The sequence below is a fragment of the Lynx canadensis genome, chromosome C2, assembly GCF_007474595.2.
Source record: "Lynx canadensis isolate LIC74 chromosome C2, mLynCan4.pri.v2, whole genome shotgun sequence".
In the NCBI taxonomy this organism is placed as follows: Eukaryota; Metazoa; Chordata; class Mammalia; order Carnivora; family Felidae; genus Lynx; species Lynx canadensis.
In genome coordinates this window covers 59,979,442-60,051,530 of record NC_044311.2, presented here as the reverse complement: position 1 = coordinate 60,051,530, position 72,089 = coordinate 59,979,442, and the positions used below count along the sequence as shown (strand labels likewise).

The window sequence follows — 72,089 nt, the reverse complement described above, 5'->3', positions numbered from 1 at the left end:
CCTGAGGAAACATATCTACAAAAACGTTGCTATGGCCAATGTAGAAGAAATTACTGCCTATGTTCTTTTCTAGGCATTTCTGGTTTCAGGTCTCATGTTTATGTCTTTAATCCACTTTGAGTTTATTTTTGTGTATGGTGAAAGAAAATGGTCTAGTTGTTTGCATGTGGCTGTCCAGGTTTCCCAGCACCATTTATTGAAAAGACTCTTCCCAATGTGTATTCATTCCTCCTTTGTTGAGGATTTACTGACCATATAATTGCGGGCTTATTTCTTGGCTTTCCGTTCTATTCCATTGATCTATAGGTCTATTTTTATGCCAGTACCATTCTGTTTTAATTAATACCACTTTGTAATGTAACTTGAAATCTGGTATTGTGATACCTCCAGTTTTTTGTGTTTTTTTTCAAGATTGCTTTGGCTCTTCAAGGTTGTTTGTGGTTCTGCACAAATTTTAGGATTGTTTGCATTGGTTCTGCACAAAGTGCTGTGGTGTTTTAGTAGGGATTGCAATAAATCTGTTGATTGATTTTGATAGTATAGACATTTCAACAATATTTATTCTTCCAACACATGAGCATGGAGTGTCTTTCAGGTTTTTGTGTTGTCTTGAATTTCTTTCAACAGTGTTTTATAGTTCCAGAGTACAGGTGTTTTCCCTCTTTGGTTAACTTTATTCATAGATATTTTATTGTTTTTGGTGCAGTTGTAAACGGGATTGTTTTCTTATTCACTTTTTCCCGCTGTATTATTAGTGTATAGGAATGCAACATATTATGTACATTGATTTTGTACCCTGCTACTTCACTGAATTCATTTATCAGTTCTAGTAGTTTTCTGGTAGAGTCTTTAGGGTTTTCTGTATATAGTACTATGTCATCTGCAAATAGAGTTTTACTTCTTTCTTACCAATGTGAATGCCTTCTATTTCTTTATATTGTCTAATTGCTTTGGCTAAGACTTCTATTACTATGCTGAATAAGTATTGAGAGTAGACATCCTCGTTTTGTGTCTGATCTTAGGGAAAAAGCCCTTGGTTTTTCATCATTGAGTATAATGTTGGCTGTGGGTTTTTAATAGAAAGCCTTTATTACATTGAATTTTAGTCCCTCTAGACCTACTTTGCAGGGGGTTTTTATCATAAACGGATGTTGTACATTGTCAAATGCTTTTTCTGCATCTATTAATATGATGATATGGTTTTTATACTTTCTCTTATTGATGTGGCATACCATGTTGATTGTTTTGTGAATATTGAACAACCCTTTCATCCTGGGAATAAATCCCACTTGATCATAGTGTATGATTTTTAAGATATATTATTGAATTCAGTTTTCTAGTATTTTATTGAGAATTTTTGCACCCATGTTTATCAGTAATATTGACCTGTAGGTCTCTTTTTTAGTGGAGTCTTCATCTGGTTTTGGTATCAAGGTAATGCTGGCCTCATAGGATAAATTTGGAAGTTTTCCTTCTATTTCTATATTTTGGAATAGTTTGAGAAGAAGAGATATTAGCTCTTCTTTATATGTTTGGTAGAATTCACACATAGAGGCATCTGGTCCTAGACTTTGTTTGTTGGGAGTTTTTTGATTAATGATTCAATTTCATTGCTGGTTATTGGTCTCTTCAAATTTTCTGTTTCTCCCTGCTTCAGATTTGGTAGGTTGTATGTTTTTAGGAATTTATCCATTCCTTGTAGGTTGTCCAATTTGTTGGCATATAGGTTTTCATAACATTTTGTTACAGTAGTTTGTATTTCTGTCATGTTGTTATTTCTCCTCTTTCATTAGTGATTTTGTTTAACTGGGTCCTCTTTCTTTCTTTTTTTTATGAGCCTTACTAGAGGTTTATCAATTTTGTTGATTTTTTCAAAGAACCAGCTCCTGATTTTATTGATCTGTTCTATTGTTTTTTGTTTGTTTGTTTTGTTTTTGTTTTTGTTGTTACTGTTTTTTTAGCTTATGTATCACATATTTATTTCTACTCTAATCTTTCATATTTCCTTTTTTATGCCTGGTTTGGGTTTCATTTGCCTTTTTTTTTTAGCTCCTTTGGTTGCAAGATTAGGTTGTTTATTTGATATTTTTATTGCTTCTTGATGAAGACCTCTATTGCTGTAAACTTTCCTCTTAGAACTGCTTTTAATGAACCCCAAAGATTTTGGACTGTTGTGTTTTCCTTCTCATTTGTTTCCAGGTAATTTTTTATTTCTTCTTTGATTTCTTGGCTGACCCACTCATTGTTTAGTTTAATTTAACCTCCACCTACATGTTCTTTCCAGATATTTTCTTGTGCCAACTTGTAGTTTCATAGAGTTATGATTCAAAAAGATGCATGGTATGACTTTAATTTTTCTGAGATTTGTTTTGTGGCCTAGTATGTGGTCTATTCTGGAGAATGTTCCCTGTATGCACTTGAAAAGGAGGTATATTCTGCAGTTTTAGGATGGAAAGTTCTGACTATGTCTGTTAAATCCATCTGGTCCAGTGTGTCATTCAAAGCCATTGGTTCCTTATTGATTTTGTTTGGATGATCTGTATATTGGTATAAGTGGCGTGTTAAAATCCTTTCCTATTATTGTGTTTGTATTAATTAGTTCCCTTATGTTTGTTATTAACTGTTTTATGTATTTGGGTGCCCCCATGTTGGGAGTGTACATATTTACAATTACTATATCTTTTTGTTGAATTGTCCCCTTTATTATTCTATAGCGTCCTTCCTTGTCTCTTGTTGCAGCCTTTATTTTAAAGTCTATTTTGTCTGGTATAAGTATTTCTACTCTGGCTTTCTTTTTACATTCATTTGCACAATAAATGTTTCTCCACCCCTCACTTTCAGTCTCTAGGTGTCTTTTGATCTGAAATGTGTCCCTTATAGACAGCATATACATAGGACTTTTTTTTTTTAAGTTTATTTATTTATTTTGAGAGAGAGAGAGTGAGCAAGCAAGCATGAGTGGGGAAAGGGCAGAGAGAGAGAATCCCAAGCAGGCTCTATACTGTCAGCACAGAGTATGATGCAGGGCTCAAACTCATGAACCATGAGATCATAACCTGAGCTGAAATCAAGACTTGGACACTTAACCAACTGAGTCACTCAGGGGCCCCTAGAATGAGTCTTTTATTCACTGTGTCACACATGTCTGTTGATTGGAACATTTAGTTTGTTTACAATCAAAGTCATTATTTGTAGATATTCATTTACTGTTGACCATTACTTTAAATTCTCTATCATATATATTGCTTATCTCTATTTAGCTCTCTTGCTGTGATTTTGTCCTGATCTTTCATTTGGGACATGTTCCTCTGTCTCCTCATTTTGTCCAACTCTCTATGTGTTTTTATATGTGTTAGGAAAGTAAGCTACATCTCCTCTTGCAAGTAATTGCCTTGCAACTTCTCTACTATGAAGAAGAGATCCTGTAGTGCCCTGCTGTGCAGTGTCCCCTGTTCATCAGAACCTGGTGCTTCATGGGTGTCTCTAATGTGTGTTGTGTGCACCCTACTGTTGTGGTTGAGCCACGTTTGCCTTTATTCTAGTTATCTACAATGGCTGTCTTTGTCTGTTGTGGGCAGGGTTTGGTCCCTGTGTTGTGAGTGGGCTGGTCTGGGGCTGCCTTGGGCTTGAGGTGGATCAACCAGGCTTTTGCCACAGCTACAGTCATACTAAACTACGGGGTGCTCTCCCTGTGTTGGCCCCTGAGAGGTTTTTATTAGCTTGCAGAGCCTGCTGTCAGATCAGTTGTCTGCCCTCAGCCCACTTGTGGAGCAGCAGTGAAGCTGGTATGTGTGGCTGTCTCCCCTTTTCCCAGAGGTGGAGTCACTTAGGAGTATTGTGGGCCCCTTATCCGTGTTACTTACATAATACCTTTTTTGTGACTCTTCTTTGAATTCTTTTTTTTTGAGGGAGACAGAGCATGAGTTGGGGAGGGGCAGAGAGAGGAGACACAAAATCCAAAGCAAGCTCCAGGATCTGAGCTGTCAGCATAAAGCCCGTGGCAGGGCTCAAACTCACGAACCCAGGATATCATGATCTGGACCAAAGTCAGTCACTCAACCAACTAAGCCACCCAGGGCCTTTGTGACTCTTCTTTGGACTCCTGCTGCATGTGGGTTGGAGGAGGCAGTCTGTAGGAGATTGCAGAGGTAGGATGAGTTGTTAGCAAGCTAGAAAGAGTATTCATGTAAATTCCTGCAACTGTCCATGTATCTAGGCTGAAGGTCGGAAGTAGCACTGGCCAGTTCTTGTTTTTGAAGACGTCTCCTAAAGATCCTTGTCCCCTGGCACATGTTCTGAGATTAGGAAATAAATCTCCTTACTATATATACCATGCCAAGTTTCCCCATGTATACCTATTTTTCAAACTGCTGCTTCCATGCTATATCTCAGCAGGCTGTTTGTTATGTTGTCTCTTTAAGGGAAGGAACTCAGTTTCCTATTTTCCTCCAGGTTCTCCTAGAGCTGAGACCTGCTTTTTAAAGTTCCAGTTGTTAAGCTCAGTAAGAACTCATGAAGTTAAGCCCCTCTCATTTTCAAAGCCAAATGTTGTAAGGATTTGTCTTCCCAGTGTGGGCCCCTGTGCCCTGGGTGCCTAGGGTAACTGGTGTGGTGTCTGATTCTCTTCCTTTTCCACGCTTCTGTTGTCCCTCTATCCCAAGGAAAGTCTTGGGGTTGAGTTGGTTCCTGAATGCGTCTCTGCCCTTCCTACCTTTTTTGATGTTGTGTCTTCTCTAGGATTAGCTGTGGAGAGTCTGTTCTGTCACACTTTGTGTCATTTTCTGGCTTATATACACTGATATGGATGTTATCTCAGTATATCCATGGGACAAGGAAAGCCTAAGGTCCTCCTACTCCACTCTCTTCCCTGGAAGTGTCAGCATTTTAATTTGGGTGGTCTTTAACCTCTCTCATTTTTTCTGCTTGAAGGTTTATCTAAAATTTATGTTTTTCCAATTAATTTAAGAAATAAGAGCATAGAGGGGCGCCTGGGTGGCGCAGTCGGTTAAGCGTCCGACTTCAGCCAGGTCACGATCTCACGGTCCGTGAGTTCGAGCCCCGCGTCAGGCTCTGGGCTGATGGCTCGGAGCCTGGAGCCTGTTTCCGATTCTGTGTCTCCCTCTCTCTCTGCCCCTCCCCCGTTCATGCTCTGTCTCTTTCTGTCCCAAAAATAAATAAAAAACGTTGAAAAAAAAATTAAAAAAAAAAAAAAAGAAATAAGAGCATAGAAATAAAACACCAAAATAAATTTGAAAACTATTTTACCAGTAGTCCTATCAGTAATATTTCAGGTAAATTTTTATATATTTTTCATCAGTTCACAGTCTAATTCTGGATATACAATTCTCAGCAATAGGTCCTAGCTGGGAATGGGAGGTATGGAGAAAAAGAAATTATATTCATAGGTTTGTAATAAACCAAAGGAAGCAAGTAAATTAATAAATTAATTTTTATTAAATAAATTAATGAATTATAGGGATATTTTTCACAGTAATGATAATGAAAATTTAAGCTATTGCCATTATTAATTATGTGCAATAAAATAATATAGACAGATTATGGGATAAAATAGCAAATAACTCTGATAAATAGCAGTTGCAAATTTTCACATTAATATGTGATTGTAGAACATAATTATTTTGACTAAAATATTTTGTACATTAATTGGTACAACAGTTCACATATTTGAAAATAGCATTTTAAAATAAATAACATAAATAGCATAAATAAAAAACAGGAATAGAGAAAGACAACTGTATAATTTGTGGGAAGTAAAACATTGTATAAGCATAAACTATTCCTATTTTAGTAGTAAGGGTGTATGTGTGTGACGTGTGTGTACACATAAAACATGACCAACTTGAATATTTCTCATAAAAATTAAGGTAATTTTAGCTACTTTTTGTTTTCTCCATATTCCAGAGGGAAAAACTCCTGGAAAATGAATTGTAAAATAAACCCAGGAAAAAAAGATGGAAAAAATAAAAAGCAGAAATCCATGAAAGAGGACATAGAAGAAAATAAAACTGACAAATGTCTTTTTTAAAAAAAGTGTTTTGTTTTTTTTTTAATTTTTTTTTTCAACGTTTATTTATTTTTGGGACAGAGAGAGACATAGCATGAACGGGGGAGGGACAGAGAGAGAGGGAGACACAGAATCGGAAACAGGCTCCAGGCTCTGAGCCATCAGCCCAGAGCCCGACGCGGGGCTCGAACTCACGGACCGCGAGATCGTGACCTGGCTGAAGTCGGACGCTTAACCGACTGCGCCACCGAGGCGCCCCAAAAAAGTTTTTTTTTTAATGTTTATTTTTGAGAGGCAGAGAGACAGAGCATAAGTGGGGGAGGGGTAGAGACAGAGGGAGACAGAATCTGAAGCAGCTTCCAGGCTCTGAGCTGTCAGCATAGAGCCTGATATGGGGCTCAAAGCCACGAACACTGAGATTGTGACCTGAGCCAAAGTCAGACAGTTACTTACTGAGCCACCCAGGTGCCTCTAAAAGTGATCTTTTAAAAATTAACAATAAAATAAAATAATCTTTATTTACTGATAAATATTAAAGTTTAAAAATGATATAAATCATTGATATTAGAATTGAAAGAAGGGGTATCACTAGCATTCCTATACCTTAGCATGAAAATAAAGAAGTGTTATAAAATAGCTTATGACAGTTACTTGACCAAATCAGAGAGAGTACACCAATTCCTTGAAAGATATAAATTATCAAAATTAAGAAAAAACAGAAATCTTGTATAGACCTGTTTTTTAAGGAAAGTTAATTCTAGATTTACCAGTAGTACCTTTATCTTATTTTTGAAGTTCTTAATTTTTTACTTTATATCTCAGATATTGTTATATCTTCACTTTACACAAAAAGTGATATATCTTCTAAGCTATTCTGTATCTTAAATTCTTTTACTGTGGACTGTCATTCTTGCATTGTATGACCTTCCTATGGCAAAAACTGTACAATTAAAAAACAGAGTAAACCCTATTTATTTGAGTTAAATTTTTTTTCATTGAAAATAAATAAAAACCCTGTTTTACTTAATTAATGTAATGCCACATGTTGATAGAATTCTGGATTTAAGAGGTTGTAGATGCATAATTATAAACACTTCATTAACTTCAAGATTGCTCCATGTTTTCTTCTGTCTCTTATTTTTCTCATTCTTAAATTCATCTCAGCTTTTTTTAATGATGTGGATTTCCTCTTGGTATAAATTCAGATGAAAATATGAAGGGTAAGTAACATGATGTAGCATTAGATAAGTTTTTAAGCTCTTTTTCATGAGCTATGAGAACAATACTAAGTCACTTGTTGGTAGGAATGTTGTTTCACTGAGTCCTGGTGAATTGTGTTTCTCAAGACCATGAGTTTATTTGTTGTTCTAAGCCATTACAAGATTTCACTGGATTGTATTTTTATCCAGTCCACCTTCTTAAAGCCTCTAAAATTCAAAAAGTTACAGACTTTGTAGGCTTTTCTTGAACTTGTTTGTGAACTTGTAAATCTTTTGTTGTTCTGTTCTTTGGGGGAGATTCATCTTTTAGATAAATTTAATTGTCTCGTGAATCTTTTCAATGGGTAGAATTTCAAGATGGACTTCAAGTGTGATTCATTGATCATGACTGATTTATTATATATGTAATATGCCAATTCTTATTTAATTACAAATACATATAATTACATATACCCAGCCACATTTTAAAAAGGAAGGAAGTGAAAGAAGAGAAGGAAGGGAAGGATGGAAGGAAAGGGATGAGTAGAGTAAGGAAGAGAAGAGAAGAGAAAGGGAAGGAAAGGGGAGAAGGAAAGGAAGTGAGAAAAGGAAAGGAAAGGGGAAAAGGAAAGAAAAAAGAAAAGAATAAAGGTATTTTACCAGTACCAGGCATGTGAACTGGATTCAAATATATGTATATCATTAACTGGAAATTTGATCATGGGCAAGTTGCTTATTCTGTAATCAGTAATTTTCCTTTATGGAAAAATGTTGAATTAAGTATATTCTATAAGACTTGCCAATATCAACATATTGTGAATCCATGTAAAGAAAAGTAGATCACAATAAAGTATTTTGGTCAGTATGGCACCCAAAAAGAAATAGACTCTGAGTGAGAATGTAACTTACAGAAAATCAAGAGGATTCAACTGTTGATCAGGGTTTTACTATCAAATTTCTTTACTGATCCCATTTTAGGAGTGCCAACTAGAGACAAGGTAAAACAAGGTTATTATTTCAGTATATCTCAGTTCGTAATCTCCTGTAGTTTAACTATATCACCAGAAGAAAAATAACTCCTTTAAACCCTGGGTGTGCATGTTTTTGGTTTTTGGGTTTTTTTTTTTTCTTTTGGTTTGTTTTGTGTTCACAAAAGGGCTATAAAATTTTAGCTTGAGTGATTTTTATCCTTAGAGAATATTGCTGAATTGGATCACACTAAAGAAAAAAAATCTATTTCCACATGCTACAGATTTATGTCATCTAACAATTAGTAGATGAACTCTATGAAAGCCAGGGGAGGAATCAAGAATAACTAAAATAATCTGTATAAAGAACAAGAATTTGGCAGAAGAAAAGAGTAGTAAGCAGTATGGGCTGGTAGAGAAATAGATTGTGATGCAGGTGACAGAGGGTAAATTTGGAAAGTAAAATACCCGGTGTTGAATAACCTGAATGATTTCAAAACTATTAGGAAAATCTGGTCCTTCTGTTGAAAATTTTACTAAAGCTGCTAAAGTGAAATATTACATAAAATAATTTAAGTTTCACAATTATATTCACATAACATTAAAAAACAGAGATAATAGGCAAATGTATCCTTTGATCTACTTCCTTCCCCAAGGTCCACTCTCTTCCCCAAATGGAAACTCAGTTAAATATTATTCATAATTTTAGTCTGTTTTCTATAAATATATGTGCAAATATAAATATATAGTTTGGTTTTGACTAAATGTCTATTTTAAATAGCAAACTACAAAATGATTTAAATAAGTGTGGGACATTTGCAATGGATACACATTGTATGTAAAAACACAGAAACTTTGAAAATAATAAGATGGATGATAAAACAATATGAAAACACTAGCCAAAATGGTAAAAATTATATTAATGGAAAAATATACTTTAATGAAACAGTGTTATCAGAGATAAAGAGAAATACTTCACAATGAAAAAAAGATTATTCAAAAGAATATAAGAATCCTAAATTTACATGAAATTAGTAGACACCCTTTAAAATATACAAAACTTAAGCTTAAAGAATCAAAAGAAGAAAAAAATTCAAAATTGTACTTGGATATTTTCAAAATACTTTTTTCCCCCAATAAATTATAGAGCAAGCAGACAGTCAATAAATATGTGAAAATTTAAAAAAAATCAACTTAACATAACTTCTATTTTTACAGACTACTACCAAACCACTTTAATTGGGTGAATCTGGTCTGCATTCCAAAAACATACCATATTATAGGACACAAAGTAAGTCTCAAACACTTAAAAAATAGCCTTGAATTAAAATTTTTAATGTTTTTTTTAATGTTTGAAAACTAATCAATATGGCTTAAAATAGCCTTTGGAACAATGGAAGTCGGAATAAATATTAGAAGTGAGGTGGCTGGGTTGCTCAGTTGGTTAAGTATCCAACTCTCGATTTTGGCTCAGGTCATGATCTCACAGTTCGTGTGTTTGAGCCCTGCCTGCATCAGGTTCTGTACTGACAGTGTGGGCCCTGCTTGGGATTCTCTCTCTCCTTCTCTCTCAACCCCACTCTCAAAGTAAATAAATAAAAACTTAAAAAAAAAAAGAATAAATATTAGAAGATATTGGACTGAAAAATAATGAAAATGTGACATCTCAAAAATTAGAAAAGGTGAAAATCTGTGAGCTAACATTTATTCTCAAAATGCTACCTGACAGCATAGAAAACCCAAAGATACTGGAAACTAATTAAATTAGAAGAAAAAAAAAAAGTGAGCAATTGAATCAATGAAATCAACAACACATACACACTAGAAGAGTAAGCAGAGAATAATCAAGAAACGATGACTGAAAATAAAACTTTTTACAAATATCCAAAATGGAAAATGGACATCATTAAAAATTAAAAGGGTAGCAATAATATTTGAAAAAATATGTCAGTAAACTTGAGAACTAGGATTAATGGAAACTCACTGATTTCCAAAATGCACACTAGAGAAAAAAAAATTTAAATACTTATATACCTGTTCAAAAATTGAATCTCTAGCTAAATTTTTCCTAGTGTAGAAACTCTGGAGTTAAATTTACCAACACTTACTAATCGTACAAACTCTTCCAATATATTGAAAAAAACTGCTCAGGTCATTTTATGAGAAAGTAAATCATTATTATTCAGAGTTGACATAACTGGGGTTATGTGAAATTGAAAAGAATCTACCAAAATAAACAATGAGAATTAAAATATGAATTTTTAAATTTTCTAGATATGAGTTTGAATACAAAATTAAATGTATTTCTTAAGAGGAAAAGTTTTTAAGATATTACCTATACACATTAAATACATAGGAATCTATGTAAAAAAGTGCAAATCTTTACAATAAAAGTCACGACTGAGAGAAATCAGTTGCGCCCTAAATCAGTCAATTGATATAACTTAATCATCATGGATTTTCAGATGGATTGGAATATTTAATATTGTTAGCATTTTATTTTTTCCCAAGCAGATCTATAAACTAAAGAAGTCCTAAATAAAATTCCATCAGATCTGTGTCCAAATGGATGTGATTTGAAAACTTATATGGAGAATACTTATGTAAATTTTGTTTATGAGCAACAAAACCTGATGATTTATTATCTACCAAATAATGAGACTTGTTATATGAAATTGATGAGATTTATACAGACAATAAAATGAGAGTTAAGATACATACTTGTACATATATAGCAACCTGATTCATGAAAGACACCAATTCAATTTGGTAGGAAAATAACTGCCTTTTCAATAGATATTTCAAGGTCAATAATATATCTACATGCAATAGAAAGGAAGTTGATTACTATCTTGCATCATAAAAAATACACAAAATACATTGTAAACCTAAATGTGAAAGCTTAAATTATGAAACTTCTAAATGACAGAATATCTTCCGGAACTACAGGAGGGCAAAAATAACTTCATAAATCACAAGTTCCCTATAACAGAACAAATTGATAAATTTTACTTAAGTATATTAAGAAGATAGTCTCAAAAATCAACATTAAAATTGAATTATATTTTAATATAAATAAATTACAAATGTCTATAATAAAATAATGTTATTATAACAAAAAATAACTCACATCCACGATGCACAAAGAAGTTTAATAAACCTGTAAGACAAATACTGCAGTAGTAAAAATGATCAAAAATTTTAATCAACTTGAAATATAGATTAATAAACCATTATATATCTCTATATAGAGAGATATATGAATGATAAAACCATACTGTGATACTTCTGCATCCCTTTGACACCTGGGCAGGGCACCTGGGTGGCTCAGTCCATTAAATGACCAACTCTTGGTTTTTGCTGCAGTCATAATCTCACTGTTGGTGAGATCAAACCCTGGGTCAGGGTCCGCACTGCCAGTGCAGAACCTGCTTGGGATTCTGTCTCTCCTCTTTCTCTCTGCCCCTCCCCCAGCTTTCATACACTCTTTCTCTCTCAAAATTGAATACACATTTGAAAATAAATAAATAAACATTTAAAAATAAATATAATTTAAAGATAAAAATAAAATAAAAAGTAGTGACAATACAAATGTTTGAAAGGCTTTGGAGCAACTAGTAATCTCACAGTTTGCCTTGGGAATATAGATTCATACAACTTTGGAAAATTTTGGCAATGTCTAATAAAGTTAAATAGCTGCATATTTTATGGCCCAGCACCTTCACTCCTGTATATAACCAAGAATGATTGTGTATTTCCATGAAAAGATATGTACAATAATGCTTAGAGAAGCTTTATTCACAATAGAGTTATAACTTAACCTAGTTGTCCATGAGTAGTAAAATTTTAAAAAATCAGTGGTAGGATATTCTACAAAATACTACAAAATACTACAAAAATACTACACAGTCTTGAAAAAGAACAAACGTTCCTTGAAGCCACAACATGGGTGAATGTCATAAACATAATCCTGAATTAAAACATCAAGCACAAAAGTACATATATTATATAGTTTCATTCAAATAATGCAGGCAAAATTAATCTATGGTAATAAGAGTAGTGACTAGGTTCAGGGGAGTGTTAAGGAGGTTTCTGAGCTGAAATTTGCTCTATATCTTGATCTGATAATAATAGGAGTATGTGTAAGTAAAAATTCTCCAAAATAGAACTTTAAGATTATTTTATATTTAACACAAAGAAGAGCAGACTTCATTAAGTAAATATGAGTAAACCAGCTGTATTTTTCCAAATTAACACATGTGTTGATATCCTGAAGTAGAATGTTAATATTTCGATAAAATATTAAATATGTGCCTTTGCCTTAATATTGGCAGACAATTGTTAGAATGTAGGTTACACTTGTTTTACTATGGCAAATTGTGAGTACAATCTTCACTGTCAACAACCAAGGAAGTACTGTGTGTGTTTTCTTAGCTTTAGAAATAGCTTTAGGGGCGCCTGGGTGGCTTAGTCGATTGGGCATTGGATCTGGATTTTGGCTTAGTCGTGATCTCGTGGTTGTAGGACTGAGCCCTGTTTTGGGCTCCATACTGAAAATGAAACCTGTTTAGGATTCTCTTTATCTCTCCCGTTGCATCTCCCCTGCTCATGCTTTCTCTCTCTCAAAATAAATAAAAGAACATTAAAATAAAAAGAGTTTTGAAGCATCACAATGAATTGTGTATTAGTTACTAGTGATTGCCATTCATAAGGTATTACCAAAAAAATGGTGTAAATTCAGCAAACAATTGGTCATTTAGCAAAGGAAAGGGAATACAGGGAGACCCACAATTTGGGCATAAAATGTTTGGAAATTTTGACATTTCTAGAACTAAAATTGTAAGAGATAAGCTTGAAGAAGTTTTTGAGTGGTAGAAACTCACTAGAAATTTAATGCCCTATAGCAATAATTAGATTAGTTTGTTTTCTTTATTTAAGACTTAAATTTGCAGGAAATCCTATTACCAAGGAGAATGTAAGCCTTGTCTAAAATGTTCTGTGATTCCTCAATTCATCTTAAAACAATTGCTGAATAGCCTGTAGAGGCTGCCCAGCAAGCAATGAGGGAATACCCACCACCGTTCATTTCAGATATAACCAGAGAAGTTAATACATGAGTAGCAGCCTCCAAAAGACTAGAATCAAGAACATCAGGGAAAACAGAAACAGCAGTTCCTTTCAGAGAGTAGAATCAGTGTGTAAAATGACCATTGCACAATGATGGCAAGATTTAAGAATTGTCAGTGCCCTTAGCAGGGCACTCCTCTCATCTCCTAGTTTTACTCGTATATTCTGGTTATTTTTCTGTGACTGTCTCTCCCCGCTCCATTACTATAATTTGATTGTTTAGGGGTGGTGCATAGAAAACTTTCTAGGTCTTACATTGATTTCTTAAAAAGATCCATATTGGGGCGCCTGGGTGGCGCAGTCGGTTAAGCGTCCGACATCAGCCAGGTCACGATCTCGCGGTCCGTGAGTTCGAGCCCCGCGTCGGGCTCTGGGCTGATGGCTCGGAGCCTGGAGCCTGTTTCCGATTCTGTGTCTCCCTCTCTCTCTGCCCCTCCCCCGTTCATGCTCTGTCTCTCTCTGTCCCAAAAATAAATAAAAAACGTTGAAAAAAAAATTAAAAAAAATCCATATTGCCATCTCAAGGATATTGATATCCATGAATTTGAATTAGATGAAGGAATTGGATGAAATTGTGTGGTGTCTTCATTAACAAACATCCTAAGTAAAAGAGTGGCAGTAAAACATACATTTGGTAACCAAAATGTTAGATTTTTTAAAGAGCACTCTGTGCTCATTAAATGTAGTATTTTGTCTTTCTTCTAGGAATAGAGTTAGAATATGTTTCCTGTGCCCTTTTGGAGTGAGTTTGGGCCACAGTCCTAAGTTATAACCAATGGGACGTAGAAGAAAATGATATACAAATACTTTTGTGATGGGGCTATATGTACTTCTCTCACAACATTCTATATTTCCTTTCTTTATCCATTTGTATATCTTATAAAGAGGATACACGAAAATCTCCAGTGCCCTAGGTAATAGTATTTAGTCACTGAATGGTTGCATGGAGATACATGTCCTACAAATATACACACATAATCTCTGACCCTCATGGAATGTTTATTAGAGACACAGAAAAGCTTTGCAGTAATAAGCCATCGTGTTTAGGCTTTTTTTGTTTTTTAATTATAGCAACTAGTGTTATTTTTCTTGACTAATAACATCCATGGGAACAACCAATATAAGTTGTACTTTGGAACATCAGAGAATTAATTTAATTAATTATCTTAAGGTTTACTTGCTTTTGAAAAAAATTGAAACCTTTTTTTTTTATCACTTACAAAATCCTATTGTTATAAGGTGTAGGTATTTGAGATATTTAATTCCTCTCATTTTTAAAAAAATTTTAAAATGCTTATTTATTTTTGAGAGAGAGAGAGAGAGAGAGAGAGAGAAACAGCACACAGCTGGGGAGGGGCAGAGAAAGAGGGAGACAGAATCTGAAGCAGGCTCCAGGCTCTGAGCTGTCAGCCCACATGGGGCTTGAACTTGCAAACTTTGAAATCATGAGCTGAGCCAAAATCAGAAGCTCAACTGACTGAGCCACCCAGGTGCCCCTCCTCTCTTATTTTATTCCAATGTCCTTGTCTTTTTTTTTTTTTTTTTTTTTTTTTTTTTTTGCGGAACATTATACATTTTGTACAATTGTGGAATTTGAGGTAAAGGTTTGCAATACATTCCTTTTTATTTCCTGTCCTATATTTCTAAAGGAGATGATTTCCCATTCTCTCCTTACAACTAGAATGAAGGGGACAAGATTGATTTTTCCACCATAAGTAGAAATGGAAGCTTGTTAACTAAGTTAACTTTATTATACACCTGGGAAGAAAGTTACATTTTCTGCATATTAGATATATTATAAATTTTTTTTAAATTTTTTTTTCAACGTTTATTTATTTTTGGGACAGAGAGAGACAGAGCATGAACGGGGGAGGGGCAGAGAGAGAGGGAGACACAGAATCGAAAACAGGCTCCAGGCTCCGAGCCATCAGCCCAGAGCCTGACGCGGGGCTCGAACTCACGGACCGCGAGATCGTGACCTGGCTGAAGTCGGACGCTTAACCGACTGCGCCACCCAGGCGCCCCAGATATATTATAAATTTTAAACTTACATTATTTTTGACTACAGTTGCTTGCTTTTGAATAGGTTTTATCTGGTGCCTTTCTGTGAATTCTATTATTTTTCCTCTTTTTGTGATAGCTTTAAGTATGTATAATTTAAGTAGATATACATAAATATTTTAATTATTCATCATTTATATGCTTTATATAGAAAGATAGGACTTTCTACTTTGAATCTTGTAATTTAACATATTCACATGTTTTGTGAGTTTTATGTCATTATATTTATTGTATTTTATGTTTGAAACTTACCATGCATTCTAATTTTTCTTTTCTAAATTGTATTGGATTAATTGAATTTTCTTTGTTATGTAATATTTAAAGTTAAAACTTATATCTCCGATTTACTGATTTGAATGTTGGAAGAAAATAATAACACAAGTTTTTATATATTTTTTGGAATACAAAATTAATAACTGTTACACTGCAAATATTCAGAATTCATAAAATAAATTAATTATAAACTAATTTAAATAAAGCTAAATATTTAAATATTTCAAAAATTAGGAACATAAATACCAAATAAAGAATAATCTAAATATAAATGTTAAACACATGCAGTTATTCTAACATACTTATTAGCAGATGAAATCCATCCAAAATTATAGAAAAAAATACAAAATGAAAAAATAAAAAGTTCATAGAAAAATTAAAATGATATGATAGTATTACTTAGAAGGCAAGATTGCCAAACAAAATTAAGAAAAGTTAGATACAAGTCCAGATCTATGTATAGTTTGATTCCAATTACATTGATAAATGCTGTCTCACACACACAGACTGGAAAGAACCACACCAAAATAGTAGTAGGGATTATACTGTGCTGTAGAATTATGGGTAATGCCTCTTTTGTCTTTTTTATTTTTTTGCTTCAACATTTTCCATGTATTCTAATTATTTTCAACTAAAGCCTAGAACTGTAGGAAGAGGAAAAGCAATGACAAGACAAATATGGCATGATGCATCCACTAATAATAGAAAGGGACTTCCGAGGACTTTATCCCATGCCCCGATCTGGGAAGCACAAAACACCATCTCTGCACACCCTGGAAGAGTTTCAGATGCCAGTGGACTCTCTCCCCAACTAGCCTCACCTCTCAGCTTTCTGAAGGTGACCTGTGGAAAGATACTATTCCATGATCTGTTGGAAGTCTTCCTCAAAAAGCTTCTTAAACAACTTTTGCTAGGTTTGCTGCATTCCAGGACCTTCTTGGTATGCTCTGCATCTAGTTCAGCTCTGAAGCTTTAAAGTTCCTTCCTTTTATTTTTCTTATACTTATGTATCATTGTAATTCACACTGCCCACATAAATCCTCCAGATTCGGCAGGCAGTTTTCTATCTTCTCAAAACTAGCCTCTAATAAAAGTCTGACTTGCTGTCATGGATTCTAAGTCTGTTATGAATGCTGGAAGCTGCTGAAGTTACTCCTGTAATTCGATTAGGGCTTATCTTCTTTTTCTCCCAGTGTGAAAGCGTAGCCACCTCACTATCCACCAGCCCTCCAGCACGTGCACATTGCTTGGCTCTTCTGTGACATGTAGCTCATGTATCTTCATATCTGCTAAGTGGTTCTAGTCTAACAGAGTACTTTGGCAAATATGGAATACTTTGGGGTCAATTTTTCCAGTTGCTGAAAAGCTTTCTGAATTTTATTAGCTAGGGGAATTATATAAAGACTCTTATAACCTAACTCTAAATATTTTTGTCTGATTTCTTTAATCCTTGAATAGTATCTCTTTTCAGTGGTACATTTTAAATTGTTTTTCTAAAGCACTGAGACATTTTAATTCATGAGTTCTGCCTTTTGAGAAAATGAAACATTCCCAGTTCTTTGTCTTCTTTAGTTTCACCATGCTTACACTTCAGTGCAGTATTGCCTATATCACTTAGAACATTCTTATTTTCATACCCTTCCTATTCAAAGACCTTTGAATGAGTGAAAGTTATTCTAGCAATAAAGCTTTGCTTTGTAAATTATAATTGTCTTCTTTCTCTGGAGGAGTTTGTGATTTAGAATTCTTTCTAAACTATGGTATCTTTGTTCCATTCAAAATATTAATGTAGAATTTCAAAGTACGTCAAGGATAATGAGAACTTTTAAATTTTGAATTTCTGCACATCCTTCAAGGGAAAAAATTACAGATCAGTAAAGTTAGATAATAAAATCATCCATAGTTAATACCAACAGCATAACTAGGACAAAGAGAATGCCATACATTTTAATTTACCTAATGGTAAATAACTACCTAAGACCACAGATTGTGTTTAATGCCTGTACTTAAATAGAGCCAGTACCTGAATGGAGAGTCACAGGCAGTGACTCATCAGAGTCACTGATGAGTCATCACATCCCTTGTGATGAACATAAGGGACTGCTGTTGGGTCCTATTGGGAATGACTACAGATAACACCTAATAATATTCATTTTCTATAGTAGAAAAGTAGAACCAGGACAAGGGGCCTGGGTGGCTTAGTTGGTTAAGCGTCCGACTTCATTTCGAGTCATGATCTCATGGTTAGTGGGTTCAAGTCCCCCATCGGGTCTGTCTGTACTGACAGCACAGAGCCTGGTGTCCACTTGGGATTCTCTGTCTCCCTCTCTCTCTGCGCCTCCCCTGATAATGCTCTGTCTCTCTCTCTCTCTCTCTCTCAAAAATAAATTAACATTAAATTAAAAAAAAAAAGAATGAAAGAAAAAGTAGAACCAGGTAAGAAAGCACAGAAAACATTAACAGAGAACATTAATTGCACTTCAAAATGTGTGCTACCGAAGATGGTGGTGTCATGCAGGCATCAAGTCTGCAGACAATGGAAAATCTTTATAAAGGGACTCCTTGGAGGCCTGATGGTGAAGAGATATAAAGAAGTGCCTGAGGGGCGCCTGGGTGGCTCAGTCGGTTAAGCATCCGACTTCGGCTCAGGTCATGATCTCACAGTCTGTGAGTTCGAGCCCCGCATCGGGCTCTGTGCTGACAGCTCAGAGCCTGGAGCCTGTTTCAGATTCTGTGTCTCCCTCTCTCTCTGCCCCTCCCCTGTTCATGCTCTGTCTCTCTCTGTCTCAAAAATAAATAATAAAAAATGTTAAAAAAAATTTAAAAAAAAGAAGTGCCTGAAAATTAAAGTCTTGTTGGAATTAGAAAATAGCAAAAAATATAAAATGTTGGACCAGAAGAGATTCCGTTAATTTCCATTTGTTAGAGACATCACTGTAGCAACGGGATAGCTTGGTATTGAGCTAAGAAGTGAAGGAAGTCACCAAACCTCACCTTTATAGGCTCTTTGTACTGTTAGTCCCAGAAAATTCAACACACTAATCAAAACAGCAAAATGTGAACCCTGAACCCATTAAAGTTACCGTAAGAATAAAAGAAAACATGAGCATTCTATTTCTTAACCAAAAAGTTCTCTAAATTAAAAAACAAAAACTGTAACACCATTCTGATATGAATTAAATGTAATTCAACAAGCATTTTCGGAATCAAAATAGCACTAAAACTCAGAAATACAAAGAGTCTGGCTACAAATGGACACATGAAAGCATATAAAATAAGAGCTGACTGAAGAAATTAAATAAAAGACAATAGTCTCTGAGATGAAGACTAAATTGCAAGGTCTCCAACAAAGAATAGATACAGTCAAAAGCATAAAGGGGATTTAGACAATAAAAGTGAAAAAAAAAGGCAAGAACAATATTTAAAAAGGCAAAAGTGAAAAGAAATGTGTATGTGTGTATGTATAAAGATCTAAGATATATAGCAAATTAGATGAAGTTTTATAGAGATGTTCTAGTTAATAAATGAAAAAAGTGACGGGGTACAGATCTACTTAGGTATATAACATATACTCTATAGATCATATACTATAGATATAGATGTATTATATATCTATATATCTACATATATAAAAGCTTCAGAGTTTACTTTTCTAGTGACCTAGAATACAATGGTGAAGAAAACAATGGCTCTACTCTCACTGTGGTGGAACAGGGCAAATGAAATTTTGGGTTTTATAATCCAGTGAAAGTTCCAGGGCATGTTAGGTGTGAACTAAGATGAGACCCCTATCTTTCTGATCTTCAGCAATACCACATGAAGAGGAGGAACTCCTATTTGATGTAACAGAATTGTCTTGTTGATAAAATAATGGTATTTGATAAAGGCCATTTTCACAACAAAAAGCAAGATTTCCGCTTTAACAAGTTATTTGAGTTTTCCAATAGTTTACCAATGTTAAATCCCAGTAAAAAGAAATCCATACAAAAATCTGTATATAACTTTAATGAAATTCAAGAAGAGTTCACCTCAAATGCAAGCAGCAATAAACATAGTTTGTGTATTCTATACATATGTGCAAATGCATATGTACACATATACTTACATGTTTTGTTTATAATACCCTTAGTATTAAAATTAATTACAATATTTGTTATTAATGGAGGCAGTATACTTTATAAATATACATTAAAATGTTTTTTCCCTAAAATGTAATCACCATTATGCTATAATTTATACTTTGTATGATGATTCAGAAAGGATTATGAAGTGGGGTGTATACATCGTATTTTTTTTCAAAACTGAAGTTATTATATAGATGATAAAGCACACTGTTAGCAAGGGTAAAGAAAGAGACACCTTAAAAACTGCAGTTGGGTGTGAAAATTAGTTAAAATAATCTAGAGGGCAATTATGGCACTCATACTTGGGGAAAAATAGAAATATCAATTTCATTTTTAGGAATAATTACCTTTACGGAAAGGTATTACATAATTAAGTAAAATGAAAATTAACTTAAATTCATAAATTCTAATTTTATAACTTAAAATATATTTCTAGAGAGACATAAATGTTGATATTCAACATATAAAATTAATATAAATATTTTAGAAAATACTGAACAATTAGGGAAAAGAAAAAAATCACTAAAATTGATTATTTTATCTCATGTGTTTTGGGATAATAGCCACATAGTTAGAATGATTTTTAATGTTGTTTTGCTTCATGTTATTTTTCTCAAAAAACGTGTATTTCTCATAAAAATATGGAATATTGCCAAGATCCAAATAAACAACAATTCCAATATTTATAATGCTATATTGTTGATGTTAATGCTACATTTATTACCGTATAAAAATACAAAGTGCATATCAAAAAATACTTATTTTTCCTCACAATTATTGTTGTAGTAAGACATACCTTTGAAGTTTTCATCAATGGTAAGAGTAAATGAATGTATGTTTTAATAATTCAAAAGATCTTATTACCTTCTGCTGCAAGCTAGAACCATCATTGCAAGAATGACTAGGGATAGGGGTGCCCAGGTGGCTCAGTCAGTTAAGCATCTGACCTCAGGTCATAATCTCACAGTTCATGAGTTAAAGTTCAGTTGGGCTCTGTGCTGACAGCTCAGAGCTTGGAGCTGGAGCCTGCTTTGGCTTCTGTGTCTCCCTCTCTCTCTGCTCCTTCCCCGCTTGTGCTCTTTCTCTCTCAAAAATAAATAAATAAACATTAAAAAAAAAGAATGACTAGGGAGAGATAAGCCTTAAGATCAGTTGAATATTTCTTTATAGTTGCCTAACTTATTAATATCTTTAAGAAAAATTAACTCATTTCACTTAGCATAATACCTTCCAGTTCCTTCCACATTGTTGCAAATGGCAATATTTCCACATTGTTGCAAATGGCATATTGATGGCTGAGTAATATTCCAGTGTATAAGAGACAAATCGGGAAACTCTTAACCACAGAGAGCACATTAATGGTTACCACAGGGGAGGTGGGTGGTATGGGTGAAACAGGTGATGGGATTAGGGAACGCACCTGTCGCGATGAGCACTGGGTGTTGTATGGAAGTGTCGAATCACGATATTATACACCTGAAACTAATATTACATTGTATACTAACTGGAATTTAAATGAAAATTTTTTTAAACAAAAAAGGAAAGAAAAAGAAAAATTAACTCTCCTTGTCCTAAAATACATAGGAAATTTATGTTATAGAATCTGGAAAAGCAGATTCCTCACAGTTATTAAATGATTTATATCTAGTGACTTGTTTATCAAATGGTAAAGTAGAATATCAAAAGCAGCAAATGTTCATTACACAATTAAGGCACTCAGGAAGCACATTATGATCCATTACAAATTATTTGTCAATTTTAACATTTTGTCAAGAAATCCTTACATTTTACTACAGTGGACATGGGAAACAAATTAACAACAACGAAAAAGGGATGATGATATATGTTATTTAACATACGTGTTTACTCCACATTGTGCCTGTCTGAAAAAATGTTTAAACAGTCAAGTGATTTCATCTGTTTAGTCAAGCAAGAATACAATAGGCATTTTTCCCACAATACCATAATAACTGTATCACAGAGCTTCTATAAATTATAAATATAAAATAATTATAAAAAGCATGAGCCCTAGAGGTGAAAATTTCTGGATTCAAATCCTGGTTCCACTAGTAATCAGAAATGTGATTTGGAGAAAGTCGTATTCATTAGCTTCTTCATCTTTAAAATAAGGTTATTATGAAAATAAAAATGATTAGTATCAGACACGAAAAAGCACTATATAAAATTTAGTCATGACTATTATTATAATTGTTATCATCTTTGCTGACAATACTATACTACCAACTACTGCTAGTGTTAGTAATACTGAAGGTAGTTATCATTTGAATTTTATCTGCCATAAAAACGCAATAACCTCTTCTGATAGCCTTTGGTAGAATATAAATTTCAACTTCCTGATAATGAAGCCATTCTTAATGTACAACTGAAATCTTAGTGTTTTTTGGAAGACAAACAACACAGTAGCGGGAGAAGCATTCATTATCTGCAGATTATGATGTGCAAACTTTTAAGCATGTGATTGAATTTTTACAACAATCTTGAAGTAATTATTCGTATTCATATTTTGCAGATGCTGAAACTAAGTTCTAGTCTATAAATATGTGGCAGAGCCAACACTGCTTTCTATGGACAAGGGAATAAGTCAGTCTTTGACCCACAGTATTACAATTAAGCCATTCTTTAGGTTCAACACAAAGTAGCCCCATGTGTTTATTTTTCTGATGTTGGAGTGATACTATTATCAGATTATCTATCTAGAGAAGATGTAGCACTATAGATAGAATGTTGCTCCAGAGATTGAGAGACTTAATGTTGCCTAAATCACAGGGTTCTTGAGAGGGTGCAAGGAAATGTTTACAGAAATAAATTTGTGAACTGTGAGAATATATGTCACTGGAATACTACATAGCTTTGAGGGTGTTGTGATGGTTTTTTGATAAAAATGGAGTATTCTGTAAAGTTTTTTTAATGTTTATTTTTGAGAGAGAGAGAGAGTGGGGAGAGAGCAAGCGGGCAAGGGGAGGAGCAGAGAGAGAGAGAGACAGAAGATCTGAAGCGGGCTTGCACTGACAGCCAAGAGCCCAATGGGGGGCTGTAACTCATGAACTTGTGAGATCATGACCTAAGCTGAAGTTGGACACTCAACTGACTGAGCCACCCAGGTGCCCCTAGTTTGTATAATTTTTAATAACTCGGGAGTCTCACATATCCAAGCAGAAATGCAGTTAACTTTTTCATTTTGCTTTTTTATAATATCATAATCCACACATGATTTCTCTTTTTTTGGAATACTGTTTGCTAAATGTTGTTTTACTTCTATTCCTTTCTTTTTTAAAATATATTATAAACATTCAGTAACGGTCCTTGAGGGGCGCCTGGGTGACTCTCTCAGTTAAGCGTCCGACTTCAGCTCAAGTCAGGATCTCCTGGCTGGTGGGTCCGAGCCCCACAAGGGCTCTGTGCTGACAGTTTAGGGCCTGGATCCTGCTTTGGATTCTGTCTCCCTCTCTCTCTTTGCCCCTCCCTCACTCATGCTCACTCTCTCTGTCTCTCTCTCTCAAAAATAAATCTAGAAAAATTAAAACAAAAATAATGGTCCTTGAGAATTTACTTGCCTCTTGGAATTTGTGGGTACAGATAATCCCAAAATTTTAATTTTGGAATTATGAAACCTGCTACTAACTTCTTCAAGAATAATTATTTAAAAAAGAAATATATGCTGGGGCCCCTGGGTGGCTCAGTCAGTTAAGCGGCCGACTTCGGCTCAGGTCATCATCTCACGGTTCACGAGTTCGAGCCCATCGTTGGGCTCTGTGCTGACAGCTTGGGGGGCCTGGAGCCTGTTAGGATTGTGTCTCCTCTCTCTCTCTCTGTGTCCATCCCTCCCTCAAGCTCTGTCTCTCTCTGTCTCAAAAGTAAATAAACATTAAAAAAATTTAAAAAAGGGGCGCCTGGGTGGCTTGGTTAGTTAAGCGTCCGACTTCGGCTCAGGTCATGATCTCATGGTCTGTGGGTTCGAGCCCTGCTTAGGGCTCTGTGCTGACCGCTCAGAGCCTGGAGCCTGTTTCAGATTCTGTGTCTCCCTCTCTCTCTGCCCCTCCCGTGTTCATGCTCTGTCTCTCTCTGTCTCAAAAATAAATAAACGTTAAAAAAAGTTTAAAAAAAGAAATATATGCTAATTTTGATTGCACACAATTTTAGATGGTACTTCCTTTTGCTATCCTATATTATAAATAATGTTTGCAATGAAACTTGAAAATTTCAAAGTAATGATATCTTCATAGAATTGGTAATCACAATAGCTAATAATTCTGAATACTTGTATATCTGTCTCTTTTATGCCATTTCATCTTCATAACACTCCTAAGAGTTTTGTTATTTTCTATGTTTAAAGACAATCAAATTGAGGTCTCAAAAGGTTAGTTAATTTTCCCAAGATAGGGAAGTAAGAAATAAAAACTTAAGGTCTCAAGTATGATCCAGGATTCAAATGAAAGTGTCTGACTTCAAGAAAAATGTACTACTATGAGACGTAGGGTCTTGATGAATCATGATTGCTATGTGAAATATGTAATTAGAACTATTAGTATTCTCCTTATTCATGTATCTTCAGTTTACACCTACATTTTACCTATTGAAATTGTGAATCCTTAACCATCGTATCCTAGTTTCTTTCTATTCCCCCTCCTCCCCTTCCTCATTAAACATTTAAATAATGCATACTATATCTAGGCACTGTTGCAAGTGCATTGTATAACTTCCATATCCTCAAAATTCCATTCATTTTTATTTTGTGATTAAACTGCACTCTGTTAGATCCAGTTTTGTTGAATTCAATTTTTAGGTCTAAAAATGCACCATATCAAGACATAGGTAGTTGCTTTGATTTGATTTGGATTTCTTTAAAAGTTACATTAAAATTGTAAATTAGGTGGCTGCATATTTTACATGTGAACTTAAACAATTTTGAGAATGAAATGGACAGTGAAAATAAATGTGTCAGAACAAGAGGAAAAATGTGGGACTCTCCTAGCATACCAGTCAACCCACTCATAATGAATAAATTAGAGTTCTCAATAGTAGGAAACAATTAGGCTAAGTGAACAACTTTTTAAATTTTTTGTAGGATGATCTTTTGAAAATATATATGCTAATGGTCAGCACTTCAAATGTTGAATTATTAATTCACACCTACTGTTACTACATTTGGTCATATCCTTAAAGTCCCAAAGTTTGCACTTTCAGTTGTAGAATTACACATAAAAGAATCACTAAAGCATTAAATTTCAGCCTGTATAGACCCAAGAAACAGGTTATTCAGTGAGTTTGTTTACAGATGATATCTCAATATAATATTGCTTGAGGCAGATCCTGGACCTCCTCAGTACATCTCATTGCCTTCTAGGGATTTAGAGTGTGGAGATGGGGGGATTCTGTCACAAGAAAGCAACTAAAAGTGGCCCTATCTGCTTCCATTTTGATTTAGCCTGCAAGTCACTAAAGGAAGCTTAAGTTGATTTGTAGACTTTATAAATTAAATTTCAGAAATACCATGGGTTTCATTAACAGAATTTCAGCATTGCAATTTTGAGCTTTTATATCTCTCCAAGTTACTTACTGAAATAAATGATTGTGAGATCTTCAGCACTATCAGTGTCTGGCACATCATTATGATCGTCATGAACCATTTGGATAATTCTCACTGTATGTTAGGCACAGTTCAAAGAGTGTTAGGTAGAGTATTTCCTCTTATCCATAAGATCAAACTAGTATTGTCAGACTTATTTTGCAGATAACTAAACTAAGGCACAAAGAGACTAAGTTACCTGCTAACGGTACATAGCTGGAAGGTGGCAAAATCAGAGTTGGTTCTTCAGTCTGCACTCTTTAACCATTATACCATGTTGCTCCTAATATATATTCTATTAATGATACATCTGTTATCTCATCTGAATTTTAGTATAAACCAGTGAAGTAGTCAGGATAGCTTATTGTATGCTCAAATTATGGATAAAAATAATCAAGCTCAAAATTACAAATAAAAATAATTCAAGCGTCTTGCGCAAGCTTATGCAACAAGAGGTACAAGTGGCATCTGGAAAGGGAAAATCTAAATATAATCCCAGTCCTCTTTCAGCTACATCATCCTAAATTAAAAGGCTAGAATACATCTCAAGAAAAGTGGGGTATACTGAAAGAATGATTCTAAACTTAAATTCACTTTTTTTTCTAAGACTAAATATATATCAGAATATGTTTAATGTTAAATCATAACTGGGAGGGCACAAGAAGGAATACAGACACAAGAGCAAGGCAAAGAATGATGTGCAAATGCCTCTGATAAACTAATTGCACAGCATATTTCAAAGACTCAGCAAGCACCTTTATCCATGGTGAACATGATTCATCATCCATGCCCACCTCCATATGTAACTCCTTCATAGTCTTCTTTCCTGCATATCTTTTGTGTTTCCTGCTTTAAATGCCCAATTTTTAAAGAATCATTAAGCTAATAGGAATATGTACTGGGAAGTTCATGAGAGGCTGAATACTAATATATCTTTTGCTTACTCTTCTCCTTAAACTTGAATTAATTGGGAGTCTATATTAGTAATGTCTATAGCCTTATTGTTCTTATATAATCTTCAAACATTGAACTCTAGAATAATAATCTTAATCAACTCCCTGGAGTCTCTGAAACTTTAATTTCTTCACCTAAAACAAAATAAAGCAAAACAAAGTGATATTCTAACTACTTAGTTGTCATTAGGATCAAATGAAATAGTATATAAGGAAAGCTATGTAAAATGTAAAAAAAAATATTGAAATATAAAAACAGTAAATCCATGTGAATCATATAATAAATTCTTACCAAATATTAGGGGCTTTGTATATGGTTATCTTTCCCACTTTTTATGAAACCTATTTTATGGGACTTGTTTTTAACCTACCTGCTTATTTCCAATTCAGTTCTTGTGTTTATTGTTGTTTTGTCATCCTTCACTACCTCCCTGAGTGGAGAACTGATCCTGAAACCAGATAAACTGACTCCGATTCCATTCAAGCAGTTCCTACTAAATAGAATGAAAAATGTGGTCATTTGATTTGTGTACTTAGTGAAGATAAATACCTAGTGCTGAATAAATATTGGATGTTTATGAACTTAAAATTAAGCTACCAGATAAGTAAAATTTCTGGTCTGTCCTCTGGACCAGTTTCTTACTATGATTTATTTCCCCCTCCCCTCTTTGCTTCTTTGTATCTCAGCATCAAACAGGATTAAGGCAAACTAAATATCTTGGTCACATACTTTCTAATTAGTATCCAGCCTACTTTAATCTGGCATCTTTCGCCACTGAAAATTGTCTATTCTAGCGATTTAGTTCAGTCTTTTTCATTTGTTCTTTGAACATTTGAAACTATTCATAACCTTTTTTTCTTGAAATTTTTTACTATTTTGCTTCTACAAAGCCATTTTGCTCACTTACGAACATTTCTTCTCAATCCATACGTCTGTTTTCTTTCCTTCCCCTGCAATCTGACACTCCTCCCTTGGTTGTTTCATCCATTTCCTGATTGGTTAGTCGTACTCTGAAGGCTTCTAAATCTGTATCTCTAGTCCAGGTAACTACCCTGGGTTCTGGAAAAATATATAACTAAATATACATTTTCTCCTAGTGCACCCATAGATATGTAAAACAAGCAAGCCAAATGTGAAACATGCTCTTTCTTACTATTTCCTATAGTAACTAACAAGTGGCTAAAGCCAGAATTATGGAAGCAGTTTAGACTACTTAAAACATTTTATCCCTTTTTCAGAGCTGTCATTAGATTCTGTATATTGAACTTAATATGACTGTCTCCACCTCTGCAGTTTTCGGTCTCATAGTATCTTGGATATTGTTATCTAATGTTGTAATATCTAGCATTATAATATAAAATCACACAGTCTGGAGTGCCCCATCAAATGTCCCTTCGCAACTGCAAACTATATACTTGTACTAAAGTCATAATTGAGTTATTTTCCTGTTTAAAAATATTTAATGACCATTGTCATGTACAAAATAGATCTCAAACTTCAAAAACATAGACTGAGAGACTTTTTGTGATATACTTCTTCTTATCTTTGCAATCCTTAACCTGTTATTTTCTTTCTCACTTAAACTACTGTTGAGTCTTAACACATATTTAAACTTTCTGGTTCAATTTATATGTGGTTTTTTTTCAAGAAATGTACATACACTACTGTAAATGTAGTTTCTCCTCCTCATGATTTTTTTCTTGTAATTTTCTTAATAACATTTTCTTTTCTCTAGCTTAGTTAATTGTAAGAATACAGCATGTAATACATATAACATACAACATGTGTGTTAATTGACTAAGTTATCAATAAGACTCTGGTGAACAGTAGGTTATTTGTAAATTTGGGGGGAGTCAAAAGTTATATGCAGATTTTCCACTGTAAGAGGGGTCACTGTTCCTAATGCTTGCATTGTTCAAGGGTCAGATGTATAGCAATTGGCTACATCTACTTCCAGAACATACTATAATGTGGTTTGCCTTCAGATCTATACTCACCTGAAGATGAGTATAATTCCTGAAATGGTACATTCTGTATATCTTAACACGTGTACCAAGGTTTAGTTAAAATATCATTCTAAAGTAAAATGTTCATTCTATAACTAACCTAGGATTTTCTCACATATTTTTTTCATCAATCAGATTCTATTTTGTTTTTGTTTTTGCCAGGTCCACATGCAGTCATGGTTTAGATGCCCTTTACTTATTTTTGCGATTATTCTTTGCTGCTAACTCCATTGAAGTAACCCTTTTCTTCTTACCACTTAGACCTAATTCTCATTTCTCATTCTAGGCATGCCATTTGCATTTGGTTACAGACATTGTTTTCACTCTGCTTTTCCTTGAATAAGATGACACTTATTCAGTGTCTATATTCATCTATTCTCAGGTTACATAATTCCTTGCATAAGCAGCCTAGGCTCTTAGCCACATTGCAGAGAACATTACTGATCCTTACTGTGAGCCGTTTTCGTATCATATGTGGTGCTGCAGCAAGATAAATTGCCAGTGGATTTGTGCAATCCTTTTGTTGGGAAAACACAGCATTTGTAATTAAACACTTAAATTGAGTCTTTTGGGTCAAAGACCTAGTTATTTCATCACAATAACAGTGAGATTCTCAATGAGATGCATGGTGTCCTCCGTTACCTCTTGTTTTGCTAAGTGAAAAGTTTCAAGAAAATAGAAAACTTCAGGCTTGTAATGTAGGTCACAGATGTCAGATTTCAGGTTTACCTAAGTTCTTTAATGCTTTTAAAGCTTTAATGAGGTTTAGTTTATGTACAATAAACTGCATATATTTAAATTCTGCATTTTTGATATAACATTTTAAACCATCATCATATTCAAGGTACTAAATATTTCTATCAAATCCTACAGATTCTTCTGGCCCTATTAATACACACCCTTCACTATCCCATTCTCAAGCCAAAACTGATCAGATTTGTGCCACCATTGAATTGATGACATATTCCAAAATTTTATAAAAATATAATAACATATGCAATCTTTTCTTTATGTCCTCTTTTATTCTAGAAAAGGATTTTGAAATTTTTTCATGTTGTATAAAGCAATAGTTTGTTCCTATTACTGATGAGTAGTATTCCATTGTATAGATTGTATAGGTTCATTTGTAGAGGTATACCATAACTTGTTTTTCCATTTTCCTACTGATGACGTTTAGTTATTATACATAGTTTCTCTGTATGTGCACATACAAGTCTCTTAAACATGTTTTAATTTCTCATGGTAGTGAATTACCAAACTTGTTTCCAGATTGGCTTATGATGTATATTGTCTTATGTTACATTACAAAGTGGTCTTTTTATGTTTTAATTTTAATTTATTAGAATTTTTTTAAATTCAAGGATAATCAACATACAGTGTTATATTAGTTTCAGGTGTGCAATATGATTCAACAATTCTATGTTTCTCAGTGCTCGTCAAGATAAGAATACTTTATTTTTAAGATAAGGATACTCTTAATATCCTTTATTTCACCCATTCCCCTCACCCACCTCAGCTCTGACAGCCATCAGTTCTTCATTTTTAAGTTATTTTTTAGTTTCCTCTTTTTTTTTGCTTCATTTGTTTTGTTTTTCTTTTTTAATTCCACATATGAGTGAGATAATATGGTATTTGTCTTTTCTTGACTGACTTATTTTACTTAGCATTATAACCTCTAGGTCCATGTTGTTGCAAATTGCAAGATCTCATTCTTTTTTATGACTCAATCATATTTCATTTTGTGTGTGTGTATGTATGTTTGTGTATACCACTCTTTATTAATCTATCAGTGGACTCTTGAGTTGTTTCCATGTATTGGCTATTGTAAATAATGCTGCAATAAACATGGAGGAGCATATATCTTTTCAAATTAGTGTTTTGATTTTCTTTGGGTAAATAGCCAGTAGTGGAATTAACAAGTCGTATGGTAATTCTATTTTTTATTTTTTGAGACACCTTTATACTGTTTTCCATAGTGGTTGTGCCAGTTTGCATTCCAGCTAACAGTGCACAATTTTTCCTTTATTTCTTGTTTTTGTTTTGTTTTTTTTTTTACTTTAACCATTTAACAGGCATGAGATAATATCTCATTGTGGCTTTGATTTGTTGTATTTTCCTAATGATTAGAGACATTGGGTATATTTTCATGAGTCTGTTGACCATCTGTATGTCTTCCTTGGAAAATGTCTTTTCATATACTCTGCCTGTTTTTAATTGGATTGTTTTTTTTTTGTGTTAAGTTATATGCTCTTTATATATTTTGGATACTAACCCCTTATCAGATATATCATTTACAAATATCTTCTCCCATTTAGTGTGTTCCTTTTGTGTTTTGTGAATAGTTTGCTTCACTGTGCAAAAGCTTTTTATTTTAGTATAGTCCCAATAGTTTACTTTTGTTTTTGCTTCCCTTGCCAGAGGAGACATAGCTAGAAAAAATATTTCTATGGCCAGTGTCAAAGAAATGATCACCTTTCTTCTCTTCTAGGTTTTTATTATTTTGAAGGCTCGCATTTAGGTCTTTAATCCATTTTGAGTTTATTTTTGTGTATGGTATAAAGTGGTCTAGTTTTTGCTTTTGCATGTAGCTGTCTAGTTTTCCCAGCACCATTTGTTGAAGAGATTGTCTTTGCCACAAGATGGTATTTTTAAATGTCCAGGATTCAAATTTTAATTACTGAAATCATCTCCATAACAATGAGTGAGACAAGGTCTTCATCCCACTTCACCCATCTGTAAAATGGGGACAAAATATAACCCCATTTAAAGGTTGTATGACTAAAACTAATAATAAACATTAAGCATAAAACAGAGTGATTAGAAACATATTCAAAATTGCATTATCAATATGATTGGTTTCATGGCATGACCTAATTGGTAAATTGTGGAAAATAAAACTTTTTGAACTATCTTTTTTTTAAAGTTTATTTATTTATTTTTGAGAGAGAAGGAGAGAGCAGGGGAGGGGCAGAGAGAGAAAGAGAGAGAATCTCAAGCAGTCTCTGCACTGTCAGCACAGAGCCTGATGTGGAGCTTGATCCCATGAACAGTGAGATCATGACCTGACTTTGGTATCATGGTAATGCAGGCTTCATAGAGGGAATTTGGAAGCTTTCCTTACTCTTTTATTTTTTTTGGAATAGTTTGAGAAGAATAGGTATTAAACGTTTGGTAGAATTCACCTGTGAAGCCATCTGGTCCTGGAGTTTTGGTTGTTGGGAGTGTTTTGATTACTGATGCAGTTTTATTGCTGGAGGTCCATCTATCCAAAGTTTCTGTTTCTTCTTAATTATGTTTTAGGAGGGAATATGTTTCTAGGAATTTATCCTTTCTTCTGGTTGTCCAGTTTGTTAGCATACAATTCTTCATGATATTCTCTTATAGTTCTTTGTATTTCTGTTGCATTGTTTTTAATTCTCCTCTTTCTTTTGCATTTTGTTTGTTTGCATACCCTCTCGTTTTTTATTAGTCTGGCCAAGGATTATTAATTTTGTTGATAATTTCAAAGAGCCAGCTCCTGCTTTCATTGACCCATTCTATTTTATTTTTCTTTTTAGTTTCTGTTTATTTCTGATCTAGTCTGTATTATTTCCTTCCTTTTACTACTTTTGGGTTCTGTTCTTTTTTTAGTTCCTTCAAAATTTCTTTTTCCAATGTTTATTCATTTTTTGAGAGGGGGGGAGGGGCAGAGAAAGAGGGCGACACAGAATCCGAAGCAAGCTCCAGGCTCTGAACTGTCAGCAAAAAGCCTGACATGGGGCTTGAACCCACAAACCGCAAGATTATGACCTGAGCCAAAGCCAGATGCTTAACCAACTGAGCCACCCAAGCACCTCTCTAGTTCCTGTAAATGTAAGTTAGATTGTTTATTTGACATCTTCTTGCTTTTTGAGATAGGTCTATGTTGCTGTAAACTTCCCTCTTAGAACAACTTTTGTTGAATCCCAATGATTTTGTACCATTGTGTTTTCATTTTCATTTGTGTGTATTTTTTTTTAATTCTCCCTTGATTTCTTGTTTGACTCATTCATTGTTTACTAGTATGTTATTTAACCTCTCTATATTTGTGTTCTTTCCAGATGTTTTTCTGGTGGTTGATTTCTACTTTTATAGCATTGTGGTTGGAAAGGAAGCATGTATCATATGACTTCAATCTTTTTTAATTTGTTGAGGCTTTTTTTGTTGCCTAACATGTGATCTATTCTGGAATGTATTTCATGTGAACTTGAAGACAATGTGTATTCCACTGTTTTGGCATTGAATGTTCTGAATATATGTGTCGAATCCATCTGTTCCAATGTGTCGTTCAAAGGCACTGGGTTTTTTTTTGTTGTTGTTGATTTTCTGTTTAGATGATCTATCCAATAATTTAAGTGGGGTGTCAAAGTCCCCTACTATTATTTCATTACTATTGATTACTTTGCTTATGTTTGTTAATAGCTGCTGTATGCATTTGGGTGTTTCATGTTGGGTGCATAAATATTTACAAATATCATATTTTCTTAGACTATTCCTTTTATGATTATGTAGTGTCCTTTATTTTTTGTTACAGTTTTTGTTTTAAAATCTATTTTTTCTCCAATGTAATTACCCTGCCTGGCTTTTTTTTTTTCTTCATTTGTGTGACAAATGCTTTTCCATCACTTTATTTTCATTCTGCTTGTGTTGTTAGATCTGAGATAAGTCTCTTGTAGGCAGAATACAGATGGGTCTGCATTTTTATCCATTTCACTACCCTATGTATTTTGATTGGAGCATTAGTCCATTTGCATTCAAAGTGATTATTGATAGGTATGTACTTATTGTTTTGTGGTTGTTTTTGTAGTTCTCTTTTCCTATCTTACTCTTTTCTCTCAGAGTTTGCTGGATTTCTTTAGTGATAGACTTAGATTCCTTTATCTTTACCTTTTTGCATATTTATCAGTGGTTTGTGATCTGTGGTTACATTATGTTTGTACATAACATTTTAAGCATTTAGCAGTCTGTGTTAAGTTGGTGGTCACTTAAATTCAAACCCTGTTCTAAAAACACTACATTTTACTCCCCCCCCCCCCATTATGTCTTAGGTATATGGGGTCAGACTTTACAATCTTTTATTTTGTGTATCCCTTGACTGATTTTTATAGATATTTTTAATTTTACTGCTTTTGTGCTTCCTACTTTTCTTACTTCTTATGGTCTTTCCTTTCCATGCAAAGAATCCCCTTTAACATTTCTTCTAAGTCTGGTCTACTAGTGATGATGCCTTTAATCTTTGTCTAGGAAACTCTTTATCTTTCCTTCTATTCTGAATGATTGCTTTTCTGGATAGAGTATTCTTGATTACAGATTTTTTTCCCCTCTAATCATCTTGAATACATAATGTCACTCCCTTCTGGCCTGCAGAGTTTCTGCTGAAAAACAGCTGATAGCCTTACGGAATTTCCCTTGTGTGTAATTTTTTTTTTCTGGCTGCTTTTATAATTCTCTATAATTCGTTTTGTCATTTTGGTTAGTGTGTGTCTTGGTGTGGACCTCTTTAGGTTGATTTGGCAGGGTGGAGTGTGGTGCTTTTCTGTGCCGCCTTGATCCAGACTTCTGTTTTTGTTTGTTTGTTTTTGTTTTTGTTTTCCCCAGATTTGGGAAGTTTCTAGCTATTATTTCTTCAGATGCATTTTCTGCCACCTCTTCTCTCTCTTCTCCTTCTGCATATCTATAGTTCTTTTGCTTCCTCTAATCTATTTAGTCTAAAGGGACTAGTATATTTTTATTTTCAGTTATTGAATTCTTCTTTTCTCGTTCATTCTTTATGTTTTCTCTTTGTTGAGGATCTCACGGAGGTCTTCCACTCTTTTCTCAATTCCAGTATCTTTATGACCATTGCCTGAAGTTCTTCAACAGGCATGTTGCTTATCTTGGTTGCATTTAGTTCTCTTGCTATGATTTTGTCCTTTTCTTTAATTTGGGGCATATCCTCTGTCTCCTCATATGTACACTTATGTAAGTACTTGCTCTGGCAAGTAGTGGCCTTTTGAAGAGGCCCTGTGGTATCCTGAAATGCAGTATTCCTGTTCATCAGAACCTGGAGCTACAGGGATTTCTCTTATGTTTGTGTATGCACCCTACTCTTGCAGCTGAGTTGTTTTTGCCTTCATTTCAGTCATTTGCAATGGCTCTCTTTGCCAGTTTTGTGAAGGGTTTGGTCCCTGTGTCAATGTGCCAGTCTGGGGCTGACTTGGGCTTGAGTTTGGTCAGACCAGGTGTTTGCCAGAGCTGCAGTCACACCCAACTGCAGGGCACTCTCCCTATGAGGTCCTCTAAGATTTTTCTGTTGGGCAGTGACTTCAGTCAGACAAGATGTCTTTCCCCAGTGCAGTGCTGGGGCTGCAGTCAGACTGGTGTGTGTCATTATCCTTTCAGGACAAGAGTCACTTTGGAGAGGTGCCAGCCACTGTCAGGGCTGTTTGCATACTGCCATGCTTTGTATGGACTCCCGCCAAGTCTGTGTTGGAAGGAGCAGACTGCAAGATAATACAGGGGAAGGGTGAGTGGTATTAGCAAAGTTGGCACAGGTTTGCTGTAGGAGGGGACCTGGAGTAGCTTTGGAGAACCACCAAGGGTTGGCCACAGGAGAATGCAGAGACAGAACTGCTATTAGAGGGGAATTGGAGCTGTTTTAGAGAACTGCTGAGGGGGTAGAACTGTTAGAGGGGGTAGGTACACAGGTGAGTATCCAGATTGGATGCACTGTTAGCAGGTTAGATGGAGAATGTTCATGATCTTCTGGTTTCCGCAGGTATCCCTGTATTTAGGCTGGGGCAGGGGAGATATCATGCCTGCCATCTCTTTTGTTCCTGGATAAGTCTCTTAAAGATCACTGCTCTTCCCGCACACTTTCTGAGATTTGTAAATGGATTTCCTTTGTTTATATTCTAGGTGGTTTTCAAATTACTGCCTGAATGCCTTATCTTAGGAGGGCTGTTTGTTATGTCATCTCTTTAAGGGCGTGGAGTCCTTTTTTTTTTTTTTTTTTTTTTAAATCATCCCTGATTTTTTAAATTCCAGATATTTAGCACCACTGATTGTAAGAACTCAAGAAGTTAAGCTCCTCTGGTTGTCAAGCCCAAATATTATAGGGCTTCATCCTCCCCGTGTGGGGTTTCTGTGCCTGGGTGCCTCATGTGGGCACCCTTCTCTTTGCCTGTAGTGTCCCTGTCTCTCTCTCAATAGTCTCCTGGGCCAGCTTGGTTCCTGGTCACGCACCTAGGATACGTGGTCCTAAGATCCATTTTTGATTTGGCCTCTTCTCTACATTTTGCTGTGGAGAATCTGTTCTGCCAGTCTTTAGGTCATTTTCCAGGTTATTTACACTGATGTGAGTGTTATCTAGGTGTGTCCCTGGGATGAGGTGAGCCTAGGATCTTTCTACTCTATCATCTTGCCCAGAAGTCCTCTTATGTTATTTTCAAAAGCTGCTTTGTTTAGTTACTATTAGAAATCCCTGACAAATAATTACTCCCCTAGGTGATACTGAAATTACAGTACACTTCATTAGGTATTAGATGCTTTGTATAGTTTTTTAATGGAAAAAATAACTTTTATATTAACTAGATGTTTGCAAGGTATTTTTATTTCTCCTGGGAAATGCTTGTGCTGTTACCCTATGTGTAGGGCAACTTCTGTTTAATTCATACATTTATGTGAATAGATTTTACTAATTGGATTCTAGTTCACGATTTATTGTGAAATATTTATTCAGAAAGTGCTAGTGAATGTGATGTATTGGGAAGATTTTACAAACAAATTGTGTTCATTGCCTGTATCTTGGCAGAAGTCCTCTTGACTAATAATCCAACATCTATTATGTAACTGACTCACTTTTGATTTTCAGTAACTTTAATAAAGGCATTGAATAACTTCTGAATTGTATGTGATTTTGATCTCCATATGAAAGAGGTAATTTTAAAGAATGCAACGTGCCAGATGGGTAAGAGAGAGATGAAAGTGAAGAAATGAAGCAAGAGAGGTATGCGAAGGAAGAAAAGGAGAAATTTAAGTTATTGGTGGAGAACAGTTGAGGAGAATAAAAATATTTACAAACTCAAGTCCACAAACAACATTTAATAATATAGTAAATATGCAGTGAGAAGAGGAAAGCAGTTGTCTACTTAGCCTCTTTAATTTCTCAAAATATTATTGGAATGTATTTCTCTGATCTCTGCCTTTTATACACATATATACACATAGGAGAAAATACTTTTAAATACAGAAGTATATATACAGTTAAATACAATAATGTTTTTGGGGAAAATGACAAATTCCTAGAATGCGTTACAGGCTACACATTATTCCTTTTACACTGATTTTTAAAAAGAAGAAAAATAAGTAACAAGAAAAACTAAAATGTGTTGATCTTTCAAGATAGCTATTAAGTGTTTCTAGATGGCGTCCAACTCCTCCTAACCACAGCAGTGCTAGAAGGGACAGCTTCACATATGCCCCCTTATGAACATATGCATGCCTTTCTCTCAGATAGGACTTTGGGATCATCAGTTATATTTAATTTGAGTAAGCACTCACAGGTTTGTCTTCAGACAACTGCACCGAACCCTTACCAATAGTGTGTGTTTCTGAATCACATTAGCTGCCAAATTTTGCATTATTCAGCTTTAATTATTCAACACCTACATATCTAGTTCCAATCACTCTTTCAGTTGCTACGCATGAACAAAATATTATTTCTAATTTCTATACTACTAGTCAGGTGAGTGAACAAAGATTTATTTTTCGTGATAAAATTTGCATTTTTCTAGTTACCGGTCCATTTGACCATCACTTTTTTGTGGTATTTATTGGATTTCCTCTTCTGTAAATTGTTGGTATATTTCGCCCATTTCTTTATTGTATTTTCTCTCTTTATATTTTAGATATTAGTTTCCTGTCTGTTTTAGATGTAAACATATTGTCATATTCTGCAAATTGTCTATTATCTATCTTCAATGAAATGTGAAAATCATGATATAACTATTATGATCTTTTGTGTGGTTTATGCACTTGTGACTTAGCTTCAGAAATTCTTCTCTCTAGGGTGCCTGGGTGGCTCAGTTGTTTAAACATCTGACTCTTGACTTTGGCACAGGTCATGAGGTCATGGTTTGTGGATTTGAGCCCACATCGGGCTTTGTGCTGACAGTGGCAACATTGGGATTCTCTCCCTCTCCCTCTCTTTCTGTCCCTCTCCTGCTTGCATGTTGTCTCTCTCTCAAAATAAACACATTTTAAAAAAAGAAATTATTGTCTCTAGAACAATATATTGTTATATATATTTTTTTTTCATTTTTTTATATATATTTTTCATTTTATCTTTAACATTTATGTCTTTCATCCATGCAGATTCCACTATGGAATATTATACTACCAATCTCTTTAATTTTCTCCCCACATTCGGAATCAGTACCAGGATGACATAAATTATGCTGAAATTACAAAAATCTCAAAATCTGAATGACTAAACATACACTACAAATATCTATTTCTTATTCACACTACATACACAGCATGGTTCAGAGAAGGATTTCTGTCCATTGTAATAACTCAGGGAGGCTAGGATGACGAAAGTATTACTACCTTAGTGACGTGGAAAGTTGAAAACACAAAATTGGCTTATTAAGCCTCACAAAAGAAGTTGGAAAGTGTCCTCTATTCTGGAAGAGTTTGTATAAGATTGTTGTTGTGTGTGTATGTATGTTTTTTTTTTCATTAAGGTTTAATTGAAATTGAATTTGACAAAATAGTGATCTGTGAATTTTATTTCTTATGTGAGAGTTTTCATACTCAGTTTCTTTCAATAGATATCAACCTATTATAAATATTTTATTTCACCTTGTGTCAGAATGGGGTGAAGATGTAGGTTTTTTTTAAAAAGAATTTGGCCATTTTGACCATTCAAGTTTGTTAAAATAAAGTTTTTTTTAAAAAATAATATTTACATTTACTTTTCATGTGTATAAAATATGGTGAAGATATAGGTTATTTTTGAAGAATTTGACCATTTTAACCACTCAAATTTGTTAAATAAAGGGGTTTTTTAAATAATATTTACAACAATGCATGAGGGATCCTTTTTCTCCACATCCTCGCCAATATTTGTCATGCCCTGTGTTTTGTTTTAATTCTGACAGGTGTGAGATGATATCCAATTATAGTTTTGATTTGCATTTCCCTGCTGATGATTGATGTTGGTCGTCTTTTCATGTGTCTTTTGGCTATCTGTTTGTCTTCTTTGGAGAAATGTCTGTTCACATCTTCACATTTATTAATTGGATTATCTGGTTTTTGGTATTCAGTTGTATAAGTTCTTTATATATTTTGTATATCAAATATATCATTTGCAAATATCATTTCAGTACATTGCCTTTTTTTGACTGCTATGCAGAAGCTTTTTATTTTGATATAGTCTCAATAGTTTATTTTTGCTTTTGTTTTTTATTCCCCTTGCTTGAGGGGACATATTCAGAAAAAAGTTGCTATGGCCCATGTCAGAGAAATTACTGCCTGTGCTGTCTCTTCTAGGATTTTTATGGTTTCAGATCTCTCATTTAGGTTCATAATCCATTTTGAGTTTGTGTGTGTGTGTGTGTGTGTGTGTGTGTGTGTATGGTGTAACAAAGGGGTCTGGTTTCCTTCTTTGCATGTAGGTGTTCAGTTTTCCCAGCATCATTTGTTGAAGAAACTGCCTTTTTCCCAATGCATATTCTTGCCTTCTTTGTCATAGATTAATTGACCATGTAATTGTGGGTTTATTTCTGGGGGCTCTATTCTGTTCCGTTGATCTATGTGTCTGCTTTTGTGTCATTATCTTACTTTTGATTACTCCAGCTTTGTAGTATAACTTCAAATCCGAGATTGTGATATCTCCAGTTTCGTTCTTTTTCCAAGATTGCTTCAGCTATTTGGTGTTTTTTTTTTTTTTTTTTTTTGCAATTCCATACAAGTTTTAGGATTATTTGTTCTAGTTCTATAAAAAGTTCTGTTGGTATTTTGACAGGGATTACATATAATCTGTAGATTGCTTTGGGTAGTATGACCATTTAAATAATATTTGTTCTCTCAATCCATGAGCAAGGAATATCTGTCCATTTGTCATCTTTAATTTCCTTCCTCACTGTTTTATACTTTTCAGAATACAGGTCTTTCACTTCCTTTGTTAAGTTTATCACTATGTATTTTATTATTTTAGGTGCAGTTGTAAATAGGCTTGCTTTCTTAATTTCTTTTCCTGCTATGTCAGTATTAGTGTGTAGAAATGCAACAGATTTCTGAATATTGATTTTGTGTCTTGCAACCTTACTAAATTCATGTGTAAATTCTAGGAAATTTCAGTGGAATCTTTAGGATTTTCTATGTATAGTAGTATCATGTCAGCTGCAAATAGTGAAAGTTTAAATTCTTCCTTACCAATTTGGATGCTTTTTATTTTTCTTCTTGTCTGTTTTGGCTAGGATGTCCAATGCTATGTTGAATAAAATCATTGATAGTACAGGTACCTGGGTGGCTTAATCAGTTAAGCAACGCTACTCTGGATTTTGGCTCAGGTCACTATCTCGTGGTTGATGAAATCAAGCCCCGTGTTGGTCTCTGTGCTGACAGGATGGAGCCTGCTTGGGATTCTCTCTCTCTGTCTCTCTCTGCCCTTCCCCTGCTTATGCTCACTCTCTGTCTCAAAATAAATAAATTAATTTTTTAAGTTGTCAGTGGATATCTTTGCCTTGTGCCTGAACTTAGGGGAAAAGCTCTCAGTTTTTCACCATTGAAATGATGTTAGCTGTGGGTTTTTCATATACAGCCTTTATTATGTTGAGGCATATTCCCTCTAAACTTACCTTGTTGCAGTTTTTTTTTATCATAATGGATGTTTTACTTTGTCAAATGCTTTTTCTGCATGTATTAAAATGATCATGTAGTTTTATCCTTTCTCTTGTTGATATATCACATTGATTTACAAATATTGAGCCACCCTTGCAACCCAGGAATAAATCCCACTTCATTATGGTGAATGACTTTTTACTGTATTATTGGATTCAATTTGCTAATATTTTGTTGAGAGTTTTCCATCTATACATATCAGATACATTGGTCTGTAGTCCCCCCCCTCCCACCTTTTTGTTTCTTTGTAATGTCTTTATCTGGTTTTGGTATCAAGGTAATTCTAGCCTCATAGAATGAATTTGGAAGTCCCTTTCCTCTTCTATTTTTGGAGATAGTTTAGGAAGAAAAAGTAATAGTCATGATCCCAGAGTTGAGGGATCAAGCCCTGCATTGGGCTCTACACTGAGCACAGAGCCTACTTAAGATTTGCTCTCTCTCCCACTCCCCACTCACACTGTCTCTCTCTTTAAAAAACAAACACAAACAAAAAACAAAAAAACAAAAAACTTGATACAATTCACCTGTGAAGCCATCTGGTCCTGGACCTTTGTTTGTTGCCAGTTTTCTATTTCTGATTCAATTTTATTGGTGGTAAACAATCTGTTCCAATTTTCTATTTCTTCCTGATTTCTTTTTGGAAGTTGTATGATTCTAAGAATTTGTCCATGTCTTCTAAGTTGTCCAGTTTGTTGGCATATGATTTTTCATAATATTCTCTTTGTATTTATGTTATGTTGGTTTTTATTTCTCTTCTTTATTTTCTGATTTTGTTTGTTTTTGTCCTCTCTCTGTCTCTTTTTGATAAGCCTGGCAAAGGGTTATGAATTTTGTCAAACTTTTCAAAGAACTAGCTCCTGCTTTCATTGATCTGTTCTCCTGTGTGGTGGTGGTGTTTTAGTTTAGATGTCATTTAGTTCTGCTCTAATCTTCATTATTTCCTTCCTTTCACTGCTTTTGTGTTTTGTTTTTTCTTTTTCTAGTTTCTTTAAATGTAAGGTTAGGTTGTTTGAGATCTTTCTTGCTTCTTGACATAGGCCTGTGTTATAAATTTCCCTCTTAGAACATCTTTTGTTGCATACCAAAGATTTTGGATGATTGTGTTTCTATTTACATTTGTCTCTGTGTATGTCTAACTTTCTCTTTGATTTCTTGGTTGACTCATTCATTGTTTGGTAGCATGTTATTTAGTCTCCATGTATTTGTGTTCTTTCCAGATTTTTTCTTGTGGTCGATTTCTAGTTTTATAGCATTGTTGTCAGAAATGATGCATTGTATGACTTTAATCGTTTTTAATTTGTTGAGGCTTGTTACCTAACATGTGATCAATTATGAAGTATATTCCATGTGCACTTGAAGACAATGTGTATTACACTGTTTTAGCATTGAATGTTCTAAATACATGTGTTAGATCCATCTGTTCCAATATGTCATTCCAAGGCACTGTTTTGTTGATTTCTGTTTGGATCATCTATACAATGATTTAAGTAGGATTTTAAAGTCCCGTACCATTGTACTATTGATTACTTTGTTTATGTTTGTTAATAACTGCTTTATGTATTTGGGTTCTTTCACTGTTGGGTGCATAAATATTTATAAATGTTATATCTTCTTGTTGGATTGTTCCTTTTATGATTATATAGTCCTTTATCTTTTGTTATAGTCTTTGTTTTAAAGTCTATTTTCTCCAATGTAATTATTGCCATTCTGGCTTTTATTTTTCACTTCCATTTGCATGATGAATGCTTTCCCATCACTTTATTTTCATTCTGCATGTGTCTTTAGATTTGAAATGAGTCTCTTGTGGGCAACATCTAGATGGGTCTTACGTTTTTATCCATTTCATCACCCTATGCCTTTTGATTGGAGCATTTAGTCCATTTATGTTCAAAGTAATTATTGATAGGTAGATGCTCATTGCCATTTTGCTACTTGTTTTATAGTTGTTTCTGTAGTTCTTCTCTTGCTCCCTTCTCTCACAGTTTTCTGGCTTTGTTTATTGATATACTTGAATTCCTTTCTCTTCATTTTTTTGCAAATATTAATTTTTGATTTATTGTTACCATTAAGTTTGTATATAACATCTTGAGCATATTAAGTTGATGGTCACTTAAGTTTGAACCCATTCTAAAAGCACTAAATTTTTACTCCTTTCCCTGCCATATTTTAGGTATATGGTATCATACTTTACATCCTTTTATTTTGTGAATCCCTTGACTGATTTTTATAGATATACTTAATTTTACTGCTTTTGTGTTTCCTACTTTTCTTACTCCTGTTTATGGTCTTTCCTTCCCAAAGAATCCTCTTTTGCATTTCTTCTAAGGCTGCTTTATTCGTGATGATTCCTTTAATCTTTGTCTAGGAAACTATTTCTTTTATTCTGAATGATAGCCTTACTTGTTAGAGTATTCTTGGTTGCAGGTTTTTTCTTTAATCACTTTGAATACATCATGTCACTCCCTTCTGGTCTGCAATGTTGATGATGAAAAACAGCTGATAGGCCTTATGGGGTTCTGCTTCTATGTAACTGTTTTCCTTGCCCCTTTTAAAATTCTCCCTTTGTCAGTCTTTTAGCCATTTTACTATACATCGGTGTGGACCTCCTGTAGTTGATTTTGTTAGGGGCACTCTGTGCCTCCTGGATCTGGATTTCTGTTTCCTTTCCCAGACTCAAGAAGTTGCCAGCTATTATTTCTTTAAATACATTTTCTGCCCACTTTTTTCTCTTCTCCTTATGCAATTCCTATAATGCAAATGTTATTATGGTTGGTGGTGTTGCTGAGTTCCCTTAATCTATTCTCATTTTTTTTATTCTTTATTTCTTTCTCCTTCTTCAGGTTGGTTCCTTTTCATTACTCTGTCCTTCAAGTCACTCATGTATCTTCTGCTTCCTCTAATCTGCTATTTATTCCCTCTAGTGTATTTTTAATTTCAATTATTGAATTCTTCATCTCTGAATAGTTTTTTTTATATTTTCTCTTTATTGTGGGTCTCACAGAGATCCTCCACTCTTTTCTCAAGTCCAGTGATTATCTTTATGACAATTACTTTAAGTTCTCTCTCTTATGAGAATCGCAAGCAGGCTCCACACCATCAGCATGGAGCCTGATGCTGGGCTCACTCATGAACCATGAGATCATGGCCTGGGCTGAAATCGACAGTTGGACACTTAATCACCTGAGCCACTCAGGCACCCCTAGTCCCTTTATTGTTAATGACTAGTAGTCTAGAGTAACCTCGGGCCAGAGTTGATTCAGACAAGGCATTTGCCAAAGCTACCATTGTATAGAACTGTAGGACATAATCCCTATGTTGTCCTCTGAGAATCTTTTTTTTTTTTTTTTGTAGGCAGGGCCTGCTTTCAGAACAGATGTCTACTTCCTGTCCAGTGCTGGGGCCACAGTAAGAGTGGTTTAGGTGGGTATCTTCCCTACTCCCCAGGGAAAGGGTAACTTCAAAGTCATATTTGCCTCTGGGCTGCTTGTACACTGTCATGTCTGTGGTATGGCTTTCAATGGACTCTTGCCAAGGTCATGTTTGTGGTGGCCGGTCATGGTGTTAGTAAAGTTTGGACTGATATGCTTGGAGGATGCCTGTACCATCTTTGGAAAACTGCTGAGAGCTGGTTAGAAAGGATGGACCCACAGAAGAGCACAGGGATGAAGCATGCTATTAGCAAGTTAGGTGGAGAGTGTTCAAGGTAGTTTCTGCAAGTGTCCTTGTATGTGTAAACTGGCACGTATTTTCTTTACAAATAACCATAAAATGTATTTAACATGGAAAAATGCATAAATCACATTTAACTATTTCCTAAAATATAATTGAAAAATAAAAATTATAAGTTCTGCAGATTATAAGCTTTTATATCACTGCATAATATCTGTCATTCATATTGTCTTCACTACCCACAAACACAAAATTGTGGTTGTATTAGAATATATTTAGTTCAAGTTTATAAAGTTAAGTCTTATAAACTCAGCTACACAAAGGAAACAACAGCAAAATATGTATAAAATCTACAACTGAATAAGATTTTCAAAATTTCCCACTGTACAGATTTTCTATTACATTTAGTTGCTTAATAACCACACTCATAAATTTCTATTCTCCAATCCCTTTACCTACATAAAGGTATATGTGGATGTTGAAAAATCCTAATTCACACCTCCATTTCTTCAAGTTCACATATACGGAGTTTGTTTTCTCAGGCAAGTTCTTGTGTCTTTGCAGATATGGATTCCTGTTCTCAGAAATTCTTGACAATTTCCAAATCTTCTAGAGGCCCAGGAAAGGCCTTGTTCTAGTCATTCGCATGGACTAAGGCAAAGTTAGAGATATTGCCAATCTTTGGGTCCTTTTAACGACATCTTCTCTGTCTATAAGCAGTGTCCTAATGAAGTCTTTTACATGGTACTTCAAATGTCTGAGAAACCTATAAAAGAAATGTTTGGCAGACTTTTATCTTTAATCAGAGGATATGGCCCTAATGTCCTTGTGCCTATGGTGGCTGAAGTGTGGAAGCCTTATAACCCCTATTTATATTTGTAGAATATCACAAGGGTATTTGTTTACTGGGACAGTGGGAAAAATGCTTCATTTTGGATGCTAATGTGGATAAATCTTCAGTTTTAGTGCCAAAATGTTGATCTTTTCCATCAACAAAATTGCCTCTTCTCTTTTTAAATTATTTTTAAACTTTTGGAAGTATTTTATTTCCTTTAAATGTCATGATTTTACTTTGGATTCAGTATCTGAGAACTGATTCTAAAGAAAGCCTATGAAACATTAAAATTTAATGATCATCTCCTTATAGAAAGCCAAAGGATCTACATATTTGTATGTTCCTCCTATGTTTTGACACAATCTTTAGCACTTTGGTCTTTGCAGAAAATAGTGAACTACTTACTTGAAAATACCAATTACAAAACAATCTCAGGAGGCCTGAACTAAGGAACCTAAGTGCATTATTCAAATGCATCATATCCCCTGTATTTTATCACTAGATAAGTTTACTCAACCTGGCAAAATTTATAATCATCAACAAAATAGAATACAATCTCTCTGTGTGTCCTCTGAGGTATTTTTTCTTTTATTATTTACTTTACATGTAAGGGATCAATTTTCTCCTCTATTCAACTAATACAAATAAGTACTTATCCCTTGCTTTATTGTAAGATTTTGGTAATGATTTGCAGCAAAATCGTTGAAGTCCCTTTCATTTTGTTTATTTAGCAGTAATTATCAAATTGTTCTTAGCTTTGAAATGTGCCTATCAATTCCAGTTATATTACAACTTCAAGTTCCTGTTATTTTCCAAAAGAATAGACACCAAATCAGAGAAAAAAATTTGCAATGTAATCACAAACCATAATCTAGATTGATTTATATCTGTATTTCATAAATATAGACTAATTTATATTTCTGATCATTAGTATGAATGGAATATTCCTGATACAAAGCTGTATCTAGTATTGATAATGTTTTCCTAGTATGATTATGAAATAAAACCTAATAGTATTTTAGCAACATATGTATATTCAAAAACATTCAGATGATGTCACTTTTTAATGATAGCAATTGTCACATTTTTTTCCTTTAGTTATTTAAATTGAATGGACTGTCACTTAAGAAATAATCCGTATTTTTCCAAGGTTGTTTTGACATTAATAGCATTTTACTGCAGTTATTCTTTAACATTGTTCAATTACCGTACTTGAGAAATGTTATATCCTTTTCTGTTTAACAGTTTCTTATGATTCACTGAAGTCTGTAACTGAAATGAAAAAGAAATAGACTACCAAAATTGATAATATTAAGATTGACAGGTGTGCTAAGAAAGCAAGTCACAGTTGGACCTAGAAGTCATCAGCCAAAGAAAGTCATTGAATCCAAAAAATGCTGCTAACATCAAATTGAACAGCTTTCTTATGTTAGCAACTGTGCTGGAAAATAACAAGGTAAAGGCATACAAATTTTATTTTTATTAAAATAGTAAATAGATATAGATATATATACATAGTAATTATGTAATTATTATATATACATATGTAATTATTATTTAGGGATATACAATTAGCAGTTTAAGTCTTAACAATCTCATCTCATCCTTCTACGTTATCAGTTCTACTATGACAAGGTAAAATTTCTAATGGTGTAATCCATTTATCCTGGTACTTACCTTGATATTTCCAGATAATTTTATATCTCTATTTTGATCAATTAGAGATGAACATTTAGCTTTTTTACCCCAACACAATACACTTCTGTCTCTGTTTACTCCTTAGTTGTATCACACTTTCTGATTGAATCAGTAATTTCATGGTGTGTTATCTATGTAGTTCACTATGATTCTTTTTTCTTGTGTGCAATGTTTGGTTATAATACTGCTTTATGTTTCTCCTACAAATTTGCAAACACCAATTCTTATTTTGACCTATTAGTACTGTCATAGTTTAAATACATATACTTTTTGTTTGTCTTATTTGCCCAAAAGGCAGACTTACTATTTTGTTTCTCAGTCTCACTGTTTCACTTGGGTCTGGTTGCACTCTTCCAGGAGCTTATGAAGAAAAGGTGCTGGGAATATTAAACTTTTTTTTTTAATTGCAGTTAACATACAGTGTTAAATTAGTTTCATTTGTACAGCTTAGTGATTTGATACTTATATGCAACACCCGGTGTTCATCACAAGAGCACTCCTCAATCCCCATCACCTATTTCACCCATTATGCCACTCACTTCCCCTCTGGTAACCATCAGTTCTCTAGAGTGAACAGTTTGTTTCCTGGTTCACCCTCTCTTTTTCCCCCTATACTCATTTGCCTTGTTCCTTTAATTTCACATATGAGTGAAATCATATGGCAAATGTCTTTCTCTGACTTAAACTTCGCATAGCATTAGACTCTCTAGCTCCATCCATATCCTTGCAAATGGCAAGATTTCATTCTTTTTATGGATGAGTAATACTCCACCATGCATATATGCACCACATCTTTTGTTCACCAGCTGATGGACATTTGGACTGTTTCCATAATTTGGTTATTGTAGATAATGCTGCTATAATCATAGGGGTGCATGTAGTCCTTTGAATTAGTATTTTTGTATTCTTTCGGTAAACACCTGGTAGTACAATTGATTGGTCATAGGATAGTTCTATTTTTAACTTTTTAAGGAATCTCCACACCATTTCCCATGGTGGCTGCACCAGTTTGCATTCCCTACAACAGTGTAAGAGAGTCCCCTTTCTCCACATCTGTTGTTTCTTTTGTTGATTTTAGCTATTCTGACAGGTGTGAGGTAATATCTCATTTAGTTTTGATTTGTATTTTGCTTATGAAGGATGAGGAGCATTTTTGTATGTTCCTGTTGGCCATCTGTAGGTCTTCTTTGGAAAAATGGCTATTCATGTCTTCAGCCCATTTTTACTTGTATTATGTTTCACTAGATGCTGTGTTTTGTAGAAGTTCTTTATATGTTTTAGACACTAACCCTTTACCAGATATATCATTTCCAAATAGTTTCTCCCATTCCATAGGTTGCCTTTTAGTTGTGTTGATTTTTTTCCTTCGCTGTGCAGGACCCACAATTATATGATCAATTAATCTTTGACAAAGTGGGAAAGACAGTCACTTCAACAAATAGTGTTGGGAAAATTGGACGACTTTCTTATACCATACACAAAAATAAATCCAAAATGGATTAAAGACCTAAATATGAGACATGAAACCATTAAAATCCTGGGGGAGAACACAGGCAGTGACCTCTTTGACATCGGCCATAGCACCTTCTTAATAGGTATGTCTTCTGAGGAAAGAGAAACAAAAGCAAAAATAAACTATTGGGACTTCATAAAAATTAAAATCTTCTGCACAGCAAAGGAAATAATCAACAAAACTAAAATGGAATATTAATCACTTAATCATTTATAAGAAAATACTTTTCTTATTATCTTTCTTATAATCTGATAGATAAATTTATATGTATATAAATTACATATATATTAAATATATATATCTGCTAGAAAATATAACAGGTTTTTTTTTCCTTCACTCCCTGAAGGAAAAAGGTTTTTAAATTATTCTGTGTATTCTAACAACTAGTATTTGGGAGACCAACGATACTATGATTGTAATTCTTGGTATTCCTAAATCCTGTGTCTTACTCCAAGTCTTTAGGACTTCTCTAAATGTTTTAAATTTAGATATTTGGATTATGCTTTCAAACTGATAATTCCTATCCTTCAGTTCTGGGAAAAAAAAATTTTTTTCAGGACTTCGTTGATAAGTCCCTCTATCAACTGTCCATGTTCATTTTTTCTTTGACAGAGTGTGTATCTATTTGAAGTTTCCTTTAATTATCTTTCATTGCCTGCTCTCTGGTCTTTTGCCCTAAAGTATTTTGTTCTTTGACTATATATTATTCAGAAAGATACTGCTCTTCTCTGCATGGATGTAATACATGCAATATGTTGCATTGTTTTTCTTGATTTAAATTTTCTTGTATGCTCTGAATTGTCAGTGTTTCTCCAGACACCTTTATTTGCCTACTGTGCTTTCTGATATTTCCATTAGAAATTTCCTCAAGTGGAATAAAATTCATGGCCATCCTTTCAAATTTCAAAATAAGTCATTAAGAAAAACCTTGGAGGGGCGCCTGGGTGGCGCAGTCGGTTAAGCGTCCGACTTCAGCCAGGTCACGATCTCGCGGTCCGTGAGTTCGAGCCCCGCGTCAGGCTCTGGGCTGATGGCTCAGAGCCTGTTTCCGATTCTGTGTCTCCCTCTCTCTCTGCCCCAAAAATAAATAAACGTTGAAAAAAAAAATTTAATAAAAAAAAAAAGAAAAACCTTGGAAAGTGTATTTCAATCAGAAGATATGTTCACTGTAAGGCTTTATTCTAGGGTGATTGAACAAGGGACCTGACATTTTTGAGTGACCTCTAAAATATAGATAAAGATTTTGTGTCTGGGATAGTTCAGCTTTTTAAATAAATATTACAAAAATTTCTGCTTAAGCGAATAATGCTGGACTGAAGAATTTGGATAAGAGGAATTGGATAGTCAGTCCATATGGAGAATCTTATAATACCTTATATTTTTTCCTTTGGCCCACTGCTACTCTCCGTTCCACTTCTGACTTTCTTCAATTTCATATATCTGATCCCTTTTACCAATCCAATTCAGGTCTATCAGAATAAATGATGATTTTTATGTCAAACACTTTGCTTGGAACTATATGCATTACAATACATTACCTTCATTTTAACAGGGAGAATAAATGCATTTTCATGTGCCATATTTAGCTAAATGTTCTTTCTGGATACACATTTGGTATTCTCTTTTTTTTAGAAGCCTCATTATTATTGATAACTCTATGACATTTACTGTAATTAAAATAGTTACATTCTCTTTTTCCTATTTTCTTTTTGCCACGGGTAGATTAAGAAAATTAAACTTGAATTTTATTTTAATGTAACTTATATATAGAAACTATCCTTCCACTGATTTTCCTTTTAAAGAAATAGCTATATTGTGGTAGGATATACATGCAATAAAATCACCGTTTAAAATGTACACTATTTTTGGGGCACTTGGGTGGCTCAGTTGGTTAAGCGTCTGACTGGCTCACGTCATGATCTCACGGTCCATGAATTTGAGCCCCGCGCCGGACTCTGTGCTGACAGCCTCGGAGCCTGCTTCAGATTCTGTGTCTCCCTGTGTCTCAAAAATGAACATTATAAAAATGTTTTAAATAAAAAAAGTAAATGTACAGTATATTTTATTCAGAATTGCACTACTATCACCACTATTATAAAACACTTATAACACCCCAAAAGGAAACCCTGTACACATCCCTCTACCCTCCTAGCTCTAGACCAACACTATTTTATTTTTATTCTCTATGAATTTCCCTATTCTGGACCTTTCATATAAATGGAGTAGTTTGTGGTATTTGTTATGGACTTCTTTCATATACCATAATGTTTTCTTTTTTCCTTTTTGAGATGTAAATGATATACAACATTGTGTAAGTTTAAGCACTTGATAAAGCATATATAAACTTTGACAGGTAACACCTTCACTACCTTACATAATTTCCTATTTTGCATATGTAGTGGTGCCATTTAAGATCTTCTTCTTAACACTATTGTATCACCATGCTATACATTATATCACCAGAACTTATTCATCTTACAACAGAAATGTGTACCCTTTCACCAATATGTCACCACTTCTGACCTTAATTTTCAAAGTATCATTTTTTACATTATAATCAAAGTTTGTATGTGTTCCATAAAATGATATATAGATACGCATACAAACACACACAGCAGGTATGGTTATTCCATCAAGGCATTCATAATATTTAAGTATAAAAATTTATATTAAAAATGGGAATACAGGACTTTAAGAGAAAAAGTACAACTTTGAAGTATTAACAGTAAATTTTAAATAATTATACATATTCTGTTTGTAGATCATATGACAAAGAATATATTTCTCCATTTAATTTCCAAAAGAAAAACAACCTTATGTTGCATAAAAATCACTTCTATGTTCAATATCAGATGTAATTGGCCAATGGTATCATTAAAACATACTAACATCAAACATTTTCTACAAGTATAGTTCCATGTGAAAATGATATTAAGAGAAATACTCTGACAAAGCCTGTTCATGTAATAGCAAGTGAGTATGGCAACTAAGCTCAGTAAAACTAGTAATTCCCATCTTTTAAAACCTTGTTTAGAGATACTTTTGTTTTTCAGTGAACAGCCATTCATGGAGTTGAACAGTTTCCTTAGGAAACATAGGAAGGCCCTGAACTCACCTCCTGGATGAAACACCACATTATAACTATACAATAATTCCTCCTGAAGAAGAATTGAGGGCACATTAAACATCTTCTACACAACTAAAGATAGAATAGTAAAAGAGAACAAGAGACACTGTAACAAAGGAAACTCCAAAGCAGTGGAATGGTCATAGGGAGGGATAGCATTGAGCAACCAGGCATAGATTCCCCTGTCTCTGGAAATAGGAAAATAGCCACAGTTTAAAAGAGCAACTAGCACAAGAAAGACAAAACTAGAACTACACCAAGCAATGCAAAGTGCTACAAGAACACGCTCCAGGTATCAGGGAGTGGAGGGGGTGGGAAACTGTTACTACCCCACCTTAAAAGCCTAGACTAGAGTGGGGTCCAGATGCCATTATCAACAGATCTGGTGCTCAGTGTGAGTTGGCAAACACTGTGAGCCCAGAATTCTCAAGCCCACACCATCCTGTGTGGTGCTGGAACATAGAAAATAAACCATGGGTTGTTTTATCTTTTGTATTATGTATGAATTAAAAATTATAAATTTTGTTTTTTTTTACTTTGTGGTTTTCATTTTTGTACTTTCTATTTTTTTTGTCATCTTATTTCTTATTTTCTTCATTCAGGAAAAAGCCGGAATTTAAAAGAATAACTAACATAAAAACATAGCTCCTGCCAGATACCAAAGAAAGGATACATAAGAACATTGCAGCAAGTTTAAGAGGAACCATTCTGCCTAAATTAGAATAAGTCAAGACATCTCTTAGATAACATCAAGTGAACAAACATTCATATTATAGGGGTCCCAGTAGAATAGAGAAAGGGGTAGAAAATTGATTTGAAGAAATAATAGCTGAAAACTTCACTAACCTACCTCAAGGTCCAAGAAGTACTGAGAGTTCCAAACAAGAAATATGCAAGGAGGTCCACAGCACATCACATCATAATTAAAACATCAAAGACAAAGAAATTGTAAAATCACAAAAAAAGAAGCAAAAAGTGACCTACGTGGGAAAACCTGATTTTTCAGCAGAAACCTTGTAAGCCACAAGGGAAGGACATGATTAACATGTAGAAAAGGGGGTGGGGGTAGGAAACATACACCTACCAATGAGAATAGTCTACCCAAGGAGGCTCCATGCTGCCAGTGAAGGGCTCAACACAGGGCTCAATCTCATGAACCATGAGATCATGACCTCAGACAAAATCAAGAGTCAGATGCTCAACTGAGCCACCCAGGTGCCCCTATACACATTCTTTTCAGGTATACATGGAACATTCTCCAGAATAGATTACGTGTTTGGGCACAAAACAAGCCTGAATAAATTTAAAAGAGGAAATTAAAATAAATATATGGAGACAAATGAAAACCAAACCAGTCCAAAATCTTTGGGAGGCAGCAAAAGCCATTCTAAGCGAAAAAACATATAGTAATACAGGCCTACCTGAAGGAACAAGAAAAAGCTCAAATAAACCATGTAACCTTATACCGAAAGGAACTAGTTTCCTCTTTGATTGCTTTGTTGACACATTGGTTGTTTAGTATCCCATTGTTTAGCCTCCAAGTGTGTGTGTTATTTCCAGGCTTTTTCTTGTGATTTCTGGTTTCATACTACTGTGATTGGTAAAGATGCATGGTAAGATTTCAATTTTCTTAAATTCATTTACTGTTCCATTTTCCAAGGTAGAAAGCTCAGTAATTGAAAATTACCTCAACCCTCTCCCTCTTTATGACTGACTGAAAATTCCTGTTGATTATACCTCAGAAAAGTGTTTGAAGTACAACTTATCCTTACCAGGCCCATTGTCTTGGACTTTGTTCAGAAATTGAAGACAACACAAAGAAATGGGAAAACATTCCATGATCATGGATTGGAAGGACAAATATTGTTAAAATGTCTATACTACCCAAAGCAATCTACACATTTAATGAAATCATTATCAAATTATCACCACCATTTTTCATAGAGCTATAACAAACAATACTAAAACTTGTAGGAATCACAAAAGACCCCAAATAGCCAAAGCAATCTTGAAGTCCAAAATTGTGATGCCTCCAGCTTTGCTTTTCTTTTTCAAGTTATATTACAACATTGTAGTGATCAAGACAGTATGGTACTGCCACAAAAATAGACATGTAGATCAGTGGAACAGAATAGAAAACCCAGAAGTGGACCCACAGTTATATGGTGAACTCATCTTTGACAAAGTAGGAAAAATATCCAATAGAAAACAGTCTATTCAACAAATGGTGTTGGGAAAACTGGGCCACTTTCTTACACCATACACACAAAAAATATTCAAAATGTATGAAAGAACTAAATGTGAGACAGGAAACCATCAAAATCCTAGAGGAGAACACAGGCAGCAACCTGTGCTTTCTGACCTCAGGCATAGCAACTTCTTACTAGGTGTATCTCCTGAGGCAAGGGAAACAGAAGCAAAAATGGACTATTGGGACTGAATCAAATAAAAACTTCTTCACAGTAAAGGAAATAATCAACAAAACTGAAAGGCAGCCCATGGAATGTAAGAAGATATTTGAAAATGACATATTGGAAAAAGGGTTAGTATCCAAAATCTATAAAGAACTTACCAAACTCAACAACCAAAATCAAATAATTCAGTTAAGAAATGGGCAGAAGACATGAATAGACATTTTTCCAAAGAAGACATCCAGATGGCTAACAGACACATGAAGAGATGTTCAACATCACTCATCAGGGAAATAAAAGTCAAAACTACAATGAGCTATCACTTCACACTTGTTGTAATGGCTAAAATTAACAACTCAGGAAATAGATGTTGGTGAAGATGCAGAGAAAGGGGAACGCTTTTGCACTGCTGGTAGGAGTGCAAGCTGGTATAGTCACTCTGGAAAACAGTATGGAGGTTCCTCAAAAAGTTAAAAATAGGGGCAACTGGGTGGTTCAGTCGGTTAAAGTCTGTCTCAGTTTTTGGCTCAGGTAATGTTGTTGTGGTTTTGTGAATTTGAGCCCTGGGTTCATCTGGAAGTGCAGAGACTGCTTGGGATGCTCTCTTTCCATCTCTGCCCCTCCCTCATATGTATGTGCTCTCTCTTAAAATAAATAAACTTTAAAAAATTTTAAGTTAAAAATAGAACTACCCTACAACCCAGCACTTGCACTACTCGGTATTTACACAAAGGATACAAAAATACTCATTTGAAGGGGAACATGCACCTCAATATTTATAGCAACATTATCAACAATAACCAAATTATGCAAAGGGGCCAAAGCCTCATTGATGAATGGATATGTATGTGTACATACACCACATCTATATCCATTCATCAAATATATATATATATATATATATATATATACACACACACTCATATACACATACACATATATACATACATATATACATATATATACATATATTTGATATATATATGATATATATATATATATATAATGGACTATTACTCAGCCATCAAAAAGAATGAAATCTTGCCATTTGTAATGACATGGATGGAGCTAGAGTCTATTATGCTAAGCAACATAAGTCAGAGAAAGATAAATACCATATGATTTCACTCGTATATGGAATTTAAGCAATGAACATGGGCAGGGGGAGAGAGAAGCAAACTGTAAAAACAGATTCTCAACTATAGAGAATAAACAGGGTTGCTGGAGAAAAGGTGGGCAGTGGGGTGGGTTAAATGGGTGATGGGCATCAAGGAGGGCACTTGTAATGAGTGCTAGGTGTTATAAGTAAGTGAAAAATCACTAAATTCTACTTCTGAACTATCACACTGTATGTTAATCAACTGGAATCTAAGTAAAAACTTGAAACTGCAAAAGAAAGAAAAGGAAAACCGGCATGGTGATTGGTGGCTGTGGGCTCTGCCTCTCTCTGCCTGTAGCAATGCCCTGTCCTTGGCTAGGATTTTCTCATGATTCCACATCTCTCAGCACAGATTTCTTATGGTTCTCTGAAATGTGGCTGCTCAAACTCCCCCCTCCTCAAGGTAAATACCTAGGAGTGGAATTGCTAACATGGGCTACCTCAACAAACAAATCAAAGCTCACCTGGTGCAGGGTCCAAAACATCACTACAAGTAGGGAGATAAAGTAACCAAACTCACAACAAGAGACAGCAAGTAACATTCTCCAAAAACCTCCTGAAGGGTCAGGCCCTGGACAGTGTATGACCCCTCTTTAAGATAATAGTGCTTGCAGGTGCAGGGCACATAACAAGCTTTTAAAACACAGAAGGGACAGAAAACTAGCCAAAATGATGAAAAAGAATTCTCCTCAAGAAAGATTCCAGGAAGAAATGACAGCTAAAGAATTGCTCAAAACAGTTATAAACAATATAACTGAACAAGAATTTGGAATAATAGTCATAATAATTTCTGTGCTTGAAAAAAAGCATAGAAGACAGCAGAGAGTCTATTGCTGCAGAGATAAAGGAACTAAAAATAGTAATGATGAATTTAAAAATGCTATCAATGAGGTGCAAAATAAAACAGAGGCAGTCACAGCAAGGATTGAAGAGGCGGGAGAATAAGTGAAATAGAAGATAAAATTATGGAAAAATAGGAAGCTGAGAAAAAGAAAAAATTCTGGATCATGAGGGGAGAATTAGAGAACTAAGTGATTCAGTGAAATGGAAAAATATCTGTATCATAGGAGTTCCAGAAGAAGAGAGAGAAAGGGGCTGAAGGTGTACTTGAACAAATCATAGCTGAGAACTTCTCCAATCTGGTGAAGGAAACAGACATTGAAATCCAGGAGGCACAGAGAACTCCCTTCAGATATAACTTGAATCAATCTTCTGCATGACGTATCATAGTGAAACTGGCAAAAGATACAAAGATAAAGATGCAAAAACAAAGAGATAAAAGATAAAAAGATAAAGAGAATTCTGAAAACAGCTAGGGCTAAACAGGGCTTAACATATAAGGGCAGACACATAAGTGTAGGAGCAGACCTGTCTACTGAAACTTGGCAAGCCAGAAAGGAATGGCAAGATCTTCAATGTGATGAACAGGAAAAATATGCAGCCAAAAATCCTTTATCCAGCAAGCCTGTCATCCAGAATAGAAAGAGAGATAAAGGTTTTCCCAAAAAACAAACAAAACAACTGAAGGAATTCATCACCACTAAACCATATCTATAAGAGATCCTAAGGGGGACTCTGTGAGTGAAATGTTTCAAGGACCACAAAGGACCAGAGACATCACTGCAAACATGAAACCTACAGATAGCACAATGGCTCTAAACCCATATCTTTCAATAATAACACTGAATGTAAGTGGACTAAATGCTCCAATCAAAAGATATAAGGTATAAGAATGGATTAAAAAACAAGAACCATCTATTTGCTGTCTATAAGAGACCCATTTTAGACCTGAGGACACCTTCAGATTAAAATTGAGGGGATGGAGAACTATCTATCATGCTACTGGATAGATAAAAGAAAGCTGGAGTAGCCATACTTATATCAGACGAACTAGACTTTTAACTAAAGGCTGTAACAAGAGATGAAGAAGGGCATTATATCATAGTTATGGGGTCTATACATCAAAAAGAGCTAAAAATTATAAATGTGTATACATTGAATTCAGGAGCACCCAAATATATAAAACAATCACAAACATAAGCAATCTTATTGGTAAGAATGTGGTAATTGCAGGGGACTTTAATACTCCACTTACAACAATGAACATATCATATAGACAGAAAATCAGTAAAGAAACAATGGCCCTGAATGATACCCTGGACCAGATGGACTTGACAGATATATTTAGAACTTTTCATCCTAAAGCAGCAGAATATACATTCTTCTCTAGTGTACCTGAGACATTCTCCAAGATAGATCACATACTGAGTCACAAAACAATCCTCAATAAATATAAAAGAATTGAGATCATACCATGCACACTTTCAGATCACAGCGCTATGAAACTTGAAATCAACCACGGGAAAATGTTTGGAAAACCTCCAAATTCATGGACGTTAAAGAACATTCTACTAAGGAATGAATGGGTCAGCCAGGAAATTAAAGAAGAAATTAAAAAATATATGGATACAAATGAAAATGAAAATGCAACAATACAAACCCTTTGGGATGCAGCAAAGGCAGTCCTAAGAGGAAAATACAATGTAATACAATACATTGTAATCCAGGCCTATCTCAAGAAACAAGAAAAATTCCCAATACAAAATCTAACAGCACACCTAAAAGAACTAGAAGCAGAACAAAAATAACAAAAAAAAACTGAAACCCAGCAGAAGAGAAATAATGAATATCAGAGCAGAAATAGACAATATAGACTCAAAAAAAAGTAGAACAGATTAATGAAACTAAGAGTTAGTTTTTTGAAAAAAAATTGATAAACCTCTAGCCAGGCTTCTCAAAAAGAAAACAGAGAGGACCCTAATAGGTAAGATCACGAATAAAAATGGATTTATCACAACCAATCCCTCATAGTACAAGCAGTTATCTGAGAACACTATGAAAAATTCTATAGGAAAAAACTGGACAACCTGAAAGAAATGGAAAAATTCCTAAACACCTACACGCTACCAAAACTCAAGCAGGAAGAAATAGAAAATTTGAACAGACCCATAACTAGTGAAGAAATTGAATCAGTTATCAAAAATCTCCCAACAAATAAGAGTCCTGGACCAGATGGCTTCCCTGAGGAATTATACCAGACATTTAAAGCAGAGTTAATACCTATTCTTCTCGAGCTGTTCCAAAAAAATAGAAATGGAAGGAAAACTTCCGAACTCATTCTATTGAAGCCTACATTACTTAGATTTCCAAACCAGAGACCCCACTATAAAGGAGGATTTCAGGCCAACATCCCTGATGAACATGGCTGCAAAAGTTCTCAACAAGATACTAGTAAATCGAATTCAACATCATGTAAATGAATTATTCATCGTGATCAAGTGGGATTCATTCCTGGGCTGCAGGACTGGTTCAATATTCACAAATCAATCAATGTGATACATCACATTAATAAAAGAAAGAATAAGAACCATATTATTATGTCAATAGATGCAGAAAAAGCATTTGACAAAATACAACATCCTTTCTTAATTAAATCCTCAAGATAGGCAGGATAGAAAGAACATACTTAAACATAAAAGCCACATATGAAAATCCCATAGCTAATATCATCCTCAATGGGGAAAAAACTGAGCTTTCCCCCTGAGATCAGAAACATGACAGTGATGTCCACTCTCACTACTGTTGTTTAACATAGTGTTGGAAGTCCTAGAATCAGAAATCAGACATAATGAAATAAAAGGCATCAAAATTGGTAAAGAAGAAGTCAAACTTTCATTGTTCGCAGACATCATGATACTCTACATAGAAAATCCAAAAGACTCCACCAGAAGACTGCTAGCACTGATAACATGAATTCAGCATGGTAACAGGATACAATATCAATGCACAGAAATTGGTTGCATTTTTATACACCAATAATGAAGCAACAGGAAGAGAAAGCAAGAAATATCCCATTTACAATTGCAGCAAGCACCATAAAATACCTAGGAATAAACCTAACCAAAGATGTAAAAGATCTGTATGCTGAAAACTATAGAAATCTCATGAAGGAAATTGAAGAAGACACAAAGAAATGGAAAAACATTCCATGCTCATGGATTAGAAGAATAAATATTGTTAAAATGTCAATACTATCTGAAGCAATCTACACATTCAATGCAACCCCAATCAAAATTGCACTTGCATTCTTCTCAAAGCTAGAACAAACAATCCTAAAATTTGTTTGGAACCACAAAAAGACCCCGAATAGCCAATGTAATATTGAAGAAGAAAACCAAAGCAGGAGGCATCACATTCCCAGACTTTAGCCTCTACTACAAAGCTGTAATCATCAATACAGTATGGTATTGGTACAGAAACACATAGACCAATGGAATAGAATAGAGAACCCAGAATTGGACCCACAAATGTATGGCCAACTAATCTTTGACAAAGCTGGAAAGAGTACCCAATGGAAAAAAGACAGTCTCTTTATCAAGTGGTGCTGGGAGAGCTGGACAGCAACGTGCAGAAGAATGAAACTAGACAACTTTCTTACACCATTCACAAATATAAACTCAAAATGGATGAAGGACCTAAACATGAGACACGAAACCATCAAAACTTTAGAGGAGAAAGCAGGCAACAACCTCTTTGACCTCAGCTGTGGCAATTTCTTACTCAAAACATCTCCAAAGTCAAGGGAATTAAAAGCATAAATGAAATATTGGGACCTCATCAAGATAAAAAGCTTCTGCACTGCAAAGGAAACAATCAACAAAAGTAAAAGGCAATCGATGGAATGGGAAAAGATATTTGCAAATGACATATCGGATAAAGGGCTAGTATCCAAAATTGGTAAAGGGCTAGTTACCAAAATTGGTAACTCACCAACCTCCATACCCAAAAAACAAATAATCCAGTGAAGAAATGGGCAGAAGACACGAATAGGCACTTCTCCAAAGAAGACATCCAGATGGCCAACTGACACATGAAATTATGCTCAACGTCACTCATCATCAAGGAAATACAAATCAAAGCCATACTGAGATATCACCTCACACAAGTCAGAGTGGCTAAAATGAATAACTGAGAAAACTACAGATGCTGGCGAGCATATGGAGAAACAGGAAACTTCTTGCACTATTGGTGGGAATGCAAATGGGTGCAGTCGCTCTGGAAAACAGTGTGGAGGTTCCTCAAAAAGTTAAAAATAGAACTACCCTACAACACAGCAATAGCACTAGTAGGAATTTACTCAAGGGATACAGGAGTGCTGATGCATAGGGGCACATGTACCCCAATGTTTATAGCAGCGCTATCAACAGTAGCCAAATTATGGAAGGAGCCTAAATGTCCATCAACTGATGAATAGATAAAGAAGTGGTGGTTTATATATACAATAGAATACTACTTGACAATGAGATAGAATGAAATCATGCCATTTGCAGCAACATAGATGGAACTAGAGGATATTATGCTAAGTGAAATAAGTCAGTCAGAGAAAGACAGATATCCTATGTTTTCACTCATATGTGGATCTTGATAAACTTAACAGAAGACCAGGGGTGTGGGGGGAGAAGGGGAAAAAATAGAGACAGAGGGAAGCAAACTGTAAGAGATTATTAAATACAGAGAAAAAAATGAGGGCTGATGGGGAGTATGGGAGGGGAGGAAATGGGTGATGGGCATTGAGAGGGCACTGGTTGGGATGAACACTGGGTGTTGTGTGTAACCCAATTTGACAATAAATTATATCAAAAACTTTTTTTAAATAAAAGATATAATACAGAAAAAAAAGAAACTGCAAAAAAAGTATTCAACCCTCTGTATCTGTAAATTTGTACAATGTGCTTTGATATTCATGTACTGTATTTCTCACCAAAAACTTTTTCCCCAGCATCTTACGCTGATGAAGCCCAACCCTTCGATGTTAACAGGCATTAAATATCATTAGGCTTAGCCCTTCAGTAGGCAGATGAGAAAACCTGAATTCAGAGGAACTAAATCCCTACAACTGAATGGTACGATTTTCCAAAGACAGGTAGCTTGTTAGTATAGGGCTGGGACTAGAACCCAGATCTGCTGATTCCCCCATCCTGAGATCTAAATGACCAGGTACCTTAGTAAAGTTATCCAAAAGAATGCCATAGAATTTTTAGTCCAAATCAGAGTTTTAAAGTAAGAGTGTAAGTTATTTCATCTCTGAGCAAGCAGTTTGACAAGGCTCATTAAGCTGAAACTATTATTGAAGTTATTCATCTTTTCAAATGTTAGATTTCTTTTGAGACATTAAAGACAGTTCTAAATTACTCCTGCGATGTAATTTTATATTGTATCACTCTAAGTAACTTCACTTTACCAGTTCTAAAACTTTGTCTTAATGTTTTTCTGATCACAATACTCTTTAAAATTATCTATCGATTGTTTTACTTTGTTCTTGTCTCTTTCCACTAAGTATACTATAGATTTCATAAAAGCAAGAACTTGTCTGCTTTGTTTGTTGCAGTAACTCAAGAATGTAGAATACTGGATACTGTTGACACTTAATACCTATTTTTCAATAAATAGCTTCAGTGGTTTATTGAAATTGTTTTGAAATGCATTCTAATTACTGAAATAGAAATGACTACCTTCAAAACCATGACTGTGAGTCATCTTTAAACATTATTACATTTAAAAGACATTTTAAAGCAAATAAAATTGTCACTCAAAAATATACTAACAATATCAGTACTAACAATATTAAACAATCTTATTCTTTACACCAGGTTCAAGGTACTTGTAACGGAACCCAAGTTTATCTGCCCAGTGTCCAGAAAAGCCAATTACTGAGGCATAAGTATGCAACAAGGAAAGGGGTTATTTGAGAGGCAGGCAAACAGGAGAAAGACAAGGCAAGCCTCAAACCACATCCCAGAAAGGAGGAGAGTGAGGGCAATTGGAAGGCAAACAAAAAAAGGTCTGGGTAAAAAGTTGCAGTTGCCCTTCTTAATCCAAATAACCCTTTGATTAGGCTTCCAACCCCCACTTTCTTTTCATCATTTCTCATTCTTGAGGCAATTGGGATGATGGCCTCTCTAGTTACTTCCTGCTGAAATGGGGTGAAAATCACGATTATAGGAATTGAACCCTTCTTCACTCATTTATACATATTCTTTAGTTCAAGGTTGAATCCCAACATTCCGAATTAACAAGATTTTTGTACTTTGGTTAATAGTGCTTATACTATGTTTTATCTAGAGTCTTAGCGGAGATTTGTTGCAACTAAATAGCTTGTTGTACTTACAGATGGATTTCTTTGGATCAATTCTCCCAAATATTTCTAGGTCCCTCAGAGGCTTGTTGGTCCAACCAGTGTTCTTGTTGATGTTCTCCTTGCTGACAGGGTATAGGGAACCTGTGGATTCTTTGTAACTTCAGTGTGATGAATCCACAGCTTAAATCCCTTATGATTTCACTGAAGAATTGGTAGTTAACAGCACCTCATAAAAGTATTGTCCAACAAAGTTGGATTTGGTTCTCTGGGTGCTTGCTCTTCCAAGTCTTTAATAAGTCTCCAAGATTCAGGTGGTATAAAAGCACATCTGTGGGGTACATAAACCTGATGAAGTAAATTTATGTACTTAATGTACCTGATAGTATCTAATTCTCTAATGTGAGCCCCATCAAGTCATGAAAAGAGTGTCAAAAAAGTCTTCCATATAACATTTCATAGGGGCTTAAATCAAGCCTACTTCTAGAGGCTACTCTTACCTTACCTCAGGGTAATTAGTAAGGCTTTTTCCCAAGTTAAGTTGGTTTCTCGGCATATCTTTGCCAAACTTGATTTTTTCTGTTTTTTTTTCCAGATTGTTGAGGGCATCCAGGAAGGGTAACTTCCATTGAACGCCCAAGGCATTGGACACTACTTGTGTGATTTTTGCCATAAATACTGCTCCATTGTTTCTCTGCATTGTTAGCGGCAATCCAAACCTAAAAATGATTTTGCTTAAAAATTTTACAACTTCTAAAGTTTTCTCTGAATAGTATGGAAAAGCTTCAACTCAGCTTGTAAAGGTGTCCACAAATACCAGCAAATATCTGAGTGAGATCATATGGTACTTATCTTTCTCATTCTGACTTACTTCATTTGCTATGATACCCTCTAATTCCATCCATGTTGTCACAAGTGGCAAAATACCACACTTTTTTTTTTATGGTGAACAAAACAGACAAAAAACATAAGACAAAATAGAATCAGACAAAAATATACAGATAACTGTTGCCAGAGGGAAGGGGTAGTGGGAGGATGGGAAAAATGGTTGAAAGAAAGTAGAAACTAGAGGCTTCCAGATGTATAATGAGTAAGTTATGGGGATAAAAGGTATAGCATAGGAAATACAGTCAATAATATTGTAATAGCATTGTATGGTGACAGAATGTAGCTACACTAGTCATAAGCATAAGGTATAGAGATGTTGAATCACTATGTTGTACACTTAAACTCATATAACATTACATGTCAACTGTACTCTGATTAAAAATGTTAAAAAATAGATCAGCAAATATTGAAAATTACCTGTTTTCGGCACCATGGTAAAGTCTGCCAGGTAAAGATGCCTCTAAGTTGTATAGCTTTTAGAACTGCTGGGGCTCCTGTTTTAAGATTGTTTTTAGCAAAAATGTCACATTTTTAAAACAGGTCTCTGAAGATTGGGACCTTTATATATTTCTGGATCTACTGGAGTAGCACCTCACCCATAATGGGTGCTTTGGTGAATATGGTTAATTATTTCTTCCATAAAAAGTTCTGGGATAAGGATTTATTATATTTCTAGCCGTGTTTAGTGCCAACATGGTGTCTAAGTCCCATTTTTTGCTCATCTCAGGACTTCCAGGGAATACTAGAGTTGCTATTTAGTGAAGTCTGTGTCTGGTACTGAAGTCATTATAGAGTTTTGGAATCTTGTATAGGCTGCCATCTTGGCAGCCTAATCTGCCCAATTGTTCTGGGGTCCTCTGCAATGGACAAGAGCTGAGTCATCACTGTATCTAGCTCTTCATTGTCCTTGATCCAGAAAACTGTTCCCTACCATGAACATCTCAGTCTGGATTTTACAATTGCTGATCTATCAAATCAGGACAGCTGGAATAAACATATTCAATTACCTGTAGGTATCTGGTGATCTTTCTGAATAGCCCATACAGCTGCAGGCATGAAGATTGTCTAGGGCCATTGTGGCAATTTTTCTCTGAATATTACCTCAAGTTGCCTAGCTTCAGGTGGCAGGGCTACAGGAAGAAATAGTACTTTTAGTTCTCAATGATTATAAATAAAGAGAATGGGAGAAAATTGGAAACCTTAATTTGAATAGTCATATCCAGACCTAGAGGAAATCAGAATTTAGGATCCAGTCCAGTTTTATAGGCAAACAAACATTCAAAGACAGTTAATCAGAAATAGGATCTAACATACACAAAGGTGTGTTACTGAAAGGTGGTTCTCTAAAAGCTTCATTTCCACCAAAGATAGTCAAATTAAGACTAATTTTTAAAATAAGTCCACTTTTCAGCAACATGCAGAAGGTTGAAACTAGACCACTTTCTCACACCATTCACAAAAATAAACTCAAAATGGATAAAGGACCTGAATGTGAGACAGGAAACCATCAAAACCCTAGAGGAGAAAGCAGGAAAAGACCTCTCTGACCTCAGCCGTAGCAGTCTCTTACTCGACACATCCCCAAAGGCAAGGGAATTAAAAGCAAAAATGAACTACTGGGACCTTATGAAGATAAAAAGCTTCTGCACAGCAAAGGAAACAACCAACAAAACTAAAAGGCAACCAACGGAATGGGAAAAGATATTTGCAAATGACATATCGGACAAAGGGCTAGTATCCAAAATCTATAAAGAGCTCACCAAACTCCACACCAGGAAAATCAAATAACCCAGTGAAGAAATGGACACAAAACATGAATAGACACTTCTCTAAAGAAGACATCTGGATGGCCAACACACACATGAAAAGATGCTCAACGTCGCTCCTCATCAAGGAAATACAAATCAAAACCACACTCACATATCACCTCACGCTAGAGTGGCCAAAATGAACAAATCAGGAGACTATAGATGCTGGAGAGGATGTGGAGAAACGGGAACCCTTTTGCACTGTTGGTGGGAATGCAAATTGGTGCAGCCACTCTGGAAAGCAGTGTGGAGGTTCCTCAGAAAATTAAAAATAGACCTACCCTATGACCCAGCAATAGCACTGCTAGGAATTTACCCAAGGGATACAGGAGTACTGATGCATAGGGGCACTTGTACCCCAATGTTTATAGCAGCACTCTCAACAATAACCAAATTATGGAAAGAGCCTAAATGTCCATCAACTGATGGATAAAAAAATTGTGGTTTATATACACAATGGAGTACTACGTGGCAATGAGAAAGAATGAAATATGGCCCTTTGTAGCAACGTGGATGGAACTGGAGAGTGTAATGCTAAGTGAAATAAGCCATACAGAGAAAGACAGATACCATATGGTTTCACTCTTATGTGGATCCTGAGAAACTTAACAGAAACCCATGGGGGAGGGGAAGGAAAAAAAAAAAGAGGTTAGAGTGGGAGAGAGCCAAAGCATAAGAGACTCTTAAAAACTGAGAACTGAAGGTTGATGGGGGGTGGGAGGGAGGGGAGGGTGGGTGATGGGTATTGAGGAGGGCACCTTTTGGGATGAGCACTGGGTGTTGTATGGAAACCAATTTGACAATAAATTTCATATATTGAAAAATAAAAAAAAAAAGAATAAGTCCACTTTTAACAAACTTGGCCTAAGCACAGAAAGAATAATGATTGGCCACATAGTTGTTTAATTTGTTTTGTTACAACTTTTCACTCCTTGAAAAGGAATTTAAAATTACTTTTAAGAGCCTTTTGGGGCTAAAAAGCCAAACCAGATATTTGCCACCAGAGTTTTGCCTGTAATACCTATACATTTTGATGGATTCCTCTCTTCTCAAGGTCCTCAAAACATCCTGAGGATCTGGCACCTGCCAGGAAGTGACCCTCTTTACTCACCTGGCAAGGCTGTTGGAAACCATGTAATAAACAAGGTAACAGGCTGATTTTTCCAAGGGATTTCATTGGCTCCATAATACCAACCTTAGTTCCTTAAAGCTGTAAGGTCATATCTGAGTCTATGCATATCTCCCTAAATATGACATTCCAGTCAAATCTTTGGTAATATGACCAACATTTCCCATGGTGTCCTATCATAAGGAGAACAGATTCTTATAGAACTTCTGCAAATAAATGCAGTGCCATGAAAATATAAGAATACTCAGTTTCTGAATTCTGGAGGGAGGAAAAGGGTATTTGTTACCAAATTTCTTTAAGTTATACATAGCTTACAAGAAACAGTTTTCTTAAATCTGGAAGAGTAAACAGACAATCAGCAGTGTTTTTAATGAGAGTCATAGTATTTTTTTTTCATATTCTCTAGTAATCCCTGGAGGTATTGAGTTGGTAGTTCTTTTAAATCAGGAACCTGAATGTATAGCTCTTTGGCAGTCTTCCAAAGTTGACAAAATTGAAATCTTTAGAATCTTTGGCTGTTTTTGCTCTCATTTCTAACCTTGCTCCTGCCTTCATTAGATAAATCAGATAATCCAGCTCCCTAGCAGTGATTGGTGAGCTATTTAACCATTGGCTTTGTTTCCAGAGCTGAAGGTAAAGATCTTTAGGAATCTGGGAAGCTTCTGTGGATAGCCTTGGATAGACATATTGCTGAACATAACAGTGTACTTTCTCAATAGCTGGGGGGAAATTTGATCTATTGTTTCTCCAGGAACCACCTTTAATCTTTCTGATAATGATTTAAGAAACCACTTCAAGTACATAAATATTTGAATCTGGGCAGTTACTATGGCATTGCTAACAGTTCTTTGCCTTCCTGCTCTTATTGCAATCACATGTTCAGAGAATAAGTCATGATCCTTATTTGGGTTGTCACCTGCATATTTTGGGCTTCCTTCAAAGAGTGCTGATGCCAAATCAGCCCTAACAAATTCATGATAAAAAATGATAGGACAAGTTGACAATGAGTCTAAACAGGTTTTATTCATCTTGGATCTCTTAGATAGCATAAAATGATAAATCTATCAGTGTTTCATACTTACATGCATACTTGGAAGCCTTTTTTTTCTGTCCTTTGCTATTGCTAATAGAATTTGCTTCAATGTACAAAAGGACTCTATAGCATCTGAGACTGACAACTCTTCTTCCTCAATTCATTCAATCCCATGTCTGAATGCTGTTTTCCAATTTTAGAAATTATCACAAACCTGTAGTTGTCAAAATATTTCTATGAAGATTTTTATGAATTTCCTTAAAGAAGAAATACATTTGCAAAAGCATGAGAGTAAAACTATAACTGTAAATGGCAAGACTCAAAGAGGGCCGTGGTTTACCAATGCAATTGACAAGGAGATTTGATTATTTCTGTGATTATACTAGCACATATCAAAACTTTAGGAAAGTTTCTGGAACAGTGATCACATTCACCCATACAATATAACCTAAGAAGATTTACCATCATTTATTTGACAATGCTTCCCTTGTAATTTGATATACCAGATCAACAAGCCTAATTACTCAAAAAGACTTTATTTAGAAGTCGAATTTTGAGAGGTTCTTGGGTGGCTCAGTTGGGTAAGCAACTGACTCTTGATTTTGGCTGTCATGATCTCACTGTTTGAGAGTTTGAGCCCACATTGGGCTCTGTGCTGACAGTGTAGCCTGCTAGACATTCTCTCTCTCTCCCCTCTCTCTGCCCCTCTTGTGCTCTCTCTCACTCTCTTTCTCCAAGTAAGTAAAATAAACTTAAAAAATTAAAAACATAAGTTGAATTTTGAGAATTTTGTCTGAAATATAGATTATTAGAAAACTTAATTATGTATTTAGAGAAGGTGGCTATAAGAGATTCTAAAGGCAAATGCAGAGGGTTATATAGTTGTTAACAAAATAGATTTTTTATTTATTTTTTATTTTAAAATTTTTTTAAATGTTTTATTTATTTTTGAGACAGTGGGAGACAGAGCGTGAGCAGGGGAGGGGCAGAGAGAGAGGGAGACACAGAATCTGAAGCAGGCCGCAGGCTCTGAGCTGTCAGGACAGAGCCCAATGCGGGGCTCGAACTCACAGACTACGAGATCATGACCTGAGCCAAAGTCGGACGCTTAATCGACTGAGCCACCCAGGTGCCCCAAAACAGCTTTTTTGATATTGAGAAGATTCAACTTTCTGAAGTAATTAAAGACCTATAACGACAAAACAGAGATTTCGTTTTCTAGACTGATTAGATTGATTTTTAGACTTATTAAAGATAAATAAAAACACTTGTTTACAATTTAGACCAATAGTATTAATAACACTGTCATTTTAGCAAGGAGAAAAACCAAATGGCAATCTTATGTACTTCCGAATTAAAACTCATTCATTTCTACTAGATGGATTTTTTAAACACTTTATGTAATCCCTCCTTTTTCCTCCTGTCACTCCCATGTTGATATATACTTATTGGGACTAGGACATTCAGAGCACTGTGTGGATCTGAGTTCTTGTGGTAAATGCTGAAATGTTCAGAGTCTCCAACAGGAATGAAGGGCCTCCAGCTGTAGGGAGGCCACCAAAACTCTAAACTCTCAGATGTTATTGGGGATTGCCTTGATGAAAGACAGCTGTGTTGCTAAGGTTATCTCCTTTTCCCAGGTAGTCACATCCAATGACCATTATAAAAGTGTAGCCCTTTGCTCCAATTTAAGATGGTTCTCAAGGGCAATCCAACTTTTAGAACTTCTTAGAAAATCAACTAAGTGTTCTGTTAATATTGTATCACCTCTCAACATTCTGCCTAAACTTGCTTCTTTATTCTCCCTTCTCTTCTCCATGTGTTGATCAGTCCCTAATAAGCTTTTTTATATACTAATTCTCCTTAATCTTACTGTTGACTATGCCCAAAATTCTTTTCTAAATGTTTCCTTCTCACAAACCTCTACAACATACATTTTTACATTCATTCAGATTTTGTCCTAAGTTTTCCCTCTTAAACAACTGGTCTCTTTCCTTACATATTGTTTCCCTTATTTTCAGTAGTCTTTATTACACTTATTAAAATCACTTACCTCGGGGCACCTGGGTGGCTCAGTAGGTTGACTATCTGACTTCGGCTCAGGTCGTGATATCACAGTTTGTGAGTTCAAGCCCCACACCAGACTCTGTCATGACAGCTCAGAGCCTAGAGCCTGCTTCCGATTCTGTGTGTCCCTCTCTCTCTCTGGGCCTCTTCCGTTCATGCTCTGTCTCTCAAAAATAAATAAACATCAAAAAAATTTAATAAATCTATATCTATCTATCTATCTATCTATATCACTTACCTCTGCTTCTGTTCTTAGATTGCCCATAAAGCATGCCCATGGAACTAAATAAGGCATTAGACAAAGTTCAAGGTTTTTTTTTTTTTTTCTTACAAACTTTGCAGTAGAGATAACATGAACTTACTTGACTTTCAGTAACCATAGGCAGATTAAAAGTTTTCTGTGTAATACTGATAATTCTTGAGACAAGCCTATCTTAATTAAGATAACCTTAAATTACCTTTAATACCAACTATTTTTCCCAGATCATGTTGACTTGTAAATCATTTGAGTTAGTGTCTATCTTTCTGAGATTTAAAGAACACAATTCTTACAAGTACTTACCTTTAAACCAACTAAATAAAGCCTCTTTACAAATTAATTTTATCAGTACCATCCAGGGGTAGAGAAAATCTTTCACATTTACAAACATACATGGACACACATACAAATATACAAACAAAATGAAAAACAAATCTTAAAGACACAGTTTCCAGGTATCTCCCTTTTACAACACTAATCTAATTGCAAGATGGTATCATAATTTATGGATGCATTAACTGGTCGTTTTTCTCTGGTGTCTAATATTGTGGCCAAGCAGTGTTGCAAAAAATTGACAACTTTGGAAAATACAGTCTGAAGGCCTGCATGTGGGGATCAAATTCTCATTTCCCATTGTTCAATTAGAACATGGCTGGTTTTATTCAAAGATACTAAAATCTGCATCAACAAACCAACCAAATGAAGCCCTGAGTGCCGCTGTGAGCATTTGTTCCTCCCCAAAAGTCAGGGCTTTAGTAACTGAAGCAAATGGCTTCCCGATTTCTAGTTTCTCCCTAAAAGTCAGTGTTTCACTGAACTAAATAGCTTTCTAGTCAGCCTTTTCTTAAGCAAGAAAAGAACACAAATCCTCTATTTGGAGGCAACTGAATGGAAAAATTCTAAGTCAAACCAAATGGGAGGAATAAGTTCATGTGCTATTACACACGAAATACTCACCAAGAGATGTCTGTCCAAACCAAACCCAACCCAAAAACTTTCCTTGTCACAAGATTTAAGTTAAGCACTGAGGCTAGAGCTCCCAGCTGGGGGTGGGGGGGGGCAGGATGGCCCAAGAACAAAGAGCCTAGGCAGCTGCTTGGACTTGTCACCAGTCTCTGGTTACTGGCTGGGGCCTAACAAATCATGGGCAAAGATCTCCTGGTTGGCTGGCCAAATCTGTAACCAAACCCAAGTTTGTCTGCCAGATGTCCAGCAAAGCCAGTTACTGAGACATCAAGTATGCAACAAGAGAAGGGTATACTTGAGAGGCAGCCAAATAAGGAAGTGGGAGAGCAAGCCTTAAACCCACCTACTCAGAGGAGGAGAGTCAGGGAAATTTAAAGGCAAATAAAAAAGCCTGGGCAAAAAGTTGCAGCTGTGCTTATTAGTCCCATTAACCCGTTGGTCACCGGTTTACCTGTGCTATTATTATGTAGAGTATGTACTCAGTAAATTCTTATCAAATAATAGAAAATATTGTTAAAATAATGACTGATAGAAAACTATTACCTCTTGGTCTCCTATTATAAAACATACTTAGAAACACACAGACATAATTCAAAACCATTAGTCCCTTGAAAATAAAATAGACCAATATTTTTAGGAAACCATATCATTGGAAATGTTTTCATTGCAAGTAAACAGATGACTAATAAATAATAACTTAAAAATAAAGCTTTATTTTGCTAATATAACAAAATCTATAATTAATCCTTTCTTTTGGAATTTTATCAGTGACTTAAATATCACACATATTTATAATTCTCTGGGCCTTTTTCTCATGATCACAAGATGGCTATTTCATTTCAAACCACCATACCTACATTCAGTGATGAAGAATGTGAAAGTAGGAAGGATAAAGGACTGAGGAAAACCACGTCTATCCCCTTTATCACCAAAAAAGAAACCCTTTCCTCTCATCAGGTTTTGTCTCACTGGCAAGAACTTAATCACTTGACCACATTTATCTGCAAAAGAGGACAATAAGTTATGCAATGTTACGGTTAATTTGGACCAATCACACACCATGGCTTGGAGTTGGCCCCATTATTGCTTCAAAGCAGAATGTGTTACAGATCTAGATCTCTCATGAATATAGATTTAAAAATTCTCAATATAATATTGACAAATGAAGTCAAACAACCTATAAGAAGAATTATACACGATGGCCAAGTGGGACTTATTCCAGGTGTTCAAAGCTGGTTTAATATTTGAAAATCAATTAGTATAATCCATAACATTAACAGATTAAAGAAGGAATATCAAATGATTATATTGATGCAGAAAAGGCATTTAATAAAATTCACCCATTAATGATAAAAACTAAAAAAAAGAGGAATAGGGGGGAACTTCATCAAATTGATAAAGAACATCTACAAAAATACCCTAAAGATAATGTTATATTTAATGTAAGATATTAGAAAAATTTTCCACTAAGATCAGGAAGAAAGCAAGAATGTCCCCTCTTACAATTCATTTTCAACATTGTGTGGGAAGTCCTACCTAATGCAGTAAGGCAAGAAATCATAGCAAGTTATTTTATGTATGTAGAAACCTGATTCTAAAGCTTATATATAAAAGCAAAAGATTAAGAATAGTCAATAACACAACTGTTGAAGGAAAAAATAAAGTCAAAGGGCAGACACCATGCAACTTCAGGATTTACTATAAAGTTCCAGTTATCAAGTAAGCAAATTATTGGTGAAAGAATAATTAAATAGATCAATAGAACAGAAGAGAACCCAGAAATACACCCACACAAATATAGGTAACAGATTTTTGAGAAAGAAGCAAAGGGAATACAATGGAGAAAGGATAGTCTTTTCAGCAAATGGTGTTGAACAGCTTTGTATCTATCCATGTGCAAAAATAAATCTCAACACAAATCCTACATATTTTCACAACAATTAATCCAAAATGAATCACAGACTAAATGTAAAATGCAAAACTAAAAACTCCAAGAAGACAGTATTGGAGAAAAGATAGATGAATGTGGTTTCATGATGACTTTCTTTTTTTTTTTTTTTTAACGTTATTTATTTTTGAGAGAGAGAGAGACAGAGCATGAACA

The 72,089-nt window shown here is 34.9% G+C and overlaps 1 pseudogene; it reads right to left on the bottom strand.

Moving 5' to 3' along the window:
- Positions 1 to 16,470: 16,470 nt before the first annotated feature.
- On the bottom strand, positions 16,471 to 63,798 carry LOC115522844 (annotated as a pseudogene).
- Positions 63,799 to 72,089: the final 8,291 nt, after the last annotated feature.